Source organism: Cygnus atratus, chromosome 2 (genome assembly GCF_013377495.2).
Source record: "Cygnus atratus isolate AKBS03 ecotype Queensland, Australia chromosome 2, CAtr_DNAZoo_HiC_assembly, whole genome shotgun sequence".
Classification (NCBI taxonomy): domain Eukaryota; kingdom Metazoa; phylum Chordata; class Aves; order Anseriformes; family Anatidae; genus Cygnus; species Cygnus atratus.
Window position 1 is genome coordinate 69,296,888 of NC_066363.1, and position 72,089 is coordinate 69,368,976.

At 36.2% G+C, this 72,089-nt stretch overlaps 1 protein-coding gene across 3 annotated transcripts; it reads left to right on the forward strand.

Annotated features, from left to right (window-relative positions):
- The first annotated feature begins 33,354 nt into the window (after positions 1–33,354).
- SLC35B3 (solute carrier family 35 member B3) lies at positions 33,355–56,216 on the forward strand. Of its 3 annotated transcripts, none has more exons than XM_035560273.2 (10): positions 33,355–33,606; positions 37,126–37,404; positions 38,763–38,884; positions 40,732–40,886; positions 42,369–42,476; positions 47,174–47,271; positions 49,554–49,646; positions 50,070–50,181; positions 54,562–54,631; positions 55,551–56,216. In XM_035560273.2, the coding sequence occupies exons 2-10, from the start codon at positions 37,204–37,206 to the stop codon at positions 55,699–55,701; spliced, it is 1,110 nt and encodes a 369-aa protein (XP_035416166.1). In that variant the 5' UTR covers positions 33,355–33,606; positions 37,126–37,203; the 3' UTR covers positions 55,702–56,216. The 3 variants fall into 3 exon arrangements, with proteins under 3 accessions (XP_035416166.1, XP_035416164.1, XP_035416165.1); XM_035560271.2 differs by having other exon boundaries at positions 33,445–33,599; XM_035560272.2 differs by lacking the exon at positions 33,355–33,606 and adding an exon at positions 35,747–35,989.
- The last annotated feature ends 15,873 nt before the right edge of the window (positions 56,217–72,089 follow it).

Sequence of the window (72,089 nt, forward strand, 5' to 3'; positions counted from 1 at the left end):
TGCATGGCAAAACTATTAATGGTGTTTTTCTTCTACTCAGTATCTCTCAGCTCCTTACAGTGGAGAACTGAATGTAATAATCTGTATGTCAGATAGGCACAGATCATCTTCAGTATATTCAGTACAACATAAACTTACGGGAGATAAAAAAAAAAAAAAAATAAGGTAATGAAACTTTAATAGCAACAATGAGAACTTTCTAAAGTTATGGTATTATAATTTTCACTATTTAATTTCAGACCATCCTTCACAGCCCCTCTCCTCAAACAGCATGTATTTCCCTCAGTAGCTTCCCAGTTAAATCCACTTTTACGTTTAGATCAATTCTCATACTGTGACACCCGCACAGACATTACATGCTTTCTCTTATGACATTACATGCTTTCTCTTATGAGTAAGGACAACTTACTCCATTAAGTGCTTACAAGCAGATGATGACCTTTTCTCTCTTCTCACCAGCAACAATACACCTGCTGGGGAAAAGTGAAAAGATCAACGTGGTCAGGAGAAAACATTCAAAGCAATCACGCTTGACTTTGCCCAAATAGCGTAAATAAAGGCTCCTGCTTCTCAGATTAGGCAGACTGGATGAAAGCAAAGTCTCGGAGCAAAGACTTCTTTGTCACTCTTATTGTCCATTTAATCAATAGAACATAGAAAAGTTGGCAGAAGTTACCAAACTTTGTACCAAATTTGCCCCGTAATTTCCATCCTGTAGAAAGTTAACTGTGTATTGTATGTTGGGCTCCAAGACAAGCCAATAATTTACCATATGCTCAGCTGTGACTGTTCTAACAAGCACTACAAAACAGTTTCCAATGTGTTCTAAATCACCTGTTTTGTGGGATAAAATTTTCTATGCTCAGTCTTTACACAAAGTTGAAATATTTTAATATTTGATCAAATTATTTATGGTATTTCCTATTTATTGGGAAGTAAGATAAAATGCACTCCAACTCAGTATGAGAGAAAAATCTAACCACATTTTTTGTCACAGATAAAATGATTGAAGCTAGAAGGTTTAAAGTTTACTACACAAAGGTAGAATTTATATATGTCTAGATATTTCCAACTCAACTCCACCAATTTCCAAAGAACACAAAGAATTCCAAGCCATAAGGAAGAGTGCAAATGAAAAACAAAGTTCGAAATTGCTCTAGTTAAGCAAATAGACACAAAGGATAACAATGAGATGTTACTCTACTCCCATTAACTATTATGGCAAAATTCTCATTCACTTTAACATAAAATAGGAAGAAAAAGACGAACCCACGAAGAAAACACAGAAAAATCTTTCTAATTGAAGATTCTACTCCTACCTCTTCAACAAGTTATCTGTGCAACCTATAAGTAAAACACTCAGAGCCTAGTTCAGCCTGCAGTTGTACAATTTAGAGCTGAGGTTTGTAAAGAGTTCTCCTTCCACATACGCTCAAGGACCAAGAGAAAGAAGCCAACTGGTGGAAGGAACAGAGATCCACATTCTCTGCAAGGTCAAGAACAATAAGTGATTTCCCATGGTCTTCCCATCTCTAGCTGTGCTTCAATCCCTATAGACTACTTCCTGGTACCCTTTCAACTGTAGTCTGGGTTATGTTAAAGAACTAAAAGTAATTCCTGCAACAGAAGAAGAATGGGACCATTTAACTTTCCTCTCTGTGTTTCCCACCTATGAAGGTGTAGGATACTGAGTTACTGTGCAATTGTAATGCAATGCGGAATTCACAAATTTAAGCTTAACTACAGATAAATAAAGCAATGGTTGAGTTTTGAAAACCTGATATAGGAAACATTTTTGCTCTTTTGTAGACATCTTGCCCCAGTATCCATGTTTTTCTCTGTAAAACAAGGTTAGATTATTATGTGATAAAATGTCATAGCATATAATGTATTGTTCTTTACTTCATTTTTTCCCTGCTTTCTTGATATTGTTATTTTTAACAGCAGAATATTTGTTTCATTTAATTTATAACATATTGTATTAAAACAAAATGTCTTGAGAATTATTTTTTTTTATTTTAATCAAAAAGTATTTGAATCTGAAAAGCCTCATGTATACATTTAAGTTCACATCAGTAGAACTTCTTGTATGAATACAGATAGGCTTGCACACAACTCTTCACAGTATAGTGGCTAAGAATTGAGATGAAAGACAAGAATAAACAAAAAGTTGGTGATTAAAAAGTGCAAATAAAACAAACAAACAACAACAAAAAATACAGATAACAATAGTGGGAACACCAGAAAAAAAAAAAAAAGTCATCCACTTCACTGCAGCAAAGGGAGCTATCCAGCAAAATCAGACCAAAAACCCTGTTTCCACATTTTGTTTTATTATTAGACCCTGTTAAAAGATTTCTAAAATATGCAAGCAATGACTTTGAAAAGCAGTAATTGTGATATTAAATTTTATTGAAATTTGCCCAGTACTGATTTGTGTACAGGCTCTTATACTGAGTTCCCACGAAGCCGTAAAACGTTTAAAATACTGTCTGTGCAAATGCAAAATTTATGAATTCACACATCTCTGGTTGATTTATGTGAAATAATAATGCACTATTTAATGCTTAAACATGGCTAGGAGCAATGCTAGGCTATCAAGATGTACAATGAAATAATAGATTTATAAGACGGATAACCTTCCTGCCTAGAGAAGCTTGTTTAAGGGTGTTGTACAGATATATTAAACTATATGTAATTTTATACTAACTTAATGCTGTAGGCCTATACTGCAAGCAGTAAAAGATTACTGCCACGGTATTTGCAATAATAAAGTGATCTGGCTATTCAACATAAGGTATCAGAGGAGTGGAAAAAAGTCTTTATGATTTCAAACTTTTTACTCCTCTTTTGATTTAATTTAAACAGTTAACAAATATCTTTGCTTTTCACAGCTCATTGTCATCAACTCTCACCTGATTTATCAAAATTACTTTTGTTTGGTCCTCCATGGGAAAGATGCTGTCTTTCTGACACTAAACAACAACATATTCAACTATTTTTGCATTGAAATAAAAGGGACTTTATGTGGACTTTACGACTCTTTCTGAAACAAGACTTCTGCTGAGGTAGAAACTACCACTATGACCTTGTTACGAGTTGTAGCTTTCATTAGTTGCATATACCTGGCAAGGTAGCAGAATCTAGCTCTTAACTAAACAAGCAGCACAAAATATTGCATAGGTATGCCCAATATTGGCTGATACTAGCTTGATTGTTTATAAATATATGAAAATTAAAAACTTAGTATCACATATTGGAGAATTTGTATGGTTGATTTAATGACAGGTAATCCTCTCACATACTACCGCTCAAACAGCACCAATGGACCTTACACAGAATATCCTCCCATGTTAGAGTTTCTTCATCTCAGACGAGCTTGCAGTTTGTGTGTTTGTTTTTTTTAATTGATTACCAGACAAAAGACCTTTAAAACAAGAGCCTCTTAGGCAACTTTCAGAGTGTAAGAGTATTTTCAGAGAAATTTTGAATAGTACTCTATCCATGGAAAGAAACTTACAGAAGTATTCAACAACTCTATGGTTTTCTTTTCTTCTTTCATCAGTCTTAGTCCTGCAAAAAAGTTATTCTTGACTGTATCTATTTACATACTTATTCAGGAATCTGTATACTATTAAAAGAAGTTTTGAGAGTGTGTAGATTTGTCATGAATCATTCACAAAAACAGTAAGAACTCATGCCAGATCATAGCAACCTTATCCACACTGCTGAGTTCAAGGGAGTATTTTGCTTAAGTAAATCATCAGGGGTGGGAAGATTTAAAAGAATGTAAACACATTCAGTGGGCAGCTTCATTTAATAGATACAAAAATTACCAATATACACTATGAAAAACAAGGATTTCCACAAACTGAATCCTGCTACTGCTTGACACTCTTAGACCATGAGAAAGCTCAGAGACTACATTGAAAGTGTTCAAGTGAGACTAGGTTTTGATATGCAATTACTGGCTTACAAATACAAATGAAAACCATATTGGTCCAAATCCAGTAAAAGATGTAAGCAGCTAGCACAAAACACAAAACAAAGACACTCCAATATAAAATTAATTTGAAATTCTGTCCCACTCATCAGTTAGCCTAAACTCAGTAAAGCCATGCTTTAGTCTTTAAAGTTTTCCAGACAGCCATGGCTCTGCTTCTGCACACGCACAGACCAGTCACATTCTGTGCAGGGTAACATTCACACTATGCCTGAGCCCAGATGAGATCCATGAATCCACTTTTCCAGTTATCAGCTCTAGGAGATTGCCAGAAAGTAAGGATAAGATTAGTCTTCTCTAATTTTAGACATTTAAAATGCAGATATCTGCAGATAAGCAAGTCAGTGATAGTTCTAGGTTTTATCTATCTCATATTTAAGGTGAAGGGTAAGATGAACTGTATCCTAGAGGTGCCCATTTCTCTACATTGAGTAAGAGCAGGTTTAGAGTTCTGTACTGTGGCTGCCTGAAGACAACATGAATTCCACCCTGAGCTCTTAACAGAATTTAGAGCTTGGTCAACCTAAATGTGAATTAATACAAAATATATAAGCTATATAAGGAGTCTGTCATACAGGATAATTGGAGGTAACGGTGTCTCCTCCTATGTGTCTGTTTCTCCATAGAAGGAGGGAAACAAAACCAGAACTTAACACAGAGATTTCCCCTGAACCAGTATGTTAACTGGGATTCTGAATTGAGGCACATTATTCACACTGTGAAGCTCCTACATGGAAGAGGAAAAAGAGCTCTCATCTGGCACCAGCATGCAGGACACAACTGATTTTGGCTTATATTCAATTGTTCCTTGATGATGTTCTACATTTTCAAAGTATCTTATGACATGCAACTAAACCTTACAAACAGTCTAATGAGACAGGGGAATTGCTGTTCTGCCTCCATGTAATGGAGGAACCAAAAGACAGGTATTAGAGTCTACACATTTAAAACCATTTGCTAAATTAATATATTTCAGTTTTTGGATTCTCGTTATGGGACTCCCAAAGCCTAACTTCAAAATGCAATCAGTACCTGCTGCTCTGAGCTCAACATGAGCAGAGATTATTCACCTCTTTTGAAAACTATGTTGAACATATTTCAGTGCAGTCCTGCACAAAAATATAGTGGGCTCCTTTGAACAATTTTCCTGAATTACTGGCTTATAAAATAAAACATCTGCTAGCCACTCTAACAGTGAACTTAATTAACAACACAGAAAGAAGTAAATGCTGTGTTTGAACACCTAAACCATATATCTACATGTAGTATAACTACTTACGCATGTTGGTGTTTCCGATTCCAATTATTTATCACAGTTCCTTATTTTAAAAATAAATGCAAAACTCACATGACTGTAAATAGTCTGGTTTACTTGCTCTTTTTTCTTCTGTATTTATTCCATTCTCAGCAGTGGTTAGTTCCTAAGAAACATTCTAAGGGGAAAGAACTTTGTTTTGTGCTAATGACTCTTTTAATAGCCACCTTAGCCCAGATGAAGTAGAGTGTAGACAGTTTTATATATACCTAGGTGTTGAGCCTTCACTCTAACCAGCAAAACTGCTTTTGCAAATTTTAGAAAGAAATGAATTCCAAACTAAATAATATTTTACTTTCACGAACGTTAGCCACAGCTGAAGAACATTTCCTGCATTTTCAGAATCTGAACAAATATTATTTTAATTAATGATGCTGTGTATTTATGGTGGTGCTGAGTATTTATGGCTGTGTCCACCTCAAAGCCACAAAGAAGATGGTGAAGGGAGGTGAGGGTGACAGAGGCTTTATGAATCATAGTGTCTCATCTGGTAAAAATTTATTTTACAGTTCCCCACTTGAGAAGGAAGCAACTTGCCAAAGAGAGGCAAAATAAACCCCACAGTGAAATTAGCTAGTCTATCTTTAATCTATGCAAATCCAGCCACTCTTAACTTCTCTAATTAATACTTACAATTTTGAGTCTAAAAACTCAATTACCTAAATTCAAAAAATAAATAAATAAATAGATAAAGGAGTTTCAACTAGAGTTTTACAACCAGAAAGGAGGAACAGAAAACTAACTATATATTAATATATGTGTATTTAACAACTATGGTTATAGCTATTTAGAGCAAAACTCTCTATTACATTAACTAGAGATTTGCCACCAAGATTTGATGCAAGATATACAATGAAACTTGCCTTAGGTAACCACAGGAGGACCAAAAAAAAAAAAAAACCACTAGCTTCATCCAAGGTCATTTTTAACTAAGTTGTAGCAAAATTACTGTGAAAACTTCCAAAGCAGATAATAAAAATTATTCCATATGGGCATACTCTCAGAGGAAGAGAAGAATTACATAATACCAAATAATAAACTCTGATAGAATACACTGCAAATAGAGGGACTTCTATGTTCTATAAAGCTCTCTATTTTCAAAATATCCAGCTTATACAACATAAGACTTGTTCACTTTTAAGAGTACACAGCTCCTCTGCAAGTCTACTCTGAATGCACTCCAATGAAAAACTGCAAAAACATTGTATAATGTTTACACTGTAGATGTAATAGAAGACTGAAAATGTTCATTGCATGCAATATGAGAAGATCAAAAACATTTCAACGTGGAGGCTGAAAATATCTTGCAAAATCAAAATATAAGATGTAAATATGTACATCTCAACTTGATCAGTTTTCTAAAAATCACTAATACAATTGTAATGTGTCTTTCTGTGAGAAAGATATGTTAGAAAGGAAAGTTTGTTAAATATGTAAATCTTCAGGAGTAGAAATGAACTAATGACAAAACAATATTAATCATTAAATAACCAGAGTTTTACTTCCAATGTGATATAAACTGAAAATGGAACATGTCAGTAAAGGGACAGAGACTACACCTCAACCCATGGTCACCATTCTGGGTATTCTACTAAACAAACGCTGGCATTTCAATAGCACAACACAGCACCTATCATACAGAAGGCATGCTCTTCTAGTCTGTAACTTTACTTGAGTAAAACTTCCTGAGACATTCTTCAAGCAAATAACATTGAGAGCTACACACTGATACCACTAATATACACATAATGTAAATATTTTAAGCTGTTCTAGTAACCGAGTACATATCACAGCATACAGTTAAACATATACCATATTAACACTATGAGAAGTCACTGTTGCTATGAACTAAATGTTAAAGTATATATTATGCATTTTAGATAAATATATTACTTTTTGCTTAATCTTCTTTTCTTCAAAACTGTATTCCAGTATCAGAATGCATCACACATCAAATTCTAAAGAAAAATAAATAAATAAATCCAAATGGTGACTTCTAATAGTCTCATCTAAATCCAAAATATTTATTGTCACTTTGAGCCATTCCTAGTTATCCCCAAAAACTGTTTTAATTCCCACATGTATAACTAAAATGCTCCATTAGTCTATAACTAAGCATGTAAGGTTTCAGAGCCCAGGAGGGAATTTTCTGCAAAATTACAAGCAATTGAACATTTCTACTACAATTAATCATGTGTCCTAGGAAATGTACATCTCAGACAATTAAATTTTCTCCTGCTTATGCTCAGTACAGCATTTTCAGTTGGTCATAATCTCTTCTTGACTCCATTTCCTTAAAGTGGATGGTCCTCCTAAGAGTGTTCCTATGTCACTTCATAATATTATGTCTTTCAGTATGTTTAAGACTTATACAGTTAGGTGTTTAAAGCTGTACACTTTTACATTCACATTTAGGGACCTAAAAGTAATTTTATTCCCCGGAATGTGAGGCAGTACAGATCCAACTGACTTTAGTAAACATGAAGATGGTGTACTCAGTTTAGCTGAAAAATTGAATTTCTCTTTGAAAACGGTTTGCTGATTTTGGTGTACTATGAACAGTATCTCATGTTGAATGACAAAATCTCAGTCCAAAGGCCACTTATTCATGGAATTTGGGATGTTCTGTTACTATGAATGCAAGGGCAAAATTTTATCAGCCAAGGATATCTTCTGTCTGCTTTCAGTTCAGAGCCACTGATGCTACAAAATAGAAGATTAGTAGAATCACACATTTTAGCATTGATCACCTCTTATTTCACCTTTACCAGCAGTTTTCAATTAGCTGAGGCAAACTAGTAAACAGAAGCCTGAAAACAAAATGAAAATCAAAACACACCTCGACATAATGCAGTAATACATTCCAGTGTCATCCAAAATGTAAAGCCTTTTTGCCCTGGGGGCACAACGTACAAGGGGTTCTGCTACTCATCTCAGACCAAAGTGGCATCCTGACAAGTGTATAATTTCAGGAACAGAATGAAACTAAACAAGTAAAGACCAGTTCAAAGCTGATTTTTTTTTTTTACAGAAAGTTACCTTGGTATTTACACGCTAGCATTACCTAAGCTGTGGATTAGAGCTAGAAAGCTTGCAAAATACTCCTCTGCAGCACGTTCCACTTCACAGGTTCCAAAACTACTTTGCAGAGGGTTCTGGGATATTGGGAAAAGGAGCAAGGAGACAATACGGCATCCCGCTGTCTATCTGTGTTCCAAATCACCCCCCAACATGGGAAAACTGACCTGTGAATTAATCCTCCCTCCACCCATCCACTTGCAAGAATCTCAGGCAGCTGACAGAAGCCAGAGAATCATATTTGGTGTTGATTTGCCTGTCAGTTTCTTAACAACTGCAGGAATATGATTGAGGTTCCTGTGCCAAAACCCAAGAAAAGTAAATGGGATGACAATATCTTTTTAAAAATAATGTTTGTGTGCTCAGGGAAAATATAATTATTGTCCCTTTCCAACTAATGAAACCTAATAGCTCCAATTATCTACAAGGTTTTTGTGCAGTGAAGAGGAATTATTTGTTTCCAAGCATGGGAATCTTGCTGTCAAAGTCCCTAACTAAACAGGTCATTCCTGATTGTGTACTTTGCATTCTCTGCAGTCTGGAAATCCTCTGGATGTATGAATTAGTTGCATAACAAAGACCACATTAATACACACCCTGGATGACTCAACTTATCATATTCACTTTTTTCCCATTCACTGTACTTCTCAAAAACACTACTACTGAAAATGACATTATTTTCAGGGTGCATAAACAATGTAGAAGCAAATTCAAAACATGCAAGGCAATGAAGTTAACAAGCCTATATTAAGCAACAGGATTTTTTTTTCTTGTAGCAAATACAAAACACAATAAGCCCAACGTGATTTACAAGGTGTTAATATACCCTAAGGTAAATAAATATATTTATGATCCACAAGGAGTCCTGAGATGGCTAGGCAGTCTTAGATTCATTGGTGCTTGCAATGTAGGAATAAAATCAAAAGCAAAAAAGTTTTAAAGTGTGGAGTTGCAGAAGTAGCTGATGCAGTGAGATGGTTCCCTCTTCTGGCCATAGCTGGAGGAGACTAAACTTTGATTTTATTTTTTAGTTGCAGTCAGATAATCCATAGAATTAAAAATAAAACTAAGTCTGATCTTACTTTGCAGCAAAATAATCTAAACACTTTTACAATATATTTTCTGAGGTTAGTTCAGAGACAAAGTCATTTTCAGAAAACTCTTTAGCAAAGGTTACACACCTGGTCTGTGGTGCTTCACATTTAGGTTACCTTATTAATAAGCAAATATTAGCATAGATTTCAGAAAAAAAGAAAAAAAAAGAAAAAAAAAAGTTGTCCAAATCAGTGTTCACTTAATGAATATGCATTCTTCAAAAGAAAGAAACTGTTGAAGCCAATCTGAAATATTACTTAACAGCATATTTCAAAAAAAAAAAACTCATTTCTCCACTAGCCCTGACTAACCTTGTAATTGCCACCAACACTCCAATACAAGCACCTGCTGGTATCAGTAGGAAGACACAGTAGTGTTCACAGATAAACACAGGAAACAATGGGCCGTTCTGTGCATATAGTTTATACAAATGTACCTTTGTTACTCATCTCCAGTTACGATGGATGACCTACTTTAAAAATCTATGGCAATGCAGACTTCATAAGGATAAATTTCAGAAAAAATAAAAATAGTAAAATAAAACAAAAGGCCCCAAAACTGAATATCTCATTTCTACATATTCCACTTGAGAACCTAACTTCTCTGCTAAGAGTGCTCATGCTCATTTAATAGCATATATTATCTTTTCACCACAAGGCAAATACAAAAATAATTTAATATATGGATTTGTACTGAGAAGTCAGGAAATACCAAGTTGAACTGAAAGAGTGACTCCTAGGGCAATCAGTAAAAAAAAATATTTAAATGAATAATATAATTTTAGAGTTAATTGTCTGGTTTTCTATGGTCAGAGGCTGTTTTGGATCTCATCCAAGGAAATGAGATCAGTAAAAAAAACAATGCAGAAACCAAAGAAGATGCAAGAACTATTGATACTTGTTTGTACCAAAGAAAGAAACTCATCTTAAGAATCACCACAATAGTTTAGAATGGTATTAAAGCTGCTTGAGAGATCATTCAGAACACTGCTGGCATTAACCATGGGAACACAATTCATAGGGTTTTCTGCACACATCTAGCAAAATAGTGGCCAACAAAGAAATGGCTGAAAAGCTGCAACATAACACTTTCTAAGTAACTCCAATCAATTGAAGGGAAATTAGAAAAGACAGGCTTTCGACAGGACCCTAAGTTTTTTTCTGATTCCAAAGCTCTGACAGGTAACAAAGAATTTAGGGATGATGACAGTCACGTTCTTCTACTGAAATGCACATACAGATAAGGACAGACATAAACCAGATGTATATGATGCTTCATATTAGTTTGTTTTAAGCAGACTATGTTCAGCCATTTGCCTACTTTGAACACTGTCTACTTGTCTCTGGACATCATTTCTCCCACATTCATCCCTCTTATTGTATCACCCCCTCCCCCCTTTTTTCCTTCCAGTCCCAATTACTGTAATACATGCTGACAAAAGACAACATTCAGTTTCAAAGCTGAGACAACCTGCTTTCCAAACTGATACTTTTCTCAGACTTTCTATTCCCTCTCCTAGGAGACTTTCAGTTGCTCACTTGCTGAAAATCCTATCAGCCCTAACTGCTACAATAAAAAACAATAGAGAGATCTCACTGTGCAGCACACATTACTCAAGCCAAAGAGTTACCTGGTTAATGATGACATACTGGGGAAGAACCTGCTAAAATATTTATTCTGTTCTCCTGTTTTAGGACTTACAGTGTTAGATTTCAATATGAATTCAAAGCACTGAAGTTCTTTGTAAAATTATCTTCCTCCCATCCATCAAGTTGAAGTGGCTAAATAACTGAATTCCTTTAATACCTTTCCTTTACTTCCTTCACTTAATTTATTATTCAGACAAGGAGTCTACTAGCTCTGTTTCAAATCCCGATTTTTTTCTCTCAGGGTAAATCACAGCAAGCCAATCAAAGCTTAGTGTTGAAGCAGTAGCAACAAACAGTTAAACGCAGAGTATACCATTTTGGCTCTGCAGCAGTCCACAGAGAATTATGATCCAAGAATATGGATGGGTAAAAGGAAGATTTTGAACAAGGCATTAGTTTGTATGCGTGCAGCTGGGAGGAAAAAAATAAAAATAAAAATAAAAATAAAAATAAAAATAAAAATAAAAATAAAAATAAAAATAAAAATAAAAATAAAAAATAAAAATAAAAATAAAAAAGGTTGCTACTGAAATAGTTCATAAAGAACCACGGTAAAAATGAAAAAGTCTTGCATAAAACGAAGAGCTCCATCTACAGTCATATATAGCAAAGGGCCAAGGCACAAGATTGAGCACTAACCCATGATCACCCACAGTACCTAGTCGCTGGCAAGTTATCTACTATGGCTTCATGCCATGCCAAGGAGCACACTCCCGGCCAATGCCCCGTCTTGGTTTGAGAGCCAACACTGTACAGGCGTTGTTCTCAATACACAGTGTAGAAAAGGGCAGCCTTTTCTGGGAGAAGGCAGGAATAAGGATGAGTTTAACTATATGGACATATACCATACAATTTGCCTTTGCAACCCTCCCTTCTCTGTGTCACCTTCCACTCAAGTATAAAACAGCTATTTATTGGCTAACACACACAAAGGACAGCTAAGACAGATGAGATACTATGCTAAACATTAATATGCTTACCATAAGACACCCTATGAGTATTTTGCCAAGTAGGCAGGCATCAGTCAGTCAGATGAGGAAAAGCTGACCCCTGTTACTCCATGGAATAGCTGCTCCTTGGAGTTGCTGTCTCCCATTTTTTTCTGTTGTTTCATGTTAGTGTTTTTCCCTTTGAATCTCTGAACTTTCAGCTAATCCCAGGTCAGTGATCTTACCTCTCTTTGCAGTTTTACCTTTCACATCTTGCACAGCCCTAGTTTAGGCACTTTCTCACAACACATAAATTTTCTAAAGTCTAAGCCAACATTACAATGCCTTGTCAATGTTTCGGAATTATCTTCCACCAAGGTTATGAGGAGGGTTACACTATCAAGTCAAGAGAATGGGACTTTTTCTACGTCATTTACTAATACAAACATAATCAATGAGCCCTGAGTACTGGTATTTGAAATGTGGGAGCTTGGTATGGCACAGAGGCCAGAGGCACTACCTCTTGTAACATCAGAGGGAGACATCCAAAATCATTTGTACAAGAAAGAACTTCCATGCTTCGAATTGCTCTTCTGTAATTCAGGCTGCACTCACCTCTAAATGATTCCACAGACACAGTCACTTCCTTCTCTCCCTAGAAGAGCACCTGTCCTGATTGAGTGTAGCTGGTATTTCCAGTTAGGGCCTTTAGTTTTGAGTGACTGAGAGTCTGAGTTGTGGACTTCCAGATTATTCACCTCTATGACTTATTTCTACCATTAAAATTAGATAATTCAAAATCTACTCATCAGCTAGGAGTTAAGTTTTTTTTCTTTTTTAAATTTGAAAGAAAACCCTAAAATATAACATCTCATATTAAAAAAAAAAATCTTTGAAAAAAATGATGAAAAATATAAACCTACCATAACAGAATGTTGCCATTATCCAACTACCTCTTTTTTTTTTTATCTTAAAAGACTTGCATTTTCTGACATAAAACTATTCAGCTGCAGATTTTATAACCATTTCTACCATGATACTCACAAGGTTATTTGTGAATGCTAATTTATTAATGTTTATATCAGCAAATTATTTGAGAGATCCTCAGTTAGAACTGGTTCTGGAGTATCTCTAATTATGAATAGTGCATAGTACATCAGTTTCTTACCTTGAAAAAGGTTCAAGTCAGGAGAAAAAAATACCCTACTTGGCTTCCTATAACAATCTTGTCCTGGAAGTTCAAGGCAATCAATTTTTTAATAAAAATACAATCACCTGTCATTGAAAAAGTAATGAAATATTCAGACACATTTGGAGAAAAACATTTTGCAGGGAAATTTATGTCACAGGCAGAAATGGGACTTAAATGATGCTTAGTTTTGTGCTTGTCTTGAACAGAAATGCAGTGAATTTTAATATATGATTTAACATTAAAAAGTTTTCATAAAATATATGTTACTTATAACAGCACAAAGATTTTCTTATAATGGCATGCTTTTCCCAATAAGCCTTTTTGGAATAAATTTATAAACAAAATGTTACTTTTTCCATAAGCTTATATTTTTTTCATCACTTGTTATTATATGAAAGAATGACGCAAAGTTTGGACATAGAGAATCAGAATGTTTGAATATTCAAACAACGTTGAGAAAAATTTTTTTGTCTCATGTATTTCACTTACTTCATCTTCACTTCTTCACTTCCCCAACAATTCTTGCATTAAAAATGCACAAGTTATACATTACTGTATAATGTATAATATATAACAAGTTATACATTACTGCACAAGTTATACATTATTGTATAACAAACAATCCTTCCCCATGCACTGAGTCCACCTGAATAATAGAATAATAGAAAATAAAATAAAATAAAACAATAATAGAAAATTTCTGACATATTCAATGACGATAAGTAGTACTTCAGTTAAGGCATTTACTTCACAAAAAAAATAGAAGCAAGAAAGTGATTTAGCAAAAGTAAGAACGTGCAAACTGAACTGCAATTCTCTAAGTTCCTAAATGTATAAGGCATGTTATATAAAATACTACCAGTAGCTTCACACCCTTCTGTTTCTAGGATTTTATTAGTACGGGAAAAAATAGTTAACCAGAATGTACTACTGCTGATATTGCCATTTCAAAATAATAATAATAATAATAAATACCATAAATGAAATAAGAACAATAAATCCAAAACACAAAATTTTGCAGTTGAACAGTCTGAAATTTCCCCACACTATCCTCAAGCAATATATCCAGTTTTTACAAGTAGCATTCAGTTTTTAGCATGCAAGAAAAATAATAATAATAATAATGAAAGAAATCAATGTACCACTAGTCAAACATTTTGAAGAACACAAAACTGTGGAAGCAAAAGTTTTATTTATTTATTTTTTAGTTCTCACATCATTTGTTTTTGAGACAGACCTCATGAGTGGAAGGCTCAAAACTGAGTCACATATGTAGCAAATTTCCAAGAAAGTTAAAAATTCATCATTTAGATCCACTTCTACACCTAGAAAAGTAGTTTCCTAAGAAAAGACCTTATCAATCAATATTTACTCTGAAATAAATTACTAATCATTCTGTTAAAGAGCCATGACATTACTTTTCCCTTATGTTCCATACATCAGTTTCTCATAGTTTTCTAGCAAAAAAATTAAACCATACCTTCAGGGAAGAAATAAATGAATAAATAAATAAAAATCTACAGATAACATTAAGAGCTTTGCTCCTGACTCTTAAATGTCAGGAGTTCACCTTTCTGTCAAGTTCATGGAATATTATACTCTGGTACAATTAGACTTCTAATTCTCAATACCAACATAAACTATAACTTGATTCCACTAGTTCAATTTCTTTAGACAAACATGTAAATTAAGTATTATGCATATTCTCACACAGCCTTTCAGGTTTGCTTCCTAAACTCTATGTAAAATGTAATACAAAGCATTCTCAATTAGTAGCAAACATAGAGAAAAACAACAAAAAATAACTCAGAGTTGGGTAAAATATGAAGATCAACTAACAGCTTTGGGTTTGTTTGTTTGTTTGTTTTCCAGTGAGGTCTAATATAGCTCTAAGGTCACAAAGGCCAGAAAGACAAGTTCAGAAGCATACATCAAAATTTACGAAAGTTTAGAGGTAAACATAAGCAGGGTGAAAAATCTGTTCATAGATCATCAGCAGGCTCACAGATGGTTCAGTACAATTTGCCTGACTTTATTTCTATGCGTTTTGATGGTGGCTTAATAAAGCCAACGGCAAATGACAGATTCACCTTGAGCGTCATTCAGTTTTGCGCTCAATTGATATTCAGGCCAGATGCACGACTACATGGAAGGAAGGGGTAATGTTTAAACCGCAACAGCACTGCATGGTGATCCCTCACACAGAGCACTCAGCAATGACTGACACATATTTCTACAGACAGCTTCTCAGACAGGCCCGCATTTACAAGGGATGATGCCAAGCACTTCTCTTTTGTATTTCTGATGTTTTTTATGCTGAGAGGTGACTCCTGACATTTTGGCATATTGATGTGAAGAACATGGATACATTTTTCTGCAGTTTTGCATAAGACATATGGGAACCAGAGCACACCTGTCACAAGTTGCCAATCATAATATGTAGCTTCTAGGAAAACGTAACCGATTGGAATACCCAAATTATATTAATATAGTATGGCTAAACAGACAGAGGCCGTACTCAGGCCTGGCATATAAGGGCACAACTGCCATTGACTTTGGATGGTGTAACACTTCCTTACACCACAGTTGTACATGGTCCCAAATGACTATCCATGTATAAATTCTTCATGTTTGAGCTAATCGGAGACAACAGTAAAGAAGCAGAGAAAAAAAAAAGAAGAAAAAAAAAAGTTAAACTGCAACACAACCTTCATTTCTTTCAGGGTTATTATGAAAGCATTTGAAGTAGAGTAAAGCAGAAATCACCTTTAGGCCACCAAATGCTTTCTCCTGAATATCTTCACTCAGAACATATATGATATTTCAATGCCTACATGATGGGTTCAATCACCTACAACACTTCTTTCCAAACTGTAATTTTCTCTAAAAGTAAACAAAATCAAAAATGTCATATTTAGAAACTCAACTGGAAAAAGAAATAGTAAATTTTCTGCAAAAATTCTTGGCTAGAAAATGGTTCTTCAGCCAGAATTTGAATGATGGCAACTGCTAAAAAATATTAGAAGATATACAAATATCTGAAGCTACAGCAGATAATATTTTAATTGGAATAGAAAAGATAGTGAAGAAAAGTCCTACATAAAACTCGAGAATTATTTCCAAAAACACAACCAGTATGGAATTTAAATAATTAGACTCCCTGAAAACATCATGAAGCAGTAGTATATTGATCAGTTATTCCTCATGTTTTCCCAGATATCTTGTTACACTTGCATTCTTACTCAATTTATAAGTATCTGCAATATACAAAACTCAACTATATGATTTTTCTAGCATACCTGATAAAATAGGCTTAAGTCTTACGTAGACCATAATTTTGCTCACAGTAACTGCTTACTTGCAGTGTTCTAATAACGTTGAGAGATCTTACTTTTTAGTCATTCTAATAGCTACAATTCCAACTGTCATGGTTTGACTGGGATAGAGTTAATATTCTTCATAGAGGCTCATATAATGCTGTCTTTTTGATTTTTGATGAAAATAGTGGTGATTACACAACACTCTTTTAGTTGTTGCTGAGCAGTACTTACATTAAGTGATGGACTTTTCAGCCTCCCATACTGCCCTGTCAGGAAGGGACTGGGGCTGCACAAGATGCTGGGAGGGGATAGAACCAGGCCAGCTGACCAAAACTGGCCAAAGGGATGTTCTGTATCATGTGGCATCGTGCTGAACAATAAAAGCCAGGCAGAGAATGAGAGGGGAGGCATTCAGAGTGATGGCATTTGTCTTCCCAATAAACCATTACGTGTGTTGCGCCCTGATTTCCTGGAAGTGGCTGAACACCTGCCTGCCGATGGGAAGAAGCAAATGGATTCCTTGTTTTACTTTGCTTGCATGTACAGCTTTTGCTTTACCTGGTAAACTGTTCTTAACTCAACCCACAAGTTCTCACGGTTTTACTTTTCCAATTCTATCCACCATCACACATGGGGAGGGTGAGTTAGCAACTGGGTGGTGCTTAGCTCCCTACCAAGGTTAAACCACAGCTCTCAAAAAGAGAGGCTAGAAGGATAAGTAATCCTTCACCTACATCCCTATCCCTCAAATCACCAAATCTTAAACTTCTTTAAATGCTTTGACAAACTAAATCATCAGTATGCTAATGGAGACAACCCTGCAGCCGCAAGATTCTCACATCTACCCATGCAACACTGCTCTGTTACAACACTTCTCCTGTAGTCAAATCCTAGCACACTCCTAACAACCAAGTCATGTAACCTCTTGCATAGGCAACACTTCACTGTAGTTTGTTTCATTCACATTATTTATCATTTGCATTGAAACAGCAGTTTGTTTTAGTTCTTGTGTGAACTACAGTAAAATCAAGTTTATAACTCCTAAAAACTTACAATCGTCAGTCTTACAATATTTAACATCATTAGTAATTTTTTTTATCAGATCTTATCTTGCAGTACAATGAACCACAGTTCCCACATTACTGAGCAGAAGCAGCAATATCTTGTAACACCTCAAGTCTATCATATCCAATCAGTACAGCCAAGTAAAATAAAACTTTGTGACAGAAGCAGCACAATTACTAAGTGATGAGCATCTTGCAACACTGCATGCTGCACTCATTTTTGTATCAAACCTGTGGAATCACTTGACAGCCCTGAGGAACGCTACTGACTAAACAAACAACAGATAACATACTATTCAAAATAAGAGGTCGGACTAGATACCCTAGGACCATGCTGGTATTTTGTTATCACCAGAATCTCTCTGTCACTGAAGTCCTTGTTCCTAAGAACAGTGGTCAAACTATAAATATATTAAAAACAAATTTAAAAATCATTTGTATATTTGTAAAATTTAATTCTCTGATCCTCCTAAAATAGATGACTTCAGATGAGTCAAAGTGACATGGTGAAAAAATCATATGAAGTAGGTTAGATTATAAACCCATGTGTTTGATCTTAAGATGCTTAACATGACTTATGGCAAAGCACAGAACAGAATATGCACTCCTTAAAATGGGTATCAAATTCACAATAGGTGAAATTCCATTGAAATTCTATTAAAAAAAAAAAAAAAAAAAAAGTGCAACCAACATGTTTAGACCCTGTGCTATACAGAGAATTATAGAAAAGCACTGGCTTTTTTTTAGTTATTAAAGGTTGGCTTTCTGTGGGTTTTGAGTCTTTTTCAATTTATATACAAAGAAAACTAACAGAAAATTCATCCTCCTCCTCCATTTTTGTCATTTTTTGTGATGATCTATAGTACTGCCTAGATGATTATACTTCACCATCTGGTTAACCTTATCAGCAAGACACTAGAAAACAAATCCTGTGCAGTACAATTTTATCTATACCTCCATTATTCTGATCCCAGACAGTTACCCAAAACCATGAAAAATTGTTATGGAGTGTTGAAATGTCCTGCATAAAACACTTGCAACTGAATTCAACTAACGGATCCTGCACTTTTTGAGAAAAAAAACATCTACCAAAACTCCACTTATGATGGTGGTTTTGGTGAGTGAGAATATCTATATTAGATCCTAGAAAAATTGATAGTATCAGTTGGCACCAAGATATTGGGAAAGCAGATCTCAAAGAACCAATAAGGAGGGTAAAGTCCTTCATAAACAAACAAACAAAAAATTCAAATATTCAGGTGTTGGTAACTTATTTGATTTCTAGGAAAATCAACCAGTGATGAAATTTTGTATTTAAGCCTTCAGGGCAAAATGTACATGTTATACAACCTGCAGAGTAACAGCTTGAAAGACTCACACAATGGTTATCCATATACATATGAGAGTTAGGCCATGCTAGGAAGTGAAGTGCAAACCAGACACACTGAGTAGACACCCCCAACCCCACCCCACCCTCTTTTAGGCACTCTTAAAGAAAGGAAAATGATCTATTTTTGTAAATGGGAGCCAGGAAATCCTTCTATATAATTATTTCTCCATTGTCTGAAAAAAAAAAAAAAATCCTAACCCATCCTAACTGGAGTAAGTAACAGAACACCTCTCCGATGGTGACCTAGAAAACTTGCTCAGCTTTTCTCTTCCAGCTTTCTCTTGCAAAAGTACAACAGTCTCACTGTTTATTGTAAGGCGGCTTCTAGTTCTTATCAGAAAAAGAAATGAAGAAACTGGGAAGGAAGAATGTAAAGAAGTAAATTGAGACAATCTTAAAATGATTATTCAGCAGTTAACATCTCAGGTAGACAGTCCATCCTTAACTTTTCGATGCAGCAGTTTTTTAAAAACAGGATTAAAACTGATCACATTTTAGTCCTGTTTAGTACCATGTACCATACAACATCATTAATGACAAAGAGGTTTGCTCTGTAAATGAATGTAAACTATTCTACCTCCAGATGACATTTCTATGAGTTATGCAGAACTGCGTTGGGTTTCTTCCTTGGCTTTTATGTACCACTCAGGTGATAAGCAAGACAAATTAGTAAACCACAAGGAAGCAGGGAGAAAATCCCCCAGGAAGGCAGCATAGAGACAACAAAAGCTGCCTTATACTCCACGCAGGGCCTTAGTACAGAGCATAGTTAGATATGGAAACCTTGCATCTCAGTCCTACAGAGAATATGTTACACTGAATCCCACTGGCTAAGAAAGGCTGCTATGAATTATAGAAATCCCCAGAAACTATGCCAGCACATGGAGAACAGCATAAAGTAATCCGCTTTACCGGGTCACTGTAGGAATACATACCTTTCACAGCAGGACTTGAAAGTAGTGGGCAGCCCACACTTATTTCTGGAAGTAATGAAGCCCATATCTTCTGATAAAAACCTCACTTGAAAGGAACTGAAACATTTCTGTAAAACAAAACAGTCAAACACCCCTGTATTTATTGTTACTTAAATGAGAGGCCATTAACAAATCGTAAGGTTGTTTATAATTCACTGATCTCAAAACGACCTTAGAGGACCACCACTTTCTGCTAACATTAAAAACTTGGTGTTCTGCTTACTGAAGGGATTCCATCACTCTTGCCCACAGTTACAATCTCTCTCTTCCTCATACCTACAGAATGCCAAGAGCTTTGAAATGCATTACTATGCAAATATCTCGGGTGCCTTTACTACGCATTTATATTGCAGGGCAATCAATAAATTATTATTCCAATATTTATTGGAATCTCAGAATAAGAAAGAAGACAGATTACACAAATCCATCTTAGTTGATTAATGGGTACTCCAGCAAAAGGCATACACTGATGGAGTGGGTCAGTATGCAGACTATATTACTGAATATTTCAGCTCGGTTGTAAATATAGTATCTGTTTCTCTTAGGGACTGTCACACTGAGTGCAGTATAAAAGGCAATAAATTTCAACAGATTAATTAACTCTTTGGTTACTGGGGCTGTGTGTCACCTATCCTGGCACCTAATAAAAAATCCTTTAATGCCAAGACATAAAGAAGGGCCTCTTTGGAAATGAGTTATTAACAGCATTTCGTGAATAGATTGAGAAATTGTAGCCCAGCCATTTAAGTGTCATAAAGTGCAGCAAAGGCTGCTGGAGGCCTCTGAGGGATGCCAGGCAATACCATAACAATCAAATCTGAGATGGAAGAGGGATTGAGCTGTCCACTCAGAATTTTTATATTGTCAAAGAGCAGCGAGGAAATAATGTGATCAAGAAGTGAATTAACCTTGTGTGTCAAAGAAAGGGGATGATCTGATGGAAAAGGCAGTAAAGTAAAAATCACTCCATAATGCCTACATTGTAGGCTGGTCATGAGGGGCCCCTAATGTCTGCAGGCTGTCATTGAACAGATCCGGCTTTCTTACTACCATAAACCCATTACCTGCATTAGTCGGTAATTGGAATACATTTACTCACACTTTTTAAGTTCTTAGGGTCGTGATGTTGGCTAACCACACAGCACTAATTTCTACAAATGTTCTCTTTTTCCATCCTTGTGATAGAACGTGGACAGTTTTCTGGGGAAGTAATACTCAAAAAGGGATAGAAGACTTTTGCACCATGTTACCTTTATACTTATGTCTTGTGTCATACCAAGTCTAACAGAGTTGCTTTGACCCAAACATCTTTAGTAACATGCTAGCCAACCAAGAGCCTGTGAAAGTCATGCAGTACATTCCTGTCAGCTAGGAGAAATTAGGTCAGTCACTTCCCATCTCTGAAGAACAAAGAACAGTAGACCCAAATCTACTGCCCAAGAAAACATGGAATCAGACCATGCAGCACTGTGCAGATAAAAAAGCACTTTTCCCTTAGAGAGGGAAAAATAAATAAATTAATTAATTAATTAATAAGATCTGTAACAAAACAGCTGAACGAAAAAGTCTCTCTCCAGGTCTACAGAGCATCCGTGAGTGCCAAGAAAGGATCAAGTACAGCAAGCAAATCTAGCAGAAGTCCAGGCACAGATTGCCAAGCACTGTGTGCAGCAGGGATAGAGAAACCATTTGTCCTACTCTCAGACTTCCAATTCAGTATCAGGCAAAAACACCTCACACTGATAATCCAATTGCTTGAAATGAAAAATAGTTTTGCCAAAGAATATTAAATTCAGGCAGTATTTGCTGAGCCTAATGACGTTTGAGCACATGGCCACAAAAGGAGCAAGACCAAAGATCAATTTTCCTGACTCTTTTTGGTTTGGTGGAAAACAGACACTTTGCTCCTCAACATTACAAAAATTGGCATCTATCTGAAAAGCTTGTTTAGTGGTTTGGTTGCATTTGTTGTTCCATAAAACTTATGACTTAAACCAGAGGCTTCATCTTCCATTTATGAAACAGGCACTTCAATCCACAAACAATTATCAGGAAACTTTACGTAACTCATAGCATTGTTGGTGTTAACATTCATGACCACAGCAACTTTCCCAATCATAATCAACTCTTGAATTTCATCCAACTAAAATCAAGCTATTTAAGCTTTTACAGTAACATCTTACCTACCTAAAGATTTCTAAAAGAACTTCCAGAACAGAAACATACACATATGAGCAAAAAAAAAATGACAAATGCACCGAGCCAGCAAAATTTTGAGAAAAGAGACAAAATGTACCTGGTTTTTTGTTTGTTTGTTTTGTTTGTTTGGTTGTTTGTTTTGTTTGTTTGTTCAAAAAAGAAAAAAAAAGAAAGAAAGGCAGCCTACTTTTTAGATTATAAAACTCTACATCAAACTCTCCTTAAAGCTGAAGCATTCAGGGACAATGATCTTAGGACTGTGAAAGGAATTAATGAGCTTGAAGAGTACTGCTGCCTGTTGTGTTATAAATATTTCACTCGCTTTCTCAGTTTTCTCACCTGTAAACAAGAGCTAGAGTAAAAGCAGCATAGTGTGGTAAGACTACTTGCAAAGAGTTTATATGATCAGAAATTATCAAATACTACACTAGTTCAAAATATTATAGACAAATGGCTGGACTAAAAGACTACATTTCTATGCAGATGACTTTATGGAAACAAGCAAACAACTGTTTTCATTCCTCAGTAATAAATAATCCATTTATAACATTTTCCAAGTCATGTAACATCATTATTCATTGCTTATTAAGGTCATGCCTATCACCACACACAACCACTTTAAGCTGAACTGCTACTCAGTTCAGTTTTGTAGTCGTGGAATTTAAACATCTACATGGGCACTCTGGCATGTAAAGGATTGAACGTCAAGAGACTGAACAATCCTATGGAAAGTTACAGAGAACTTTGTTTCAATCTCAGAACAAGTATCTGTTGGTTTTGGAAGACTCACAAATATATGACCAGATATGTCAGAAAAAAGCAATGATATTCGTTAGTGAGCCCTGGAAAAAACATGGCTGATTGAACTAGCAAAGGGTTCTTAGCAGGGAGATTCAAAACTTGCATAGTTTTAGCTGCTTCCCATAAAGATAGTTGAAGCATAATATCTTTCAAGCAAAGGACCATGAAATTAATATTTTCATATAACTGTGTGCTCTTGCACCTATATACTATTATTGTATAGGATGTTTTCAGAATGGCAGATTATGATTAATGCTCACACAGACAGGATAGTACTAACCATGCTTTCCAGTCAGGGTTATTTGCCCCCAAACATAAAAAGAGCAGTTACTAACCTCAGTGAATCTACAAAATTTATTTTCCCTTTAATTTCTTTTTCTCTCCTGTAGTAAAACATTAGGGGAAAAAAGCAATTGATTATCTTCATGACTAAATGCACTGGGTATGTGGGAACTAAATGCCACTAGTTTCTAACTAAACAAAAATTGTTCAATGCTACCTTTAATTCTTTACAGTGAATCCTGCTGGTTCTTTCATGGGAAAGGATTTTCTGCCACCAGTTTTTGTGCCCCAAGTAATTTTCATCTTTCTCACACACCATTAATATAGCTACTGCTTCAGGTATCACTAAAAAATATAATTAATGGAGCCCAACTACACTGCAACCTAGCGACATTGCAATGTGATTTGGGTCTATAAAGAGCATACTGAAGGCCCTAGCAGAATTGGCTGGATTACCCAAAATAATAACGCTGTGTAGGTTCAGAAAAAAAAAAAAAAAAGAAAAAAAAAACTTCAACCCTTCAACATAACCAAGTAACTGGAATAAAATTGTAAAAAACTGAGAATAACAAGCACCTTATAATGCTACTTTACTTATTTGTAAATACCAGTTTAAACTGCTTAGCAAAGGAAAAAAAGCTTGCAAGATGGACCATGGGGAAAAAAAAGACTTTAGATTATTGGCCTAAGTTCAGCAGCAGAGTTAGCAATTTATGGACTTGATTATACCTTCAAAATGAACAATAACCCAGTAACTACCGCAGTAGAAAGGTACTAAATTTTTATGATATGGGGTAATCAGGTTGGCTACCAAAGACATAGTAGACATTCTGCAAAGAAGAAACAATTCACATTAAAATAGCCGAGTGACAAATTCCCTTCTTGAAAAGGATATTTTTCTTTATATGATGTCTTTAGCAGACTGTAGGCTGTTTCTTTAAATGAATGCATGACACTTAATTTTCAGGAACACTTGGTTACAGAAACAGGCACTACACCGTACATCATGTTTAGTAACAAATAGAGCTGTCATACCTGGATTCATATTGACATTTACATCAGACTCTTAATCTGTATAGATGTGACATATAGGAAAAAGTCAGTCACCCCACATATAAATGATGCTTACATATTCATAATCAAACAGTTCTTGGTTGTTTACTCAGTAAAGCAAAACTAGTTGTGTTTTTTTGTTGTTGTTGTTGTTGCTGTTTTTTTTTTTATATACCTATTATGACAGTAAATAGTCTGACATTTCAGCATATTTGGAGACAGTATACTATTTTATTGCAATTACTATTTCCAGTGAAAAATTAAGAAGCAAAAATTGTGATTTTTTTTTTTTTGTAGAAGGTCATTTTTGTAGAAGGTTGAGAAGAATTGCATTCTTCGCTTCATGGTGTAATGGGTACTCACAGACTGCGGAATTAGCAATTTGATGCAAAATCGGTAAACTCTTTCTTTCTTTCTATTTATTGCATGAGTTGTTAATAAAAATGAAATAAAAAATGAAGTAACTATGATGACTCAATAAGCACTCATAGGAATGTAGTAATGCTTTTTTAATTACTTAATACCTCCAGGAGTTGCCTATCAATTGCCAAAAAATAAATAAAAAATATTTTTTTTAAAAAAAGAGGGAAATGAAATTATAAAATTGAACATTCAAAACTTAATACAAATAATATTCAAATGTTTTGACTCATCTATGATTTTCCAACTTATTGCTATCTTCTGGAACTTAAGAGTTTCTATACTGTTCTGTCCTGTTATCATCCAAAAAAAGATGAATGTTTATGATTTGAGTTGAGCCCGAAGTCAGGCATCATCTCTGTGTACTTATATGAATGCATCCATAGGGATTTCCATTTAAGACAATGACACCACATAGGACAGCTTTTGGGATACTGATGATAACTTTCTAGATATCAGCTTATCTTGGTCAGCTGCATTAATTATGCCACAAAATATTTTTCTGTTCAAGCATTTAGACTCTTGATACATCATAGTTTACCATATTTCAAACAGTCAACAGACAATGCTTTAGGAGAAAAGAAAGAAAAATTACCAGTACACTTACTCCTAATAAAATGAAATCAACATAACACGAATAATGCTGATGAAGCTCAACATTCAAAGACACAATGCTCTTTCCCCAAGGGTATATGTACAAATTTTATCCTTCTACTTATTTAACAAAACATGTGAAAAGGTTGATTTCTGTTTGGTTGGTTTTTAAATTGCATATTCCCAAGCTAAGGGCTGTAATGTTTGTTGGCACATTGAAGGATCTAACCACGCTCATTATCTGGGTACTCCTTGAAGCAATAAAATTCCCACTGTAATCCACCGCCGAGCTCAGATATATATGTCAAAGCCACGTTTTGAGCGGCGCATTATGTGATCTCAGTTCAGGTTTACTGAGCTGAAAAGTCAAAACACAAAATGAAGTGAAAATGTTGAAATAGAAATAGTAACTCAAGAGCTCAAGTGAAAAACGCCAACACTAAAAGCTACAAATGCCTAACAAAAAACCTGAAGAGTCAGTAACAACACTCAACAGAAAGGACCACTCTGTTATGAGAAACAATGGAAACCAAAACTTCCACACCTTCTGGAAAGCCTCATCAGATGTCTGCATTCATAAGTGGTGAGATTAATGCTTCACCTCACTGTGTATAAGCCCTCGCTATCCGCTATGCCTATTAGCAGTTCAAAATTGCTGCATTCTGGAAAATTGTATCCAATAAGCCTGCACTCTCTCCAAGGCCAGTAAAAGATGCCCACATAAAAAGTGGCTCCACAGAAGGTGTATTATATCAAATCATTTGAAACAGCATTTAATTCCACATTTACCCAAGTTCTTCCATATTTTAAACTCCCCTGGCCAAGTACGTTAATTTACTGTAAGTTTGTGCAAATTCAGGCACAGCTCAAGCCCTATCATGCTCGAAGAATCTAGACACTATAGTAATAATAATAATAAAGAGTATCTAAACATGCTTAGGAGACTTTTTTAACGATGGGGAAAGAAGAGACTTATTATGCAACTGTGCACAATTACAATGCTTGCTTCTCTGTTGCAGTGGAAATTTGCCTGTGTTCTGAGTGTTCTGGAAAATCTGAGTGTTCTGGAAAAAAATACTGCTATAAAAGGACAATTATGGAAATAAAATGCTTGGAGGCCATTTCTGACATAGATTCTTCATACTTTTAAATATATACCTAATAAACATTTTCTATATTTAACAGTGCTACAATTAAATTTCTGAAACATGTGTGGAGTTTTTGTTTGTTTTAAATACCAAAACCTGTCACTCCAGTCACTTACAAATTTCTTAAGGCAGCAGCCTCTGATAATATTGCTGATGATTTATTCCAATGCATGGGGCTTTACCAAGTCAGAAAACACATGCAGCAGTTTGCTATTAGATGGGAAAGTGATTATTCTTGGAGTCCCTAGTAATCAGTAGCTGCACAGTGGCCACGTGCATATCTGAAAGCACGCAGCACCCTGCTGCCTCACACAAGTATTGCCAACTGGCTTGACCAGACCATTAGCACAAGAAACACGAGGTCCTGCTCACTGTAGTGGAAAGCAGGCCATGCCAATGAATGTGCGCTGACAATGGAACACTGAAATGCATCAAGTAACTCTGCTCGCTGTCTCTGTACATCATAGCATTGAAATCACACAAACACAAAAAAGCCAATACAGCATTTTGGAGATTAACTACAAGCACAACTTTCCCAAAGAAAATAATGATACTTTTCTTTCAAAAATAAAACATTAAAAAGACATCGACTGTGCTTTTGTTGCCCCTATTCCTCTTCTGTACAGCTCTGAAACTTAAATAATTCACATTTCTAAAGGTGTTTTAGTCATTTGAGTTGTCTTCATATCATTTTAGTACAAAAGAGCAAGTAAGACCTTGGATATTAATGTCTCAAGAGTTCTACAAATACTTAGAAGCAAAGCTCTTGCAGACCCAGCACCACTGGTCCAGATACTTGTTTAGTAATCAACAGGCTAACCAAATTTTTCCTGTGGCCACTTACCACAGAGCAAATGATGCTGAGGTTGTATAAAAAGAATAGATATGCTCAATATATCACTCACAAATCATAAGGTCCACACTGTGGGAAAACAAAGATGAGAAGTTTCCTATAACAGAAAACAGTACCAATTACACCAAATGCTACAAACCAAATCGGTATGGAACTTTAACGCAAAGACGCCAGAGGGTGAAAGTGGCAGTTACAGAAGCCTGTGGCTTCAACACCTTTGATCACCTGTTTCTGGCAGAAATCAAACTACCATTCTCAGCAACGTGACAAGAAGAAGCCAAACCTGGCACATGTCAGTTTGAAAGAGACTCCTTCCACTGAAAGGTAGAGAATCTTTGATGATGAATTCTCTGGCTATTCCAAGAAATTTTCTGAAGTTTCCAAAATATATTTTCATGCACGAAAGACAAAGCTTTGTTCTGATTTAAGTAGGGAAAAATAAGCTTAATTGCAGACATGTTCAGTGGAGACTCTGCCCTAGTGCTATATGGATCCATTCAGATAACTGAGATTAGGATAGCCTAACTGCAATGTAAAACTTTTGTAAAAGTATTTTGGCACACAAATCCCAAGATTTTAACCACTGAAAATCAAGAAGAACTGAAACATGGAGAACTGCATTCACTTTTCACCTCAGCCACTTAAATCAATATAAACCTGGAAATATCACTGTATCGTGTCGCATATCAGCCCTAATGCTCATAAAGCAGCAGTAACAAAACATTTACTTCACATAAGTGTTGTTTTAACAATTAATTCATGTTTGCAAGATACTTATACGCCGCTATAAAAGTACCACAAAAACACCCGTGAGTACAAAACAAGTGATGTGAGAATACATTTAAAAGTCTTTCCATGTGTAACGTGTCAATTTCCTCAGATTGCTTTATGGAATGGAGTTTTTCACAATCTTTTTGGCCTTCAGAAAATTTGATAAGATGTATAAACTTCATTATTTATCACATAAACCAAGTCTTTAGTAATAAATACAGTATATTGCTTTTAACACAAGCTATTAACTAATATTATTAACTAATTCAGCAGAAAGAACAACTAAAATGTAAAAACTGCTTCAATCCTCTTCTAAGGTTAATTAAAATGTAGTGATGAATGAACTTCAGAATAACAAAGGTTTCTTTCCTTTCCAGTACCACTCAACACCAATACAACAACATTGTTTATTCTCATTGTTTAGTCATATTATATATCTTTGTGGAACATACCTTGCTTGTCAAACCTTCCAAGATCATATACCTCAAAATACTGTATTCTCTCCTCTCACCCATCCTATAACCTTTACCATACCCTTCAGTCCCAGACATTTGCAAGTTAAGAATCTGTTTAAGTTCCCTGCGGCAGCTTCTTTTCTTGGACATTATAGAGAGACCAAGAATTTAAATGACTTCAAAGCAAGATAGACAAAGTGAGGGAGGAGATGCCTACTAGTGGCCATTAAACAATCTAGACACAATCTCCACACAAGCTACTAGCACAAACGAGGGGGCTATAGCAGGAGGAGGACAGCTTAATGTAGCCACAGTTTCTACACTGCTCTCTAGACCCCATCAGAGTGAGTGACGTTTGATCTGATCCAATACTTTTTCTTAGGTTGGCTCGCACACCCAGATAGGTATCCCCTGACATTTCTTCACAGTATGCATCACATATCTTTGGGATGTATAAAAAGCCACATCCTGAGTCAGCAAATTTCCCAAGTCTTACGCTTCAAGAAAAACATCCATCATCACTCACAGAAGCAGGGCCTGAATTCAAACTTTGCACGGCCATGACACACCCTATTATTTACAGTGCAGAAGGCCCTAAACTATTTCAAAAAAACATGCAATAGGACGGTGAGAAATTTTTATATAGAGAACATTCTATCAATCAACCTGCCTCAGTAGTACTTACTCCGCCATTGTCTCCAGTGTAACAAAAGACCTGCAGGCAGGAGCGAGGCAGTGTTTATTAGCACACTCTGGAGTGCCACCAGTGTAGCACAATCAATTTGGGGTCACAACACCTGTTCACAGCTGCTTATGAATTAAAAAAAAAGTTATTCTAAAGAAGGCTGTTTGTGACCTAAACTGACCGGTTACATTACTAACCACCTCAGAACAAAAAGCACAAATTAATTTGAATGCGTTCCAGCTTAAGCACAATTTTTCTAATATCAACGAGTTACAAGTGCAAAATTCCCTATGACGTTAATTCCAAACCAGTGATAGACTACATATGTGCACATATGCTCTCTAGAAAAAATTTCTTGCTGTTTGCACTTCCAAGTACTAGTATGTATACGCACCAGTGACAAGACAGAAATAATGAATTTGTATCTGGAGAGTTACCAACACTTGATATTAACTGTCTGGTCATATGTTACATGTTTTAAGTGCAATTTTAAAATTTAAAATTTAAAAATTTAAAATTTAAAAATCAGTATTACAGTACTTTGTAATGAGAGAGGCAGAACCTTAATTTAACTTTATAATTCCAGATCCAATAGCTTTTCCTTGAATATGAAGTGATGTATCAGACATTTCAAACAGGGTGTTCTATAATCATAGAGCTTTTTGTTACTGCTAAAACTGCAATTCAGTTTCTGAGGCAGTAAAACGCAGTGCTACGTGGCAGGAATTAGAAATGCTCTTAAAAATTAGGCTAGGAAAAATCATTTCAGCTGAAGTTAAAGTACAGAAAGCAATAGGAAACGATTCAGAAAACATTTAATAGAGAAACCTAGGTAACATACATTTTAAGGTAAAATGTCCTTGTTTAATTATATTACCATTGTGATACCTAACTTTCCATCCCCAGCATCAATAGGCACTTATTCCTAATTTTAAAAATATTCCTAGCAAAAAGCCAGTCGAGTCGAGTCTCTCTTCTACATGTGCCTTTATTTATTTTGTTCTCATTCCCCAGCAGCTCACTACAAGAATAACAGTTTAAAAAAAAAAAAAAAAAAACAGTACAAAGCTGGCAGGAAAATCCCACTGTGAAACATACAGTACTAAGTTAACAGTAATAGCATTGGAGTTATCAATGGGAGAAGGGAACTATTGCTCTTCCCTCCCTTCCTGATGCTACAGAGATAAATATCCTCACTTCTTTTTGTGAATCGAATTTTTAGGCTCACCTAACTCCCACAATTTCAGTGGATGTCAAATGAACTTTCATTTAACCAAAATACTTACTCTTGTAGTTGTCTTGAGTACAACCCTAAAGGACAATTCATACAAAAATATGATGTTTTTTCAATAATTCTCCATTATTTTTGGTAATGACAATAAAAAATTAAATTACACTGTTTTCAGCCATGTAACTTCTAACATACTGCATCCTCATTTGCATGTGCCACGTTTTAGTCAACACAGTAGAATTTAAAATCATCTATACAAAGCTAAAAAACTCAGCTCTGAGAGGAGGGTTCAAGCTTTTGAAAGTGGTATTAGTTTGCATTTTATGTTGAAATGTAACAAAACCCACATTGTTTTGCTTCATTAATTTCGTCTGTCAGCCAGGTGATAATCTTTGTTGATATTTGTGTCACTAACACTGTGTCTACTTACACGTTTCATGGAGAAACAGAAGCATCAGTGGGTATTTTTTACACAGATAGGAGAGACTTTTTTACTCCTTTGAATTCATAATAAGAAAATATGCTATGCTACAAAGACTTTACTGCCCCTAATTAACTAGCAAAAAGTAAGATGTGCACTTGTTAAAAATATTCCATATTTATTTTTTCTCCTGCAAACAAGAAACAAAAAACACCTTTGTTCTGGTTAATTCCCAACCTATTGTATATGGTATAGATAAAGGGGTACCATCTTACACTTGAGTCATTAGAAACAGTCATATTGAAGAAGCCAGATAACAATCTAGGCTAGGTTGACAATGTAAGCTAATATCATAAAGTTGTCATTTCTAAGTTAGATTGTAGTGAACAAAGTTCTTGATAATAGAACTACATTGTGTATCTTCACTTATATATTCCAGCTGAAAGACACGGCATTATGTTTGTGCAAGAGTAAACTTCCCATTTGGTACCTTGAGTTGGTCAAGAATGAGAAGTTCAAACAAGTAGCATGACAACTTTGAGATCTTTAATACTTCCACTGCCTCTGCTTGTGATGTACAATATCTATTTCCTGGATAAACAGAGAAGTCAAGTCTCCAGAGTCTGAATCCAGTATCTTTCATAAGCCCTAACTTCATTTTTAAAAGCGATAAAAGAAAATGTAATTTACTTTCCAGCTTTACCAGTAATTCATACGTGCTCATATTGCAGACTGCAGAAACATCTGTGAGATCAATAATAAACATCCTTCTCATAGTTTATTCTTCCGCTTTATTTAAAGAGAGCTTTCCCCAGCACATACCCTACTCCGCACTTCCCCCAGGTTGAATGATGGAATATGGGTAACAGAAATAGAAAAATGTATTATAAATGAAAAAATGTACATTCTTTACAAAGAGGCAGGAGACCTTCTGAGACAAAATCAAGCAGTCTAATTTACACATTTCTGAATTTAAAAAAAAAAAAAAAGTTATAGTGAGACAGCAACAAGACTGCAAAGTCTCAAATATGAGGAAATATAGGGGGATGGTTGGACCAGATGATCTTGGAGGTCTTTTCCAACTTAATGATTTTATGATTCTATGACTCTATATCAGAGTCACATTTGCCAGTGTGCACTTCTTCAACTCTTCCTACTCAAAAGCTCCATGTTCCTCATTCCAGTTACAGGTTACTTAGCCAACCCCACTTACTGGCACGATTTGATTTCTCCTCCTACCTGCCTGCTTCCACCGAGTCATTCGGGCACATTCTACTCCTTTCTGTGCAAAGTTCAAATCTGCTTGCTATGTATTTTAACTTGCTTTCAAACTTCATGAAGATGAGAGCTTTGCTGATACTGATCTCCCTTTTGATACCTATTTCCCATCTAGTAGTAGCTGGAAGAAAAAACGTAGAGAAGTAATCACTTCACTTATAATAGCAAAGGTCATTACAGATGACACGTCTAGATAATCTGTTTATCTACTTAATCTAGAATCTACTTAATCTAGAATCTACTTAAACTAGAAAATCCCAACTGACCACGTGCAAGTACAGAAAGCACCATCGTCTGGCAAATGTGAAATCCCTCAGTCCACATAAAGGAAACACAAACCAAGAAGCACTGGAACCTCTGAAGATGATGGCTTATTTTCCTTAAGAAAACCACTAATTCATTTCTTCAGAAACAACTATTTTGCTGAAAGGTTTGGGGAAATGGGGGGGGGGGGGGGGGAGGGTTGTCATATAGAGTCAATTTGAAGCATACACTTTCTGTTTCATGTCTGCGAACTAATAAATATGCTAAAAAATTCAAAGGCTGATGTATTTGTCACTATTATCCGTAATACATACTGATTTACTATGCTAGCTTAAAAAAAAAAAAAAAAAGTGAAGGAAAACTTTTAAAACATTACAGACATAGAACCTTGAGTTTCCCAAATGCTACATTACAATAGATAAATATTTATGTACAATGTTACAATGTTAAATATTTTGCACATTGCTTCTAGGAGCACAGCATTTCCATTTTATAGCCCAGGATGATTCATAATTAGATTTTATGTGTTTTGAAATTATATCCAGTTTATGTATTTGCACAAAATCGCCTTCAGCTACCTTTCTCACAAGCTTTTTACCTGATGTTATGTTCCCTACGTTACATTCTCTGTGTGCTTTGCAGTTATTGCCCTGATTTGCCTTTTCGCGTGTCACTATTACACATTTTTATTATTTTCCTCCTGCGGTCTCCCAGGGGAGGATGACAAGAAGGTCCCCCTCTGCGGAGCAAAATGCATTTTGGCGGCTTTTAGTGGGGCAGTTTCATCGGTGATTTATTACTTTTGTTAAAACAGCCGACTATCAGCCAAACAACACACATACACTACCCCCTTTTCCCCTCAGCCCCTCAGGGTCCAGTCACGAGTCGCCGTCCGCCGCCCCAGGCGGAGGAGCAGAGAGCCGAGCGCGCACCGATGCGCTCGACGCTCGCGCCCAGCCGCCGCCATTTTCTCCGCTGAGGGAGGGAGGGAGAAGTACGGCGGCGGAGGAGGAGGAGGAGGAGGAGGAGGAAGAGGAAGAAGAACAAGAACAAGAACAAGAGGAAGAAGAACAAGAAGAGGGCGGTGGGGGCTGTCGCGCCTTCCTCCCTTTTGGCCTCTTCCCTGCTCTGGCAGGTACCAGGTGGGGCCGGGAGAGGGGCGGAAAGCGGCCATGGGCGCGGCGGTGAGGAGCGCGGAGCGGGCCGGGCCGAGCCTGGCGGGGGGAAGGGACCGGGGCCGGAGCGTTGGGCCCCGCCGCGGGCTGTGCTCGGGTGCCCCGGGCCTGGCTGCACCCGGGGGGCGTGAGGCTGTTCGGGGGAAGCCCCTGCTGGCATGGCCTCGGGGTGCGGTGTGGGCAGGGTGTTTCTGAAAGAGAACTGAGCTGCTGGCTTCTGCTAAAATGCTGTTCTTAAAGGGTGCTCGCTGGGGTTAAATAAAAATGCCCCAGCTCTTTCGTAGTGTTTATTCTGTGATGGTTACAGGTCATGAACTTTTAGGAGGCCAAAGACGTTTTGCTTTTCCAGTTACTTGCGTGTTTTTCCTCTTTTTTTCATGTAATAATTACTATATATTATTTATGTTAAAACTAGCGCTGCATGCGACTTTTCCTTTTTTTTTTTTTTTTTTTCCCCAAAGGAATAGAGATAGGAAGAGAAGGTATCATTGACCTAAAGACTGTCTGTTTTGTTTACACTCCTACACAGGAAGAGAAAGGGAGAGGTGTGCTGTTTTATACAAGGCAGGATGGCACTATGCCACTCGGCACTTCATAAAACAGTTTCTTGTTGCACGTTTGTTCAACAAGTGAATCACTTGCTTGAGGGGTTTTGGTAAGAACAAAATAACATTTTTGATAGTGGCAAAAATAACGGTTTGAGAAGTCACGGTAGACTTCGGAAGAGTTCATGTGCTGTTGTCAATGAAATTATTTGGTGGAGAGTGTTTCAAGTGGCTATGTACGTTTAGTGTTTGTCCAGCTGCTAAATAATGTTCCTTGAAATGTTTCTTCAATACTGTTTTGTTTGTTTCATTTAGAGTATGATACAAAAGAAACAGTTGCTCTGTATCTTATGGATGGCCTTTGGCATGACTAGAGCTAACAGTGCTGTTTGTTACTACTTTGGTGGTGGATTCAGTAAGCTGTGATAAATGAACAGGTCGTAAAAGCTGGTGTTGTTGCAGAGGAAATAATTTGCATATAAACAGCTGCAAATTCAGAAGTGTGCTATTAAGTACACTTGTTACGGTCTGGTCTTCCCTCTACTTCTGATCTGTGATGTTCTGTTCCTCATTCAGGTATCATACAAATAATGTCTAAAGTAGCGGCCAAAGTGGAAAACTTGGGTACAAAACTGTGAGTTGTACAGTTCATCCCACTGCTGGACTCTTGAAGCGTGGATGACAGCACATGGCTGTGCGCTGTGCTGCGTGTACATCATTCTCCATGTTGAAGTTTAGGTGAAAAATGAGACTTAGATTCTACTTCTGCAGTTTGTGATCCTGCTGAGAAAATGTGTCATTAACAAATGGTCAAGAAAGATTTGAACAGGCAGTAACGAAACTAAAAGTTCAACTGCATTGTAAGCAATGGGTATATTGCCTTTCCGTGGTAATGATTTGCTCCTTAGGCTTGAAATTTAGTCCTAACCTACGTTCACAATTCTTTCAGCAAGAGTGGTAATTTGTATCCTGCTTTAGTCATCTCTCTTGGTAATGAAGTAAGGATCGCCAAGTGCCTTCTGCAGACACCTTTGCTCTGTTTTCCATGCTGAAGGAATGCCATAAGCACAGGACTGAAAGGGCCTGCTCAGTAATCAAATCCAAACTTAGCAGCTCCACGTAATCACTTTCATAAAAGACATCTTATAAACAATTCAATTGTTTCATCTTTCATTTTTAGTCTGTTCTAGAATGCTGATAGTTTTGGGATGCAAAAGGAATTTCTAGTGAAGTTTCATGATCAGTTCATGTCAATTTACTCTCACACCATCATCCTTAAAATTAGAATTATTTTTCCTCCTCAGTGGTGATCACTTTATTGAAAGCAAGTCTGTTCTATTTGCATCGGGGTTTCACTAGGCTGGGCAAGTTAAGCTTTGATCTTGATTCCGTTCATAAGTTGGACTCTGTTCCTTCATCCTGATAACCTTGCCTGCAGTCATTCTTTAAATTCGTCTTTGAGAGGTATAAGTGTGTGTGGTACTGTACGTAAAGGCTGACTAGCGCCTTATAGGATGACAGGGGTACTTTTCTGCGCCTGCTGAAAAAGCATACTTAACCTTTTCTTTTTCCTTTTTCCATTTTATGGCGACCTCATTCTGTGATTAACTAACAATCCACAAGGGTAAGCTTTCTACCTCTTACTTCTGGTTTTCATCTAAGGAGCTCTGAATTTAAGCAGAAATAGTTATTACAGTCGCTAAATTGTTATTATAGTCCCCAAGCTATTCTTTCAGAACTCTAATAGGAATCTTGTTCCAACATGGTAGCAGGTTGTATCAAAGAAAGGGAAACATAACCACAATGTAAGTTTTATACTAATCAGTTGTTTTTTTTTTTTTTTCATATTGCAATAATAAATGACCAAAGTCCATGCAGAATGTATGGACTGTACTTATTGCATGACTGCACATTGCTTACTGTACTTATATATGATCTGGTTTTCATATACTAGCATATTTTCCATTTTAAGATGGTTGGAAGAGTAATTTTCATAGATGTGTGATGAAAAGTATTTTTGAGCTGGGGATCACAACCCACTATGTAGTTGAGACCAACATAATTTAACTTTTGTCTGCTGATTGAACTAGATTCTCAGCTATCCTTAAAAATCTTGGGACTACTGACTGACCAGTGTGTTTGTCTTTAGGCTGAAAAGAAAAAAAAAGTTTCAAAAATCATACTCTCTACTGAACTAGAGGAATTATTTGCCTGTCAGTCTAGTAAGCTGCTAAATTTCTTCTCCAGACTCACCTAATTTTGTTTCCTATTTCACATGGAAATGGCTACATGTGGTTAATGTTAAAGGGATTGCCATACCATATACCTTATCAGATAATGAGATTCATTTTTGAGACTGGCTTCTTAACCTTGTTTTCATCTTGAAGTTCTTTTCCTCAGAAGTGTGTGAGAAATAGTGAATAGTGAGAACGAGAGGGTAATTTCTTTCACTTCAACACTTCTAACCAATCAGAGGCTCAAGCCTGTAGCTTTTAGAAAACTTTCACAGGCCATGGGCTAGTGCGGTATATTTCACTGTAGAAATAAACTAGGCAGAACTGCAGTGCCTCCACACCAGTATTTTCACTGGGCTTAGATCTTGGGGATCATTCATCTCCCAGCTGGTCAGCCCTTTTATGCCAGAACTCACAGGAGTATTTGGAGCTGTTGGGGAACTGAGGCTAATTTTCTGTTGCTGTCTTTTTTTTCTGTAAAGTATAAGAATACTGCTTTCCACATCAAGCAAAAATGCTTTCAGAAGTGTTGAGAGGCCTCTTAGTCTTGGACATTAGAAAAGATAAGTAAAGCCTGCAAATAAAATTAACCAAGCAAAACTTTTAACCCTTGGTATTATCCATATAAATTCCACATTTGTGGAATTGTGTATTATTGTTGGAAGACTGTATGTTATGTCTTGTCTGATTCTAGTGTTTCTTTTCAGCTTGCACACAGAGAACACAAGGAAAAAGAAGAACAGAAAGAAGATAGCAGCAGCACCGAATGCAGCGAACAAGGAGTCATGGATCTGAAATTCACTTCCTCAAGAAAATACATTTCCATCAGTGTACCTTCCAAATCTCTAACTATGTCACCTCATATCAAATCAGTAGATGATGTTGTAGTTCTTGGTGTCAATCTTAGCAAATTTAACAAACCTACTCAATTTTTCATCTGTGTTTCTGGAGTTTTTATGTTTTATCTAATCTATGGATATTTACAGGTAAATGCTGTGAACTCGTCTAATACTACTTTCCTTTTTCTTTAGTTTTCAATAGAGTAGTAAGATAGTATTTCTTTTAGTCCATGTAGACATCTAAAATAGATATTGATTGTAACATGAAGCTTTCAGAATTGTAAGAGTAGTAAGCCATTGTATAATATAGGATTCTACCACAGTTAATGTGGCTATGAGGTTTGGTTCAGTTCACTTTGATAACTTGCTTTTTTACCTCTGTGTCGAAGGCACACTGTGCTATACAAAATTGTTTTTAATGTATGTTTTTATATGTGACTTCATAGTCTTCTGAAAAAAAAAAAATAGAATGGTACAGACAGACATGCAAGTCTCCACTGGTGTTGAAACCTCCATATTCATCTGAGTTCTGTGAGTGTAGCAGTGTAATACTAGTCTGTTTTCTCTGTTTTCTTTAGTACAGGGCTGAAACAGAGACTATGGTCGTTTGTTAAATGTAAGCGTAATCTTTTGGCAAATGCTAGATTTTTATGTTGTTTTAGTTAAGAATTTCTTTTACTGCCAACCTTTTTGCTCTTATCTTGACAAGTTGCATTTCTGTTCCTTTCTTTAGAAGTTTAGATGTATCTTCTCAATAAAGCAGTGATTAAAAAAATATTTTCAAATAATCACATTTCCAGTGTAGTTCTCAAAAACAGCTTAAGAAGTTTAAATGGAAAATGGTTACTTCCAAAGAGTAAGTTTGTTTATAACAGAAAGCAAAACAGAATCTCTAAAAGGAAAATACTAAGCAGCTTTTTTTACTATATAGTTCTTCTGCCCTCTCTAACTATAACTGACACACATAATGCTTTATGCAATGCATGTATTTTTCCATAGCAAATTGTTCCACTTTTAAATATCCCTAAAACCTACAAATTTTTAAGCTCACAAATGCTATTTAATTTCGGCACTCAAAATTTTAGGTCCACATTTATAAGAGATGAAAATTACTGGTAAATATGTCTCTTAGAGAAAGCTTGAATTTATTGTGAGTTATTTACAAATTCCAGCAAAAAGTGTTTCTCTAAGTAAATGAACTGAAAAACAGACAGAAAACCATCTATATTTTGTGATAAATATTCATGGATCAAATGTATTCCCCCCCACCCCCCAATGAATCAATTTATTATTTTCAGTAGATTTATACCAGCAGTAAATTTTCGCGTATTTTGCGGAAACTAAATTGTCTTTTTCAGTACTTTGCAAGTAATATATGACAGCTGAACTCTAGTTAATAACCGGCAGGTGTAAAGGCTAGATTTGCATGTACATGAAAAAAAGTGTTGACTTCAATGTTTTGGTGTGTGTATGTATGTGACCTTGGTGGGTTTTTGTTTCTATAGGAATTGATATTTTCCGTGGAAGGTTTTAAACCTTTTGGTTGGTACCTCACTTTAGTGCAATTTGGATTTTATTCCATTTTTGGACTAATAGAATTACAGTTGATTCAGGACAAAAGGAGAAGGTAGGTGTTTTTTCCAAACATTCGCACGCTATCCATCAACAAGGAAATATTTTGATATTTATGGAAAATTTCTGTTGTTTGAATGTAAATTTTGTGAGGTATTGGTAGCAGATCTGTAGTTAAAAAAAAATAAAATCTGGACTTACTAGACAATGTTAGAAAATATTTCATAAGCACCCATTTAGGCTTCAGACCTGCAAACAGTCTTGTTGACTGTCTTTACTGTCACTTTGTTCTGCTTACGGAGTGTGCTTTGTCTCTAAGGTAGTTGATATAGACTGAGTCTTGTTTGTGCTGCTTTTTATTATGCCTAGAAAGCCCCGAGTGCACTTCACAGCACTTGAAGCCATCTCTCACCCAAATATCTTTTCCTCAGACTTTGTCTCTTCCTAACCAACAGGTTCCTCTGAAATGCTATGCATCTTGGAGAGTATCAAAGCTCTACTTTCTGCCGCATGGCATTCACATTTTTTGAAAGAATGTGTCACCCTGTCATGAAATTATTCTGTCTTCACTGCAGTCAACCAAGCGGATTCTTGCTGTCTTGAATCCTAAAGATATGGGGTAGTTCCTTCTGACTCAGTGTGGCCATTCGGTGCCTTCCTGCCCTAATACAGCCTTTGCAAGCTATATTGAGGCATTCTGGAAGCTTGGAGGGAGGTCATCAGTGGTGTACACACATTTTAAAATTCTTTGATGCTTTATTTCCTAGTTGAGCGTAACCTCTTTTGCTTACTTATAGTTACCATCAGCTGACTTCTCATACACTGATTTTAGGTAATAGATTCCTTTCTGATGTAACTTTGAGAATCTTTTGTTATTACTTTAAACAATGACAGCTAATATTTCAAGCTATCTGTCTTTTGGAAATGCATCAGATAATGTGTAAGCTGCCTGTTAGGCATTATGTAACTAGCAACTATTTTGGTAATTAAAACTAAAAACTATTGCTTATAGTACACGGTGCAGTAAATAAGTTATGTTGGAAATGTAGATCTTTAGTATTATCTATGTTTTGTTTTTCTGTAATCTAGGAATATTTTTGTAGACATTAAAAATCTATTTCCTCATTTTTATGCTGAATCTCTCGCAAATTTTATTATACAAATTCTTCTTGCATGCCTGCATCACAGAATAAGTTATGGGTAAGACAGGGTTACCACAAGACGACATCTTATGTTAATTGCGGCTTTGAGTACACACAAAAAATAGTTGAACGTGTGCACAGCAGTAACTGTTTAAAAAAAAAATCACAAATAGCACAGTAAGAATTTCTGATGGATCATTTGTTGTCAGGTGATGACTTCATCAAACTGCAAACAATACATGTGAAAAAGTTTGAGTCCCCGTGTTTATGGTATCTGAATGACTTCTCTTCTTTCTGTTGAGTTTTAAAAAAACAATGGTACTTTTTTTTCTGCTTTCTTCATTCTAAAGCTGTCAATGTTCACATGAAAACTTCAACAAAAAATCGTCACAGTGATTGTGACAAGACTAAGATTCAGGGTATCAAGGTATATCAACCTTCTGTGTTTCCTTTGGCAAATAACCTAAAGTCTGTCTCGATTGCTTTGTAAGTCTTTAATTTTCTGAGAGTATTATTTCTTCAATACTTCGTGAGCCATGAAATTTTTTGTTTTGTGTTTAAACACTATTTATTAGCAGTAATTGAAAGAAATGAAATTTGAAAAGAGTCATTTATGTGTTTTTATTTTTTTGTGGAATGAAAATCAGTAAGAAAAATGATCAGGTTGTATTAGGAACATATTCCTTTACCTGAATTTTCCAAGCTAAATCTCTTCTAGATGTGTCTGTAACACCAAGATTTGTATGTTTATATTTTGTAGAATTCCTGGCAAAACCTACATGATAATAGCATTTTTAACAGTGGGAACAATGGGTTTGTCAAATACCTCTTTAGGATATCTGAATTATCCTACTCAAGTCATCTTCAAGTGCTGTAAACTGATTCCAGTTATGGTAGGCGGGGTTTTTATACAAGGTAAGTGTCTTGCTGTTAGATTATTTATTTTGGGGAGACAATACTGTTTGGAATCCTGTATTTTAAATCCCACTGAGGTTCTTGACTAGGGAGGAGCAGGTAGCATTCCTTCTATAGAAAGAAAAATGTGAATTTCTAAAGCATCTACTCAGAAAATGTGGTCAAAAAAGCTACGGGTTACTTGTAAAACTTCAGTTTTATATAGACTCTCTTAATTTTCAAGTAATATAACTTCGTTTTCTAAACAAAAGCATTTCATAAATGAACAATTTTCAATGCTGAAATGGAAAAATCGAGCCACAATTAATAATTTGTGATTCACCACTCTTTTTGTTTGAAAAGTTTGATTTTTTTATTAAGAGCTTGTTGTTGTGTTTCCTAGTTCATATGCTTAATTGGAAGTATATCTGACTTCAATTGGCCTTGGTAATTCTAGAGTTATAGTTAGTATCTAAAGAACAGAAAAAGGGTTTTGGAGAACTCCAGATAAAGACTGTAGATATGTGAATAAACTACAGAGTTTCTGGAGTTCGTAGGTTAAAGTATATTATAATGAGTCTTTATGTATCAAACAAGAAAGTCAGTAAAATTCTGAATATGAATGTATTACGGAACAAAATCAAGAATGATGTGTGTGTTTGTTTAGACCTCCTAGTTGCAATAGAAAACTGAATTTTTATAGGACTGTGGGCCAGCATATACGTTTTTCTTTCAGAAAAGAACATTTATTCAGGCTCAACAACTTTACAAGCTTACATATGTGCATACAGTACTTATCATATATTGAATCTTTTTGTATCATTCAAATTCCCTTAAAACGGGTATTCCCATGAAACTTCACAAAGCTGTAAATTTTATAGTAGTAATCTATTCTCAGAAGCTGTGATTTTTATTTTTTCAGTTAAAAACTTTCAGTTTTAAAAAAAAATAAAGGCTTATATTGAAAGTATTGCTCCTAGAAGAGGAATATCTTGTTTAAAACAAGACATCAATACTCCTGCTTTTTTATTTCCCTTTTTTTCTCCACCTCCTTTCTCTACATCCTTTCTCTCACAAACCCGAAGACAGTTTAGGGTTTTAAAATTTCCCAAATGATCTATTAACATTTGGGAATGTCTTCTCTCTAACGAAAAAAGGCAGACAAAGTCTCCTGCATAAGAGAAAACTTAAGAGTAACATCACAGTTGTCCTGAACTTGCTGAGATGGTAATTTTTCAGGGAGAACGTGCTTTCTGTCATTAGGTGTAAAATTAAAGTTGACCACCAGAATCAGATAGTATCTGTTAAGATCCTCCTCTGTGTTAGAAACTGCTGCTTCTGAAGAAACTGATTCCAGTCACAAAAGGCCAGAACATTACGTCATCTGCTAAAGTAAAAGACAGACATTAGAACAATTTTTCCTTTGCCTTCTAGGCTACTGACAGGATAAACACCAAATGGTTAGAGTATTGCAGTCTCATGTTGTTTTTATTGCTTTTGTAGGAAAACGTTATAATATTGCAGATGTGTCTGCTGCCCTGTGTATGAGTCTTGGATTAATATGGTTTACTTTAGCTGACAGCACAGTTGCACCAAACTTCAATTTGACAGGTAAAGACGTATTTTCTAGTTTATTAAAATGCATATTTTTTTCTATTGCAAGTGTTCCGTAAAAGTTGTAAGAGTTCTTGGTGTAGTGCCTCATATCAAACTGAAAAAACAGGTTTGGTTTTGTTTGCACTAGCAGAACCGTATCTGCGGCAGTAGAGGCGTTTCTTTTAAGCCTTAGTTTTTAGTTTCTTAAAACTTCTGGAAATACCACCCTTTAGGATGAAATATCACAAGCTTGTCCTTAAGAAATATTTACTGTCCAGTAGATGTGTAAAAATCAGTATGAAAAAATACAGTCTGACCATTTTAAAACTTGAAAAGATTCTTTTCTAGTGGAAACTTTCAGTCTTTCCCATTTCACAACCATTTGCTTTGTATTTTGATGATCTCACTTAGATTTACAATAGCTCTTATTTATAGTGACCACACTCTAACTTTTCTGTACTACATAAAATCAGAAGTAAAATATTTTAACCCCCTTGGGTTTAAAAACTTGAGTTTCTATCTCAAATGACGGGAGAAGTGGTTATTCCTAAAAGGCATTTTATGTACTTGGTCAGTGTTTGTATTAATACTGAACCTTGAAAAACATTTGAATAATCAGCTTCTAGTGTGTTCTTCCTTTGAAATTCTGGGATGAGTTATAATAACTTTTATGAGAAACGTTCAGTGTGAAATCTTTATTTCTCAATAGTGGAGGCACGCTTTTATAAGTTTTGTTCCTAAAAATATGAATAAATTCCTGGTTTTAAAAAAAAAACAAACTTTGTCCTCACAATGTTATTTCATCTATTGTTACTAATGATCAAATGGAAAAGACTTGTGATGTTGTCTAAACTCTATATTTTTTGGCCTTGCTCATAAATTAATTCTCATGCTGTTCAGTATAATCCAGTGAAGTATATAACTTGCTGCGCATTAATGTGTTGGCAGTGTAAATGGGTGGGTGCTTGAGCAAAATACACCTATTTTGATTATAGGAGGAAGATGGTGTGCATATGATTATATTCTAGTGTTTTCTGATATATACACGTTACCTTTACACCTATTTTAGACTATTCCTGTTAAGTGCACTCACATCTTGATATATTCTCTTTGTAAAATATGAATTATTTTAAATATATGCTGTGACTTAATCTGAAAAGATTTGAAAAGTTCCTTCTTAAACTGAATGGGATAGGGTAAAGTGCAGCAAATGTAACAAAATCCTGATGCCCACAAAGATTGCCAAAATGCAAGATAAAAACCTTTAAATATCTTCAGAGAATAAACAGTGTCTTTCATTATCAGTTTATTCTGTACATTTCAAACAAATTTGTATATATTGAAGCTTAGAGCACTACCGTTTGGAGGATGTTAGTTCTGTGAAATTAGAATGTAGTTCTGGAATTCGAAAGTCTGGATCTTCCCTTCGGAAGGTGATTCAAAATTCTGCTACTCTGCACCTTCTGGGGAGGTACTTTCTCCATTTCTCTGTTTCCTATTACCCTTATTATTTTATTCTGTGCCACTTAATATAATCAGGAAAAAAAAAGTTTCCTAATGGAAAAGCTGAAGGTTTTCCTTTTCTTGGATGAATTAAGGAACTAGATGGTCCCTTCCTTCAAGAAATGTACTGATTTTTAGTATTGTAGCAATACATATCTGCTAAAGTGTAAAAACCAGTGAGCAGAATTATATTTAAAAAAAGAAAACTATGCTCACTCTGCAAAATGACATTTAAAAGGGTAATTATTCAAAAGAATGTAAATCACAAGATAAGAACTAAAAATGGAGAGGTAAACATTTATTTTCTATCTTCATAGAGGAAACAGCATTAACAAAGTATTTGAGGATATTAAAACCTTTAAAAACATAAGCAGCAAAGTACATGATAAACTTCAAAATGATTATTTTATAAAATTGCATGTTCGTTACTGCCTACTTACAGCCCCCTAAATTTCTGAGTTTGTTCTAGTAATATATACACACTTATGTAGAACTTTTTCCACGCAGACTAGTATGATTCTAGTATGATTTCATAGAATTTCATAGAACTTCTATCAACTTGTTTGTTAAAGACAAAACTTTTTACATATCACTGTTCTAAGAAAACAAAGCTGTGCTGAAAAGTCAGACAACACACAGTCTTTGCTGTCCAATGCAAATACTAAAAATGGATCATGAGCAGACATAAGTTTTGCCCATATCATGCCTTCAAGAATTTTACAAGTCTTTTTTTGCTGCTATTGAAATCCAACCTCACTATTGCTGATTCAAAAAAGGAATCTACACAGGTTTTTTTTGCATATGAAAGAGTTCAGCAAAGAAAAGAGAAACTGTCTCTGCCAGAACAGGTGCTAAGGAAGAAGTATATTTTTCAAGATGGAGTTGGTAATAAGAGCTCAAAACATCCCCTAGCATTATTAAATTGGAGAGGTGGTGGTAGGTACCCTGAATAGTTACAAAAAATAGAGGACCTTCAAAACAGAGAAACCGGAAGGGAAAAGTGTCCAGAAGGAGGTGATCTTGAAACATTGGTGCTATTGAAGCTTCCACTGTTCTGGCATTACAGGTATAAATGGAAATTAACTATCTTCAGCAAAGAGTAAAAACATTACTTGTGTGCCCGTTCCTCTACCCTAGACTGTATGTGTTGGCGCAGTCTAGCCTTCTGCAGACTGAGGTGTTTTGTCCTTAGTTTCACTGTTGTTTATTGGTTGGTTACCTACCTCTAGAAGGTGGAGTACTGAAGAGATCTCAAGGGGCTGATAAGCTCTAAACGACTTACTCATCTTTAACACACTTGCATGGTGAGGATTGCAGATGTGGGAATGTGTTATTGAGGAAGCTATTTAAGTGTGTGGTAGCTTATGAATGTATACCTGGGGTTAGTATTATGTCTTCAAGCATGCCATTAATAGGGTCAAATACAGTATGATGTGATACTGTTGAAGCATGATCTACAGGTCTCATCTCTTTCAGAACTTAGGACCAGTTCTTCCGGTCTTTTTTACTCATGCTTTCCATATTACACAATGTTACTGCTGTCATTCATGTTTTGCTGCTGCTGCTTAGCAGATGCAACTCTGTCACAAGTGGAACAATTTTTGTCTTCATACCCCAAAAAGCACATGTAGTATTAACATGTATCTTGTCCCCACGTCTGCCTTCCATGTGCACTTGCCCTTCAGATTCCAGATAACTTTTATCATATCAATCCAATACTGAACCCATGCATTTGTCCTGTGGTGTACCTTGGCCATTAAGCGCTGCTTGGAAGTGGCATGAATGTGAGTACAGATGGAGATGTGCTTGATCACTGTATGGAAGTGATCTGCAGCAAAGCTATTGGTCAGATGGAGTTACTATACCTTTAGATCGGAGCTGAATCCATGTGGTTAATATCTCTAAACTGTGGTCTTTAGTATAACCAATACTATTCTGGTTGTCATGTCACTTCTGTTCACTCATGCTTTTTCTAGTGCATGATAACTGGAATAACGAATTGTTGTCCATACAGTCTTCTGTGTTGTTTCAGTTGCATATGTCTAGCATGGAAAAGGAAGTGGTTCCCAAACTAAAAATGCTGGTTTGGAAGTTTGCATATATCCAGAAGCTTACCAAGGAGATACCACCTTAAAGTACACTGGTCTCTTTTATAAAAAAAATAAATAAATAAATAAAATAAAATAAAATCTTTCAATTCTGAAAATTCTAGGAAGTGGGATTTTTCTTCTCTGTCAGGAGCTTATACGTCATTTGGTCCATCGGAATACCTGTCTTGAGACCTCTGAACTTAAGAGCATAATCTTAGGAAGATAAAATGGTGCTTCTTTCGAGTCTTCCACTCCTCATTCTTCTGACACTCAGTTTTTTTTCAGGAACCAAGACAAGGACAGGCAATAAACATGATTTTGGTGTCTGATACTTTCTGTGCTGCAGGTTTATATAGTCTTCTTAGAGAAGTATTTCAACGTGTGTGCATCATTCATTTCCTACTCTTGCAACGTTAAATGTAACAGTTGCTACAATCATGAGAGAATCGAAGTTTAGAGGTTGAGAAATGAATTGTGACTGTCATAAATAGGAAGTTATTAATTTTTGTTATTGGAAAGCTGATTACATTATTGAATCTGTAGTGACTTTGTTATGACCAAGTGTGTTAATGTTAAAACTATGGATTTTATACCTATACAGTACTTTTTTCTTTTAAAAAAAAAAAAAAAAAAGTATTTCTGTAATGAAAGGTTGTCGCGGAATCCTTTTACATTTGCTTTATCACTATGTCTAACACTATTTTCCTTTTTCCAGGGAAAATGGTATAGACTAACCGCTAAAAAAGAATGGTATCTGGTTATTTATCTTGATTCAAAAATACCTAAATAAGTACAATTAACATTCTTTCACTCTTGTTACTACATAGAACTACAGCTTGCTTCTTTCCAGTAACGTTCAGATATTCCCATCAAGCCTATAGACAAGCATGGTTCAGGACTTAACTCACGGGAGGAGTGGGAGTGGACACTGCTTTATAGATTGCTAAAACTTATACTAGCATAATGAAGTAGTTCTGCTGATGTTTAGAATGATACAAATATTTATTACTATTCTATTCCTGAGAATTTTCAGGATAAGTACATTGTTTTTTGTCACTGCTCTGTTTTGCTGATAAATACTCTCAACAGGTTTTTTGTTTATTTCTTTCCTTATATTAGGTGTGATCCTAATATCCCTTGCCCTCTGCGCGGATGCAGTTATAGGAAATGTACAGGAAAAAGCTATGAAGTTGCACAATGGTTCTAATTCCGAAATGGTAAATACTAGATTTTAATTTAGTGTTCTCGCGCGCACACTTTGAAAGTATTTAAGTAGTCATACCGATAATGCTATTGGGTGGGGGGGGGATAAAAGCCTGAATTAATACAGACTTTGAAATCCTTTGCAATTTTAAAATAACATGTTCTATCACAGGCAACGCATCTAATGACAAAGTAGGAAACTCATTCTGTTTTTCATATGTGAATAGTGACTCTTGGTGTATTCTTCTTTTTTCCTTCTGTTTCTGTTTTCTGGTTTTTTGTAATGTTCTGTTTTTAACCTTTCAGGGGTGTTGCTTTTCGGGGGTATGCAATTGCAAATGTATATTGCAGTTACAATAACACATTATTTCTAGCAGCACTTTTTTTTACATAGAGGGAAGAGTCTACCCTGCAGGCCTGAAATCAGTGGAGTGTTTTCTGTATGATCATGCACTTAATGTCTAAAAAATTGTTTACAGTTCTGGTATAGATGAATGTCTGTTACACAAACACATTGCTTTTCCTACTTGATAGACTTCTGATTCTAGAGTGTGCTACCATTTGAGAGGCAGCCTTCTGTGGAGCTTGTTCTGTTGAAATCAGTAAAACTTTGACTTTGGATGTTCCTGATTCAGTAAAATAAATGATTTTTAAAAAGTCTTGCTCAATATTTTTATATACTTCTTTGAAACAAGGATTATTTGTTCATATCCCATGACTTTTTATGTAAAACTTATGTTTGAATTTGGCATCTTTTTTCTCTAAAATCGAATCAATATGAGCAAGTATTTTATTGTAACCAATATTATTTGAATATGCCACAAATAAAAACAAATCTTGAAATTGTATTTGATGTTTAACTTGACTGACGTGACAGGACAATCTAGTTTCTCATTTGTGAGAATAGCTTTATAAATGGAGAGAAAATTAGTTAGGAGCAAACTTCATTTATGCCTGAAAATCATTTAGGTTGGCTCAAACGTTTGACCTGCAGTTTCTGAGAAGTAGAAGAATATACCTGAAAGGTATCACTGTGTTCTTTTTGATTGTTTGCTTGTGCTTTTCTTCATTATCCACTGTTGACTGCTGCCAGAGGCAGAGTTCTTAGCTAGGTGGACATTATCTGACCCAGAGTAGCCTTCTACAGCTATAATCTCTGAAATCTGTAAGTACATCCATAGCGGCTTTCTTGCCCAATTTGCATCTTGCCAACAGTCTTCTGACAATTGCTACATGCCTTACAATGCCTCTGATTTCTCTAGACCTTTACTTTTTGTTATGTGAGCTTGAAAGCAGTTCTGCTCTTGGAACATATATCGATCCTCCTTTATTGTGGAGCAGTATTGTGTGTTCTGTCTTCTCATGGCACTTCTATCAGTTGTTAATAGGCTTATCTTTGCAGATAATAGAGATATTACAACAAGGAAACAGTTGATTAAAAAACTTTGCCGTAAGAAGTATGTCTGTAATTGACACTGTGCTTTGAAATGTAATAAATCATTGTGTTCTAGCTAGTAATGTGTGGAATAGTTCTGCTTGCTGTCTCCCTTTCCTACAAGAAAAGGCCACAAACAGCTGAATGCCTCCCACTGCACCGGTGTATAGATCAATCGGCAGTTCCAGCTTCTGTTGTTGCCTTGACATGAAAAGAGAGAATATGAAGATTATTTTGTCATTGTATGAAGCTAGGAATTCTATTAGGGTACAGACAAAATGAAGAGCTCACTTCCTTGCTGAGTAAGATGTGTTGTGAGTACTGAACTAGGCTGGAGCTGGTCATATGTGAAGATTTGGTATCCTGTAGTTGTAATGCAGGTGTGCACTGTAGGTGAACTGAAGTGGCACAGATGATGATTCATGACACGTTCTGGCAGTTCGAGGTGATTAAGTGCTGCACTTTATATGTTTAATGGGTCTTTAATGTGCAGGATAAGTAGCAGAAATCTATCTACCTTTCACATATTGTTCAACCTAATTATTTAGTTGTCTGAAGCTTTATTTAGGCTGTGAAATCCTGAATTTGAAGGGTTTAACAGTCAACATTGACCTCAGGACATTAACTGTCTAGCTTAAAAAAAAAAAAAACAACCTTATGTAGCTGTGGGTAGGAAGAATGCTTGTTATTCACTTTTCACTGTACGCCAGCTGTTAAAGAAATACTAGCAAAAATATCTTCAAACACTGCAAATTTAACTCAGTAACTGAAAAATATTAATAGGGCCATATGTTCAAAAGCCTTTAATTTTCTGCTTTTTATGGTATCACCTGATAATTATTTTCTCTTAAACTATTCTAGGTTTTATATTCCTATTCAATAGGTTTTGTGTATATTTTATTTGGATTAACGTGCACTAGTGGATTAAGCCCTGCAGTAACATTTTGCTCAAAGGTAGGTGTAAAGATTTCATTTTTTTTCTACAAACAACCTCATTGGAAAACATTGTTCTGTATAGTCTGGAAAAAATGTCACCAACTTTCTAACATTGTTTTCATCACATAACTTGATTGTATTCTGTAGTTCATACATTAGTATGTTGTTACAGTCTTTGATGTATAAGATAGTGTAATGTTGTTTAAAAAAAAAAAAAAAAGGCAAAACAAAATCACAGGACCAGACTCATGAGCTTATAATTTCATAATTATTTTTCCATTATTTAACTAAAATTAAATAAGGATCTTTGCATGAATGCATTGTTGAGCAGCTTATTATCGCTCAAGCAATTGATTAAAGTCTGTAGTTTTACGTCATTTTGCAATACCTCAGGGTTTGTTTTTACATTTTCCTAACAGGCTTTTTTTGTTGTTGTTGCAGCATCCAGTTCAGACTTACGGTTATGCATTCCTTTTCTCTCTGACTGGGTATTTTGGCATATCCTTTGTTCTAGCTTTGATTAAAATCTTTGGTGCCCTTCTGGCTGTAACAGGTATGAACAAATGATATCTTTACTGCTTTTGGTATAAAAACATGAAGTAATCTTACTTTGTTATTTAGGACAGCTTTTGAGAATAATTCTCTAGCTTTTTTTCTGTTCTTTGTGCTGACCAATCTTGGTTTGTTTAGTCTGGGTCTTTTCTCGTAGTATATATTTGGAAACTTCCCGGTTCTTTCTGTATGACAGTTTCAATGTTGAAGAGCCTGTTAAGTAATCTTATGCACTTAGCCTATGCTGTGTTTTAATATAGAATCAGCACTGTTCTAAACAGAGGAATTGCTATGGAAATGTACAGCAAGATATAAGGAAAAGATAAATACTATTTGAAACACGTAAGGAAAAAACATTCAAGTAAGGGATGGAAGGCAGTGTCATCACTTCTAAGCACAGTATTTCTGGAGATTACCAACAAATAGTATTGCTAGAAAAAGTGTGTAGGACTCCCCTGAAGCTTTTGGATGTCCATAGACTTTCAGTGGAAAACTGTGGCTACACTGTAAGAGGTAGCAACGTTAAACGTACACTCCATAGTCTGTTCAAAATAAACTCAAGTGGAACAAATTCTGACTTTTGTCAGAATTTGAGAATGTCTCCTCGGTTCTTTTTATTAAACGGAATACAATAAAGGGTATTAGTTTTAGCTTTTGAAGTTAGGATATGAACCAAAGAAACTTCTCATGGACTGTGTAACAGCTGCTGAATTATCTCTAAATTGCAGGTACTATCGTTAATAGTAGCCTATTAATGAGAGAAGCAGAATTTCTTACCTTGCAGTTCCTTTTCTAGACTTATGAAGTAATTGTCCTATGACTTGAAAAGCAGTCATGCTTTCTGTTGAATGTGTAGTACAGCATATGTCAGAAAAAAAACGAAGTATGAATGTAAAGTATCAGTGATATATTGAAAATGTTTTTTGCCTGTCAGTAGTGTATCTGCTAGGCCCACATGAATGTAGAAAAATATCAATCCATGAATTACCTCAAAAGTTACTGGGATCCTCTACAGGCTAAGAAAGTCACTAAATGCTATTGTACCTGCTCTTGTGACAGTTTGCATATAAATAAAAAGTTTGTGACGTGGTGTTCTTACCTAACAGTATAATCAGTTTTTGTGAGTGAATGCAAGTCAGATCTTTCTGTGCTGACAGTCTGTAGGTATGTAGCCAGATTACTGAGGAAAAAGAGGACTTGAAACAAGAGACAGTCACAACCATTATAGCTTTTCAGTCTTTAGGTCAGACTTGACTCTTAACCCATATACAACTGGACATACCCTTCATGTTGAGTAATCAGTCATCTGGAGAGATCTTCTAGAGAGACTGAAATTGTAATACCTAAGACTATCTGGGTTTGTACAAATGAGGAGCCCACTGAGCACAGCAAATCTCAGCACTGCACTGGCAAATAACATCATCTGGTTATACTTGGTCTTTACCAATGCATTGGCTGATATATGTGCCTTAGAAACAATGAAAAGTATTTACATTAAATATGCTCTGTGTGGAAGGACAGCTGTATGGCTTCAAAGAAGTGAGCTTATCATTAACGTTGTCTGCCCAAGATCCTTAATGGAAGGAACAGTATAGAATACGATTAAATCAAAGGAACTGCTGATAAGATAGGTACAACACATTGTTTGCACTAGTTTACTGTGGCTTGCATCAGTATTTGTGATGCTATGACAAATTTTAGTATGTGATGAGTGTGGCAAAGGTAGCTACAGTAAAATGACGTAACTGTGTTGCAAGCAAGTGAATGCTTTTAACTTGTATCATTGTGAGTTTGTAAAGAGTCATTGGAAGTGTTTACTTGTCAGAATATCCTCAGTTGTCAGGATAAACAGAAATGACCCTGCTGTTAATGTTAGCAGCAGTTAATTGTGATAAGATTTTCACTGTATCTAACAACACTGAAAGGAAAGTCTAAGGCGTCTGATCACTTCTCAGCATCTCTCCATACATCTGTTTCTAGACTATCCCTAAAATTATTACTCTTCAGTATATGTAACTGCTATGGAACAGTGAATTGTTTGTCTGAAGGAAAACTATTGCTTCTAACCTTGAAACATCACTTGTGTGAACTTTCCAAAACCAAGTCATTACCTACCTAGCTGTTTTGTGTGTAGTTGTTACTGTAGTCTGTCAAGAACAGTTACAACAGGCTCATTCCTTCCTCAGGATACCTTTTCTTTAAACTACAAACATCAGTCACAAGGGACTGGGGTGGGGAGATGTAGCAAGATGCCATGGAACTACTTTCCTCTCTTCCCTCTTCCCCCAAAAGCTGGTTTCTGCCAGGTAATGTCCACTTCATTTGCATTAGCGGAGAGGAAAATACAGACAGTTGTTTTCTGGACTTGAAAATTGCATGGTCTGGTTTCCTATTAATTCTTACCTCTGCAGCACTTCTGTTTTATGTTTGTTTTAAAGTTCAAGAGATCTACTGGCTGGAAGCTGGCCCAGATGAGGGCTGGTTCATGTATTGAAATAGCTCTTAAAAAAAAAAAAAAGCTATTTTTAGCACAGGTAGTTTTTTTAAAAGTGTTGTGGAGTAGAAGGCTCTTCCCAGATTTCCTTGTGCCTGACCTTGACAATCCCAACACATGAGCCCTTTCTGTCTTGCCTGTAGCAACGTGAAAATGTTTATCATGCCTTGGAAGAACACCACATTCATTACTGCACCCCCCCCCCCCCCCCCAACCTTCCTCCTTGTTGGGGGGAGTGGGGTGAAGGAGTTTAATGAAAATTGTATTTCTGTTAGCAGAATGAGAAATTATCAGACTTAATTGGGAAAAAGAATAAAAGACACTTAATTTAGAAGGAAATGGTTACATAAATATTTTAATTAATAACTGTTTTGAAAGAACAGAAATAATCGTAATTAGAAAAACTGAATTTTACCATTTTCTAAATTATTCATCTGTAAAATGTTTTCTAATTAAAACTCAATTTCCTTTTTCATTCTACCTTAATTTTTCATGTAATAGAAAATCATTTTATTTGATGTGCATAAATTTCTTAATGTATAGAAATTGTTATCAAGAGGTTGAGAGGTTGAGACTGGGGCAGACACAGCAATGGTGAAGGCTGTTTATTCCAGTACTAAACATGTTTTTCAGATAAGATTTTTTTTTGTGGGAGAGGGTTGGGGAGAATAAAACTTGCTTTACTGTCCAAGAAAAGGCATGAAAATACATCAGTAGTCACTGTTTCCTTTTGTTTTGGTGTTACACTAATACTCATGTGGGTATAGTTATATGAACAAGGTTTTTTAGCCTGTTATAGTAAAAAGTACTGATAACAGAAAATATTTTGCTTAATAAAAAAAAGGCATGGTTTTCTTCTGGTCCAGACAATTGTACTATGGTCTTTATTAAATGAGAAGCCTGTGCTGTCATGTAACACCTTCCCAGGTCCCTTCTCTGTAGCTGAATTTGTACACCTGGCTGCTTGTTACTTTTTTCAGTGTTCTCATAACACTTTTACTCAGTTACTGATTGCATGTTTCAATGATAAACTATGTATGTTTCCCAGTATACAATTTACTAGCAGCATTTTACTGTTCATAGCAAATAGCATTGAAATTGTTCAAGTAATTGTTGAAATTTATAGTTAATTTGAAAGTAACCCAAGCAAATAGTCTAATTCCATTTTGGTAATAGAATTGTGTCCTCAGCTCTTACTACCTTGATTCTTGCTAGTGATGAGATCACATGTAGAAGAAGGCTTTTTAATAATTCTAGGAAAGCTTACTAAGCCATTGAAGTCTAGAGTCCTTGGTCTTTTAGGTTTCTAGCCAAACTTGTATTTCTCTGCACTGCTAAATAACTAAAGTTACAGGATTACGAAATGCTGGTTTCATTCCACTTGTTTTTTTTTTTTTTTAAAAAAAAAAAGACCCAAAGCAACATGCTAGACCACTGAACTGTAATAAAGTGAAGTAGGAATGGCAAGAGATGTGGTGTGTCCAAATACCCATGGATTTGATGCCACTTTTTTCCTGCTGTAACAGACTACTGCTTTTAGTTTATACAATAAGTTATTTGTAGGGATTGTTCATTGCTTTCAGGCATTGTGGCCTGGTTAGGGTGAAGTTATCAAACAGCAAGTCTTATTCTGGGAGTTTATCTGCTGCAGATACCTGACTGGAGCTGATACAGCATGCTTGTTTCACATAACATGGTCCTAGCATTATTCCGTACTGTAGGAATGTGCCTACAGTTTGTTTGCACCAAGGATTGTATACATTGCTACATCATTGTAGCCAGACCCTTAACTGGATAATAAGGGTATCTACTAATATCAAAGACTGTCTGATATTCTTATGTTTTAAGAGAATTATTAAAAAAGTAAATGTCTCTTTTCCTCTGCAGTAACAACAGGAAGAAAAGCAACGACCATTATGCTTTCTTTTTTGTTCTTTGCAAAACCATTCACATTCCAGTGAGTATTTATTGTTTTAAATGGGATTTTGTGTTTTATAAAAATTATCATGTTGATCATGGAAATACAACACCAGTAATTAATTATATTCAGGCTTTAATGGTTTTTGTTTTCTGTCTTCTACAAATGTTGGCAATCTGTTGTAAATATTGACTGGCTTGTTGATGCTAATCATGCTAGAGAAAATAGTTTCAATTTTTTAAAGGTCTGGAAGACAAACTGTTTCATGTGTTGGTATTCTTTGTTCTTGCTTTTTAAGAAAAATCTTAGGTAATATCTAGTGCTTAAGACACTCAATAAATTGTTTGGGTACTTTCTGTAGGAAGACGGCCTTACACTGAGGCGTGCAGCTGAGTTATTTCACTGATCCTAAATATTTCTGATCTGAAACAAAATAGCGTTTAATTTTATTGCTATCTGTAAACTTGAGACTTCAGAACAAAGCTTACAGCCAAATGCCCAAAAACAATTTATTCCTGCTAAGAATGTTGAGGCTTAAAATAATGGAGAGCTAAATTAAAAATGCACATTGGGAGGTATAGACATAAGGCATTGAGTGAAAATGTGTTTTGGACCAGTAATAGAGAGAGTAGCTCTCGTAAATGTAGGAAGGAAATACATTCTAAAACCCCTCAGGGCTGCTTTATTCCTACAAGAAAGAACAGGTACTGTTTATTTTGTTTTAAATATCAATGCACCTTAACTCTCTAGCCTGGAGAGGAAAATAAAGGGTTGAAGGACAGAAGAAGTAAAGACTCAAGCAAATTCTTTCTTCAAGTCTACTAAAGTGTTGTTGCTGTTTTTCTTAACCTCCTCTCATTAGGGTTGGAACTTTATCTAATTCACAAATATTGATATGTAATTACTACAACTAAAGTGCTAATGGTAACTTTTTTTCCCTCCTTTCCCTCCCCTTTAGGTATGTGTGGTCAGGCTTGCTGGTTGTTCTTGGTATATTTCTTAATGTTTACAGTAAGAATATGGATAAAATCAAACTGCCTTCACTACGTGGTGTTTGGAAAAAAAGTGTGGAAGAAAGAAAAACAAGGACATTGTCACAAACTGTATAGACAATGGTTTATGGTCTAGACTATCACTTAACATTTTATTGGAACAGTCTTCAACTGATTCACTTTCCAAAGGGAACATTATTAAAACCAAAGGAGCTGAATGCATATTGTCTGCTTGCAGATGGCTAGAAATGCACATTTTCGTGAGCCCTTTCTTCAGAGCACTTGAATTCATCATAAAAGGTGTTATAGGCCATTGTCAGATGGCTTTATCAGTCAGTGAAGGACAGCAGCTCCTGGCAAACTGCTGAGAAGCTGCACCCCAAATGTGACACACTAGAACACTTACTTGGGCATTTTAATAATATTGGCCACGTGGCTTGTTTGAGATAAGCTGTTCTCCGTCTTTGTTAATTGTCTATGTGAGGGAATTTAAATGTAATGCTGTATTCACGTTTAATGGAACCTAATCAGCAATTGGTTGACCAAATTGCAGTTTTAAAGGTGGAAGATTTAGAATATGATATGCTGTCACTTTTTCATTTTAAATAAAAATATTGTGATTTTTTAAGTTATTGATCAGATCATCACAGAACTTGGTATTTCTTGTCATAATTGAAATTTTTATGGAAATCTTAAGCTGTTGTTCTGTTTGGCTATTGCTTGCAAGTAATGAAAATGTTGAGTGCGTTTTTAGGCCCCAAGTGGCTGAGAACACAGAATGAAAAAGTCATGACTGAAGCAGTGGTGTAGCAAGCTGTAATTTACTTATTCTGTGGTGAAGCACTAAATTTTTAGTGGCCTATGGCCTTCCATGTCATAGTGGTGTAGAGAGAAATGAAAGGTGGCCCTCTGAATTAATATCTTCAAATCAAAATTGTTTATTTTCAGTATTGGGCTAAAGAATAACAGCATCTGCTACTGTATTTGGGATATTTATTGTGTCGGTCTCTGTGTGGTCCTGTGATGAATTTAAGAGGATTATGGTACAAACTACAATTTTCTTTATTTAATGACAGGATTACAGTGTACTACCAGTCATTCTTTTTCATTGTGAATTTAAAAGATTGCTGGAATTTAGTAAGATCTGTTCTCTTACTTTCATATTCAATTCATTATTGAATCATTTGCCTTCTCTTTCATTTTATGTATTTAACAATAGCACTTTAAAAATACTAATTGCTTTACAGTTCATTGTTCACACAGTTACGGTGTTTTTTGTTGTTGTGTCCCTTAGATGCATCTTATTTTGTGTTCTTTCATACAGAATGAATGATTTAATCAACTTAAAGAAATGTAAATTTGACGATAGAACTGTGTAATCAGGAAGAATGTACAAAAAATTGAAAAATCACACAGGATGTATTGCCTTCTGCTAAAAATACTAATTTATGAATAATCAAATGTCTGGCAAACATTGTGCACGTTTTAGGAAGAATTGCTCTACCAAGGAGCTTGTAATCAAAGCACAGACAAAAGTGTGCCTTAAATTTTGCTTAATGATTTGGTGGCTAGCATATGACATATTAGGTGTGTTATAAAATAGAGCAGGGAATAATGTAGCTATGTTGGCATGAGTGCTGAGCTGCACTAACTGTACTGTTTCTAGTGCTCAAGCTACTTCTGATATGTCAGCAAAGCCCTTCAACCTATATACACACCTATTGTTGGCAAGTCATGAGATTTCATTGTGAGTGTGATAGCTTTCATTTTTGAATTCCTAGCTGCTGTATGATGTATTGTGTCCTGGGTTAGGTATGGAGGTATGAACTAGACAAACAGATGTACCTTGAAATAAAGAAATAGAAAGATGGCCTGCTATGGTTATCACTGATATTTTCATGTTGCAGCCAAAGTTGTATGGTAAGATACGAAAAAGGGTTACAACCTAAGATTTGATGCAAGAGTGTACTTTGGACCAATCAAGGGGACAGATACAACTTTCTTTCCCCATAACATATATCAAGTCTTTATTCCAATTCATTCTTCTCCCTAAATTAAGTTGCCCTCTGCAGTGGGGTTAAGTTACCTATCAGGCTTAAAAGAGGGGCAGTTTTTGAACCAATGAAAGGAAAGTTCCACAGTAGAACATTGGCTGCGCTGTCCAGGTTGGCAGAACTTGGGTAATTAGCATTTGAGCATCAGTGACTGTATTTCGGTCTCAGTTTTGTCACCTGTAAACTGTCTGTTGCTAAACTTTACTGAACTTCAGGGAACCAAATTATGTGAAAGCTATCATACATGCAAGAAGTTATAATAATTCATATGGGATCTGTTTTCTGTAAATAGATAATATAAATTTTAGAAATCCCAAAGTTTCTGGTAAAAATTAATATATATTATGTAGGTTGCAGAACAGTTTATATAGAACCATGGCATCATCTAGGTTGGAAATTACCTTCAAGATCAAGTCCAACCATCAACCTGAGCTACTGGCTCCAGTCACTAAACCGTGTCCCTTCATGCCATGTCCACACATCTATTATAGTGCAATTTTGTTTGTATTTCTTCTGGAGAGCATAGCGTTCACAATGATTTGCCTTAGAATTTATCCTTGATTGTGTACAAGACTAACTTACTGGAGCACACATTGAGGGAAGTTTGGAATTTTTATTATTTCATTAACTATAGAAAATGGGTTTGTTTTACAGGTATTTGGCACTTTAAAATGTGATTTTATAGACAAAGGAGTACTGTAGATTTAGTGTTCACAGCATAAATTTGTCAGGTTTTTATTTTCATAGGTGTAAGTTTAGTAATTGTTACTCAACAATATGTAAGTGTGTGAAAGAAAATGCTCACAAAAGTGAGAGCAGCTCATAACTTGTCACCTGTCATGGGCTATGTAGTTTCATGCTTTCATTGAAGTTTAAAAAAACATACAGTTTCAGTGAATTGCTGTATTTTTTTTAATGAGCTTTATAGCACATACAAGTAAGAGAATCTGACAGGCCTCCAAGTGTTCTTATTACAGAATTCGGGTTTAGGATCTTCAGTACTGTATATGTATATTGTTTTGTGTTGTCTGTGAAATATGAGTAAGGGCTTGTTTAAGAAATAACTGTAAATTCTCTATTTTTCATGGGAGAGCAGTTATGTTGTTGTGTTGGTTAACCCTTCCTAATGTTATGTAGGCTGATAGGAATAACTTTTGCATTTTATATTCATCAGTTCCTGGACTCTTCACAGTAGGCATTATGAAACTACAGGAAAAAAAAATGTCACCATAAAATTTACTGTATAAATATAATGTGAATAATTTGTTTCCTATTCTCATCCTACACAGCTTTCTCCTCTTCACACAAAAACTGTGATGTAAGAACTAGTTACAATGCAATTGAAGTTCACACTGAAATTTAAGGATGCCCAAGGTCTCCATTGATATCAGCTATTTGCCTCTGTAATGCCCTCCATCTCTGCCTCCTTTGAAGGACTGAGGGAGTTTCCTAAATTACTATGTATTTGTAGCTTCTTTCACAGTAGATTTTTGCATTTACTTAGCACACGTTAATACCAAAGTAATTGTGCAGTGGATTTCTTCAGTATTTCACTAAGGTCAGTACTATCAAACTACTAATTATTGTAATACACGTGTATTGTGAATACAACTGCGGAAGTACTAATGTTCTGAACCCTTCCCTTATCCTATAGTCTTTCCTTATTCTGCATTAAACTGTTTTTTTCTTTTTTTAACCTCTCACATGGGATGAACTTACCAAGTATTTTAACCTAAGATTTATTATAGAATGGTTTGGGTTGGAAAGGACCTCAAAGCCCATCCAGTTCTGAAGGGATGCAAGACATGGACTCCTGATGGCTCTTGAACAGGAGACGTTTATTGCCCTCTTTTCACTGCTACATATACTTTCCCCATAGCCCCACACACTGTCCACGGGCCTGAATCTGTCATACAATTGGTTAGAGACCCTCACACACACGCCTCAAGCCAGCCAGCAATTGGCCACTGCCCAAAGCTCATCTTTAACACTGTAGCCAATTTACTTTATCTTAACCTTGCTCAAGATTCTGTTTCTACCGCTTGTTTCCTCATTATCTCTAATTCCGGGACGTGTGAAACAGTGCAAAGCCACCTGCAAATTCCTTTCCCACACAGTTCCAATCCCCCTGCCATGTGCAGGGACACCTCCCACTGGACCAGGCTGCCCAAAGCCCCGTCCAACCTGGCCCTGAACACGTCCAGGGATGGGACATCCACAGCTTCTCTGGGCAACCTGTGCCAGTGCCTCACCAACCTCATAGTCCAGGATACGGCTGGCTTTCTGGGCTGCAAGTGCACACTTAGCCATACAGTGTTTCCTGTTTGTCTTCCTTAGCTCTGTAACTGTCTTCTGGATGCTCTTTTCCTTTTTAACATGCTGTGTTGATGCTCTATGGGTTGTTTCAGCTTTCCATTCCTGCATTTAAGGGCTTACATCGTGCTATAACAAATTAGTCACATTCCATATTTTCTGCTTCATATCAGTTATGACAGCCTGGGTGATTCTTTAATTTTTTTTTTCTTCCACCAACAAATCTTTACTTCTATGTGTTCCGTTATTTTTGGAAAGGTCTTGCAAAGTGCATCTATGAGTTAACTCCTTGACCTTATTCCATATTCCAAGAAAATCTCTTTTGCTCGCCTTTGCGAACTAGAGGAGGAGGAAGTAAGTTACTTATAAGTAATCTTCTGTGTTAATAAGTGTCTTCATTTCTAACCTGGTTTGTTTTAATTATTTCTTTTCTTTATGCCTCCAATGCTCCTGAGCACAAACAAGCCCTTATCCTACATTTGACCACTGCTTGTTCAGTAGTTCAGTCATGGCAGCTTTTTGGTTTGCTTATTGTTTAGGAAAGGGTACAGAATTGCATGTATACTCTGCAGGGCAGGAAATAATAAGAAAACTCAAGTCAGGGAAGTAATTAAATGGAGTCATACTTTGTTTCCAGAGGGATTTTATGTATGGTGTGGGTAATAGCTCAGAACTTGTTACTGGAAGTTTTTCTTTCACCTGTTTAAAAATCTTTATATTAAAATTAATACTTAATATAAAAATACTTAATATAAAACTCCCGGCTATTCAGGCAGTTTATAGGCATTAATTTTATTCTTGCCTATGAGACAGAAAAATCCTATCTCCATTTCACTGACGAAGCAGACTTGCCCAAAGTTGCCTTAGTAGTAAGTCTGTGGTGAGCAGGGAATAGGTGTTAATACCCTCAGTTGCTCTATGCCCCGAGTCCAACAGAGCCCTTCCATACCTGAAATGAAACAGTACCAATATAAACTCAGTTTCTCTTACCCCAGCATTAGAGTTCTTGAATTGTTTCTATTCTGTGGTCTATGCTAGCATGATTTAAAGTTAAATTCAGGAAGCCATAAAATAGGCTTCCTGTGTTTTTTATTTAAAGCTTCTTTGCATTTTGTGCATTGTTACTGTGTTTTTGATTTGTCCTGTTTTCTACAAACAGGACAGAAGTAGTAGTGGTAGGTGAAGCATATCCTTTGCTTTCAGGTTACTGGTCCAAGTTTTGTCCACTTTACAACTGGCCAAAGCTGCTGTCATTTGAAAGCTGCAAGAAATTGTTATAACAAAAGGAACTGAGCATAATGCCGGATTTGTATCTTTTTGATCTTCACTCATAGAAACGCAAAGACAGTAATGCAATGAAGAGCATGCATGCACTCAGCTTAGAATGTAGTGCTAGTTTAACTCTTCTATATCTGGATCAATTGCTTTTTAAATTTTTTCTTAAATGTGGTAGTAGTGTATTGCTTCTCTACACTTCTGGATATTTAATATGTTTTTCTTTGTTAGATTTCTCAGCTTTGTGCTTCCTCTTCCCTTGTTCTTTGTTATATTTAAAGTATTACCTTGCAATTTTTTCATTACGCCTGGAGTACTATGTCCAGTTCCAGGCTTCCCAGGACAAGGGGGTTTTGGAGGTACAAGGGACTGGAGTATGCTACGAAGAAAAGCTGAGATTTCAGAAGGGGAGTCTTGGGGGGGGGGGGGGGGGGAGGATCTTATCAATGTGTATAAATACCTGAAGGAGGGGTGGGAGCAAAGAAGACAGAGACAGGCTCTTTTCAGGGTGCCCAGTGACAGGACAGGCAGCAATGGGCACAAACTGAAACACAGGACCTCCCACCTGAACATCAGGAAACACTTTTTTTTTTTTATACTGAAAGCATGACAGCACTGGCATTTGTTGCCTAGAGAGATTCTCTAAGGATGCAAACTACACATACTCAAAAACTTTCTGGGCATGGTCCTGGGCAACCTGTTCTAGTGCAAAATGAAGTATGTGAAGCAAATGCAAGAAATTGGTAGATTAATTTGATGTTGTCAGCACAGAACTATTGAATGTATTCCTTAAAGGAGTTTAAAGTTGCTCTTGTTTTTCTGCATTTAGCTCGTACCACACTCTGACATGATTTAGTACAGCATGTGATACTGCACGATGTATCTGTTAAAACTGTTGTTACGCTGCTTGCTGCCTGTTAATTTCCACTGTTTTTGCATCAACGTGGTCAGCTGTGATAGGTGCCTTCTGAATTCTTCAAAATGCAGGTATAAATTCCACTTAAACATTGTGCTCTATCAGGCATTTACATGAGCAGAAATCTTTGTTCTATAGCAGTCCTAGTCCCATATAAAATCAAAACCAAACTACTATGGCAGGTTGAATGCTTGAACCCCAACAGCACATAAGCAGCTCTGCAGCCCAGTCTTCTAGGCATTTCTGGCTGCATACTACAAAGGTATTTCCTCATGTTGTGCTTATTTGTGACTTCAAAACTGCAAGAACTCCTACTGGTTTGATTACATGAGAAGTAGCACAGTATTTTGCAGGACTAAGCATTACAAGTAAACAGCTCTCAGCAGAGAAAATAAGGACACTACAGTCTGTTCTCAGGAAGTAGATTATGTTATAGGCTATGTATAGAAAGTAGAGACACCCAAATGTACAGATAAGTGAGTTACACCTGTCTTAGCTTTAATTTGAATGGCCAGGTCCAGCTAAATAGTTGTCCCTCATGAGTGAAACAGCAATAGGAATTAAAGTGCCCCATCTGTGGTTTAAAAGTACCCTATCAGAAGAGAGTTGAGGGGGTGGCATGGCTCATAATACTGTTACTGAGGAGAGAAAAGCCATATCATCCAGTGGTGAGCAGTGCTGTTGAAAGATAAATGGCTTCTCTGTGGCTCACTGTCTCTTTAGATGTAGCCTGCTATATCAATATTCTCATGCTTAATCCTGTAATCTGCTTATTCTTGCATACAGGTAAAGGTATACCTATTTATTTTGAACTTGGTGGGTGTTTTAGTTTAAGATACATATTTGCCATCATGAGATTTGGACAATCACAGACACTTCTACAAAGAGGATTTGGGGCCCCTGAAAGGCTTTAATGCATAAAGCAGAGTTCACATAGACTTCAGGCAACAACTACGCAGTATTTAAGCTCTTTAGGCTTTAACATGCCTTTAATCTTTTGTTGCACTAGCCTAAAGTTAGGATTATTTATTTTGCCTACTCTCCAAATTTTGGTACTGGAAAATCATTTTAGTGGGAAATAGACTATCCAGTGCAATGCAATTGATGCTAAAATCTGACAGAGGGCTTGGGCTTCTTCAAATGAAGACCATATTCTTGCTGTTAAGCAGTATCAGCATCCTTGATTTTAACAAAAGAAAATAGATTCTACATAGCTATATAGGTAAGAAGTGAGTTAAAAGTGGCTAATCTGTGGTATGAATCACATGTAATTTCCCTGAACTCCTTATCCTTACTTAGTGGCTCGTGTGTGACTATACAAGCTTGGTTTCCAAACTCCATTTCTCCTGGGATTAAAGCAGCCCATGATTAAACAGCAAGGATTGCATGCTTGCCTGATATGAGGCCACGTATTGCCTCATGCTTTTGGATCCCAAGGCATATAGGTAGAGGCAGTATGAATTGACAATGTCAGACTGGGTAATTTTTGCATTGCAGGACAACTTTAATACTTCTCACACTTTCCCGGATAAAAGCTCTTTTTCCCCCAACAATTTGAAGCATGGACTGTGTACATATGATACGTGTTTGGTTTCTAAATAGAAATGTCACTACTTGGGATAGTTAGCTTTCTTTTGAGAGCTGAATTCATATGGAGAACAGAGGTATAGCTGTGTATCAGAAAGGTGCAGTGCAGTTTCTTTTACTGGCTATATTTCTCCACTGTGGTAGGATGAGGAAAGAAAGTGAGGGAGAGAAATGAAAATCCAGATGCACTGGAAAGCAAGAGTGTTAATGTTTGGCTATCCTATTTTTCCATTGTATAATGTTGAATGCAACAGATACAACACAGGCTTCAGTAATGACACTAAGAATCAGGACTAGGATTTTTCAAAGTAATCTAAGAAAAATCTCTAAATCCTCTTGAGCCTTAACTGCTCTCCTGCTTGGAAAATGCCAAATTCAAACCCCACAGAAGAGTGCTCTGTACTGCCTCCATGTGTGCAAAGCTTCCCTCGCAGTCTGTGAAGATCCACCATGAAGACAGATTAATCTCAAACGTAAACTTTGACCAGAAACCTGTTTGGAAATAGGATATTTCCTGTTTGGAAATAGGATGGCTCCTCTCAGTCATCATCTTTGCAAGTCCTTCAGAGTTGAGAGTAGCTGTGCCGTGCTTGTGAATCATGTTTGGTACACATGCAGGTGACTGAAGAAGGAAGCTGTACATGCTTTAGTATGAGGCTTTTTTGGGGTCCTAGATTTCTTCTTTCAGAGCTATGACTGGATGGAGTTTAACTATTCTCTTTTTGGTAACAACTATGTGATAAAATGTTTTTTTTTTTTTTTAAGCATAGATAACTTCTGTTTGCACAGATTAGGGAGCTTCAGTTCAATTTTTTTATTGTATTTTTTTTTCCAAATTACTATTATGCAGGACAGGTTTTTTTTGTAAGTAGTTTTCAGTATTTAGCCTTTATCCTCTCAGTTTAGTGTGCTGAGACTCACGGAAGTAGCTTTCTGCATCTCTTCTTCCATTTGTTCATTCCTGTTATTATAACTTCTCTTCAATAGAATTGCTAACCTGTGTTATTTTTCTCAGCCTCATGTAGTAAATAATGGTACATGTCTGAAGCTCATCACAACAGCAAATAGGATGGTATATAACACATCATCCTTTCAAAATTGCCCCAGCAGGGAGGATGGCAGTGCATCCATTACCTCTGTTATTTCTCATAAAAATAAGTTTGTTGGTTTTTTTTCTGCCCATGGATTTTGTAAGGCAGCAACAGAAGAAGCTGAGATAGCTACATGAGGAAGTGGTCCTTCAGAAGAGTGCTGTTCCTTTTTGTCAGGGAGCAACCTACACCAGATTGCTTATAGTTTTATCTCTGTATTTGTGCCTCTGCTCTTGCCCTTTTCTTTTTTTCTCTCCTCTATTCTAACTGGAGAATATCAGTTTAAAGCCTGGTATCCTGGTTACTAGTTTTATACAAGTAATTTTTCTACTATTTTACACCATGACAAATAAGCCACTATGGAGTGTTCGTGGGCTTATTCTTTTGTTATCCTTCTGAGCCAATGGTATATGTACTATTTCTTCATGCAAAGAGATGCAGCCATGCTTCCTTGAATACTCATGTAGTCTCATAACCTTGGAGCTCTCTTTGCATGAAAAGATGAAGGAGAAACATCATATCAAGTGCCATTGCTTGTAGAGTCTATTAATATGCAACTACCAAAGCACTAGTTCTAGTAGCCTGTGAGCTGCACATTGCTATAGGGAGTAACATGCTCTTCCTATTAAGCACAGATTTATATTTTTTATTATTCTAGTGATAAAAACACATTTTTCTAACAGGTGTAATTTCATTTTGGTTAATGTATGAGCTACATCCTGACTAGCTCTCAATGTGTGTAGTCAATTGTTGATTTATATTGACTGCATGGAATAACTGATGGTTATGACTCTAACGTAATTTAGTTTCTTTGCCTCTGGAATGCTGGTATTCGAAAGCAAATCAGGTGATTTACTTGGATTTGTTACTCAGAAGTCTATAGCTGACACTACAGATTTTTTTAAACAAGGGATTAATAAACTTCTGTTCAGATACATCTCCCTGTTTCTCTATGGTTGTCTATAAAAAACTTTATTGTTAGTTTGCAAGATGTGCAGTAACTACAGCTTCATCCAAATTCTGTTGAATGTAGTCCATTGCACAATGTACTGTAAAGCCATTTGTCATATGAGCAGCACAGACTGCAGAGCTATTGTTATTTCAGTGCAATAAGACTAAATGCTACTTACATTTCCGAGGAGAACAGAAACCTCAGAAAAAAAGCTAGTGCTTCTGTTCTGCCCAGAGAGAGAGAGCATCTTCCCTAAAGTAGAAGTATTTAAGAGACCTTTCCCTTCTAAATGAAGGACAGAGTGTTACTATGACCTCGTACAATTAATATGCATGAAACTTGCTTCTTACCCAGAATAAGTAACAATTTTTAAAGTATTTGCTTTAAAAATGCTGAGCTTAAAATCTGCTGAACTGAAATAGAACTCCTCCCTGGGACTGAGTTTCAGCAATTTAAACTCAAACTCCACAGATCAACTGGAATAACTATACTTCTGTAGCATTTGGCTTGAGCTGAGGGCAGCTTTACTTCTTGGAGTAAGTATGTAAGGAATATTTTGGTGGCAGCAATGTCAGATTTCTTCAGGAAAACAAAACCTGAGGAAGAACAATTTGTGCATAACAAAAAAGCGTTTGATCTAAGATTGCATATTACATCTTTTTAGTTAATGATACCATTAAAAGCCAAAAGAAATAAAGAACTGGATTCGCAGGAGTACTGTGAATAGGAGTATTTTATCCAGTGGTCTTGTTACCAGACCAGTCATCTTGGCTGCTGGAGTCTATTTCAGTTCTTATTTTCTTGAGAAGGATGTAATCTTGCCAGAGATACTAAATTATAGGCTATGTTGAAGTATGTGGAGCAAAATTTTGAGGGACAGTATCCCACCACTTTGTACAACAGTCTACTTGGGCATTTTCCTAGCAAGTAGTAGAGAAGTGAAAGAATAGAGAACAGAGTTAAGTCTTATATGTGCGTGTGTTTTCTCTAAAAGATGCAACATATGTTACCAGTTTTATGATAAAAAAATGAATAAGCACTTTTACAAATGATTTCATTTAATTTTGTTATTTATCCTTCCCCAGTATTGTAGCTGAAGCATCAATAGCAGTGAATCTGTTCACGACACTTGTTTCTCCTCCAAAGTTATACTGGGACGGGGATTTAGCAGGAGGTCTAAACTGCCTTTTCAATGTGGAGAAATAGGTTAAGTCATGCTTTGGAGAGCTGGCCACTCTAAAAGTCCTCTAAAACAGTACGTCAACTGCAAGCAAAGGGGGAAAAATGGTCAAAATATGAACTTGTTTTTCTTTGCTTTAGCCATTTTTGAAGTAAGGGGTGATGTGGATGTGTTGTCTTTTTATTTTTTTAATGGTGTCTTCATTAGAAATATTGCATACTAATACTTCATTTGAGTTTCTTAATTGGCACTCATGTAACGGATTTCTAATAGTTTATCCTAAGGAAATTCTTGAGCTAAATTAAAATTGAGTTAAGGTTTTGATAATGTTATGCACAGAACATAAATTTTACAGGGAAATCGTAACTGTCCCCAGCCAGAACAGTATAGTTTGACACTTCACCCTCTCTCAAAAAATCCCCCATGCAGTTTTTTTGCTTTGTATCCAGGCATGTGAAGGATAAAGCATTGCAGGAAAATGTATTACATTGTTTATAAAGCGTTTAGTTTCAGGTGCTAAAATGCTTCTCTGTTGCTGAGTAGTTGCAGCTTTTTATCACTGTAGGGCTGAGGTGAGGCTGAGCACTTCAGTTGCATTTGCTACCTGATTGTCTTGGAACATAATCTTCAATGAATTTTCTAATTTTGCAGTACTGCCTAGTGACAGTCTTTAAACCACCTACTTATCACTGTAAAGGGTGACACACACACCTAACTCTGCCTCGCTGGTCCTTAAACAACCTAGCAGTAAGAAGCTGGCCTTCAACATCTTCAGAATCAGTCCTTTAGCATCCAACACAATCAACAGGCGGTCGTCCTCACATGAAGAGCAACAAAAAACTCCACAGGCACAGAAGAGAGAAATATTGGCACAGGAATGCCGTATGGGGTGAATCTGATGCAGCCCTGCAACTCCCCAGTCTGGTGCGTTTATACCATGACTGTTTATTATACACTGTATTTTTCTTTTTTTTTATAGGCTATGCATTCAGTCAGTGGCTTTATGCTGCTGTTTTAGGAAATGGCATTGTGTGGCTTTATTCCCCTCAGCTGACAGGGATGTAAGAATTTCATTAGTGTGGTAACTGCTCTCATTCTGGCTGAAACCACATGAAAAATGTAGTTTGAAAATACCTTCCAGGGCTTCTGTGGTGGTGGCCCAGATATAGCCATGTCAGAGACCCCAATTCATTTCACAGCCTGTCAGTCCTCTAGATGCCACGTTTACGAAGTAGGCTACCACAGGTTTCTCCACAGTGGCAGAAGGGCAGTTGGGCAAAGAGCTTAGTCAGTGCTTCAGCAAGCATTGGACGCTTGCTGGAGATTCATTCAGGAAACATTTCCTATGCAGTAACTGCCTAAGGCTATCTTAACTAGCACAAAGGTTTGTAACCTTCTCTATGGCAGGATGCTATCTCACAGCAGCAAAATAGAAGTAGATCCTTTTCCCAGCTCACTATAAAAAGGAGCTGTGAGTCTTTAAAATAATGTGACTGCAAAGCAAAGAACTGCCATTGTCATATGTGAGTTATGGATTAAAATGTATGCGCACTCAACTTTATTTAGTTCAAATTTTGAAAGCCTGAGTATTCACAAAATTCATCTCTATATCCCACTTCCCAGACAGAGAACACGGTTATGCCATGTAACTTCTGCATCCACTCACAATGCCCTGTCTAGCTACCATACAGCACCCAACTCCTCCTCAATAAACAACAGACTACAAATTTGTAACAAAAATTGGCAAATAATGTTGAATAATAAATATATTTGAGAAAATTGTACTGTGTGGGCTGACAATTCATTAAAAAAGAGTTGAAATTGATCAAATGAATTGTTTGTTACTAATTATTTGCCTAGTGCGAGCTGTGATGTGAAACCTTGAGGGTGGGAATAAATTATCTTAATGAGGGATTAGGTTAAGGCATGTTATAAATTCTCATTTCAAGAGCTAACCCCACCATTAGTATATTTGCCTACAACTGTGAATCTTCTTTAATAGCTGCCTGTCTTCTTTGCACTGCGTAAAATGTTCCTCCTTTCTAAACCCATGTTCTATAAATGAAATGTGGCCTCCTAGATTTTATCTTCATTAGAAACAGGAGGAAATAACTCTTAGGTAGACTGTAGATGATATGTCATTACAGAGAAAAATGTTCACACCACAAAGACGAAGTACCAGCTACTTTTTACTATGGGCTGAACGCATCCCTGCTCAGTTTTTGAAAACCTCACTTGTATAGTGCATGTTGCTTTAGAGAGGTGGTTTTCCAAGTGAAAGGAGGATGGAGAAATGGGGATGAACTGCCTTATACAATTTGGAAGGGAAAGAGGAACAAGGATGCACACATTGTTTTCCCTGTAGTAGAGTAAGAGTTCCCTGTTATGTTCAGAATGCCATACAAGCCCAGGATCATAATGCTCGCCTCAGACATTCTGAGTAGCAAATGTTTAAAATGTGATCTTCCTCCAAAAAGTTTCTGTAACCCCATTATTATCCAACTTAATTGCTATTACTGCTCTTAATAATTCATAGCAGAATGAGAGACAGGTAGATCACAGGCCAATTGAGGTAGGGACCATTCCTCATTATGTATTTTTGTAACGTCTCTTAACTGTAGATACTACTGAAATATAACCATGTAATAATAAAACATTCTGTTTTGCTCTCCCTGTCTGTCTCCCATTTGCAGTAGTTGATCTCAAAATGCTTTTAAAAGAAAGGGCAAATTATCGTCTGTATTTATACAGGCGGGTCAGCACACATGCTCAGCCGGCAGTGTGGCAATCAGCACACAGGCACTCAGCTCCCTGTGCCATGCCTCATATGCATCAGTCAGATGCATGCTCTCTATCTCTTAGGTATTGCTTTCTTAAAAGATCAGCAATGCTGGTTGTTCTGTAATTCAAGGATGGAGAAGTAGGAGAACATATTAGGTGGTCTTGCCTTTCCGTGAACTGTTTAGAATTTATTTGATCAAATGTCCTCTGTATTTTTAAGACATGATAAAATGCTTCAGTTTGCCAAGAGCTTTAGAGCACTTGTTAAAATACTTTAATACTTTACGTACCTTCCTTTAGGTATGGCTGATACACATGGCTGTTTTTTGTTTGTTTGTTTTCTAGCTACCTGTCTCCTCCTTTCTGCAGCACCTGGCAAGTGATCAGTGGCATTCTGGGAGCACCCACGCAATGGTAGGCTATGGATGTGAACCCCCAGAGCCCCTTGGAGATGCTATTCATTTCACTGAGAACAGTCAGGTCCTCTGTGCTTCCAGAGAGAGCCGTTTAAGGGCACCCACAGGCCCCTTGCTATTGAGATTCAGAGCAGAAACAAACTTCCCAGCATTCATTATCCTATTCAGTATCAATTCAGAGGCAGCACTTGAGTGTTTGTAATTGTGCAGTAAAGATTCATCACATTTGGGGGTCAGCTACCTTGTCAGCTCCACAAACATACACACACGCACACAGAGAAAAAATGAGAAAAAAAATGAGCTTCATACACTCCATTCATGTCAGAACTCAACAACTTTAAGAGCGCAAATATTCTGCAGTCACTCATGAAAAGAAATTTTTAATAATAAATATCTAACAATTAATGGGCTGGTAGCTGCAGTTGTCTTCAGGGCATAATATCTAATTTCCTTGCAATGTTTCATATCCTTACTTTTCACGCTGCAACAGTCTATCATTAAAACCGAATGCAGGTTTCTATCACTTTTATTTATTTTTCAAATCAACTTATAAATCAGTGCCAGGCCTTGTTACAGATGAGTTCCAATAAATTATCAGCTGTGGACAAATTCTGAATGTTAAACATCCTCTGTTTCTTCCTTCTCTTTTCCACTAGCTGTGCTCCTGCGTAGCCCCCTGAGCCTGGAGCACACAACAGACAGGGGTTTGCAGGTTTTCCTTTTAAACTAAATGAGAACCTGGCTACTTAATTGATATTTAATAATGTATTTTAAAATGTATTTGATTCTCAGGAAAAAAAAAGTAAATACCCAATGATAGAACCTACAAAAAAATACATCTCACACCTTTACTAAGACAGATATCAGCTCTTTTACTTCTAGATGACAGATAATTCCCAGAGCCACTTTAAACCCTAATCTAAGTCATATTAATTCTTTTACCAAAGTGCATGTCCTGGTTTCAGTTAGGACAGAGTTAATTTTCCTCCTAGTAGCTGGCAGGGTACTATGTTTTTGATTAGGATGAGAAGAGTGCTGGTAACATGCTGATGTTTTAATTGTTGCAGAGCAGTGCTTACACTAAGCCAAGGACTTTTCAGCTTCTTGTTCTGTCCTGCTAGCGAGCAGGCTAGGGGTGCAGCAAGAGCTGGGAGGGGACAGACCCAGGACAGCTGACCCAAACTGGCCAAAGGGGTATTCCATACCATCTGACGTCATGCTAAACAATATATAGGGGTGGCTAGCCGGGGTGGGGGGGTCGGCTGCTTGGGGATAGGCTGGACATCGGTCAGCGGGTGGTGAGCAATTGCATTGTGCATCACTTGTTTCATACACATTAGTAGTAGTAGTAGTAGTACTATTATCATTATTATTATTATTATTATTATTTTCCTGTCTTAATAAACTGTCTTTATCTCAACTCACAGGCTTAACTTTCCCGTTTCTCTCCCCCATGCCAGAGATCCACCACGGCTGTGCAGTGTTTAGCTGCCGGCCGGGTTAAACCACAACAGTGCTCTGTCATTGCCCTTTGGAAACAGGTCATAAGTGCTTTTGTGGACTAATGCTAACTTTTCTTTAACTGATCCTCCTCTTCTAAATTGGGTTACTGAAATCAGCAGTGTATTGTTGATTTTGGCATGACACTATCAGTTATGCACATTATTGGTTCTGCCATTAGGCTGAGGTATATCCAGTGAACCACAGTGACAGCCCTGCATGGCTGATGGGAAATTGTGGCTATTGTAATCAGTAAAATGAGTTTTAAAATATTCAGGATTGCAATTGTCTAAAGCTATGATGTGACAGCAAGTGAATTAGCTGAGGGCCTTAGTCTGAATGAACTCTGTATCACATGAACATGGGCATAAGTAAAGATGCCCCAAAATACCTTCATTTATACAAAGCCTGCTCCAAAATGTTGTGTTTTCTCCCAGTTC

Coding starts and splice junctions, on each gene's coding strand:
- SLC35B3 (XM_035560273.2), top strand. CDS start 37,204: ATGGATCTGAAATTCACTTCCTCAAGAAAATACATTTCCATCAGTGTA. Junction 37,405..38,762: donor TAATCTATGGATATTTACAG/GTAAATGCTGTG, acceptor TTGTTTCTATAG/GAATTGATATTTTCCGTGGA. Junction 50,182..54,561: donor TGCCCTTCTGGCTGTAACAG/GTATGAACAAAT, acceptor TTTCCTCTGCAG/TAACAACAGGAAGAAAAGCA.